Source organism: Myripristis murdjan, chromosome 3 (genome assembly GCF_902150065.1).
Source record: "Myripristis murdjan chromosome 3, fMyrMur1.1, whole genome shotgun sequence".
Lineage (NCBI taxonomy): Eukaryota > Metazoa > Chordata > Actinopteri > Holocentriformes > Holocentridae > Myripristis > Myripristis murdjan.
Genome location: NC_043982.1, coordinates 2798647 through 2859594, shown reverse-complemented (window position 1 = coordinate 2859594; position 60948 = coordinate 2798647). Strand labels below are relative to the sequence as shown.

The 60948-nt window shown below is 40.9% G+C and overlaps 1 protein-coding gene across 1 annotated transcript; it reads left to right on the top strand.

The window, feature by feature from the left end:
• Positions 1-1759: 1759 nt before the first annotated feature.
• Positions 1760-37381, top strand: minar1 (membrane integral NOTCH2 associated receptor 1). The gene is made up of 4 exons (XM_030048196.1): positions 1760-2596; positions 3224-4705; positions 22988-23245; positions 37184-37381. Exons 1-4 carry the CDS (start codon positions 1760-1762, stop codon positions 37379-37381), a joined length of 2775 nt encoding a protein of 924 aa, XP_029904056.1.
• The last annotated feature ends 23567 nt before the right edge of the window (positions 37382-60948 follow it).

Genomic DNA, 60948 nt, shown 5'->3' with positions numbered 1-60948 from the left:
TGCGTAATACATATTGATTTATCTATACATAATGTATATGGCACAGGACAGCAGGAAATAATGCATATTTGCACAGTGTCCAGCAGAAGGTGTAGTTACGTCATTCCAAGTGAAAACAAAGAGCTGCGTCAAGTAGCAGTGTTTAACAAGGCTTTGACCGGAACATAAGTATTTTACTTTCACAATAAAGGGACAGGTGTGTTGAGTAAGAAAGAAAGGAAGGAAGAAAGAAAGAGATTACCAAATACTGAGACACAGGCCTAGAAGACAGCAACAGTCAATCAAATCAAAAATGCCCAGTGGAAGCAGTACATTAAACGTAGAGTAAAAAAACAATGTACTGTATGTGGAATCTTGCACTAACATATACAGCTAGGCTATGAAAATATGTTGTGAAAAGAGGCACAAAAAAAAAAAAAAAAAAAAAGAGGCAACAAATATACTGCTGAATAGACCATGATGTACACTTCGCACATATAAGGAAACACACAGAGTCTATTTGTTTTCTTAATCTGACCGTAATTTCCTCATTTTCCCCATTTCCATGCTCTCGTCACGTTGTAATTGCCCCCCACCCCCGAACCATCCCACCACCACCACCACCACCACCATTTTATTTAGGCTTGACTTGAAATGTTGTAACAGGCTGTTCTTTTTTATACTTTCTGTGGTAGTATTCATTCATTCATTCATTCCTTCATTCATTCACTCACCTGTTATTTATTTTGCGCCTGCTGCAACACAATATTCAGACTTTCTGGTGGGATCGTTTAAGTTATGTCTTACGGTACTTAATTGTAGTTTCATGTATTTTCACTGCTGTTCAGAGCCATTGGGTTTTCTTTTGAAAGTGAGAAACGGAAGTGACAGTGTTGATTTTTCTCTGGCTTGACAACAGTCGGTTTTCAGCACCACATGCTGCTTCAATTCCCGGACAGTTCCTTCAGAACAGCACCATAACTCCAGCAGAGAGCCCAAAAGCCGCGGAAAACGGAATAACATGTAACGGAATGTGCCGGGAAGATGGATCGATATTTGCATGCAAAATCATCTGGGACAGAGAAATATATATATATATTTTTTATCTCCGTTAATCTGCGCGCCTCTATATTGGAATGTATTTTGCCTTTGGTTTGTGTTTTTTTTTTTCTCGTATTGACGGATGAATGGATGGGGTAAACTTTGCCTCTGCAAATATTTTCTTCGGTGATTTTGCTGGAGAGATGACTTAGCTGGAGCTTTTCCCCAGATGATGCTGAAACACTCCGAGTTGATTTTGCCTTTTGCTGGGTCTCTAATGAGAGACAGGCTGTTCTGTATTGAGCTGATCAGATGATTTTCTGCTCTTTTCACACGAACTCAGGGGTGAGTGGTGGTACACAAATATAACAGAAATAAGAATATGTGTGCGCATCTTCACTGTCCAAATGGATATAGGGGGTTTATGGCCGCAGTGTATCTAGGCTAGTGTAAACTGTTTATATGGTTAAAATGAGAGGAATGTGTTTCCAGTGCAAAGGCATTAATGTATGTTCTTGATAGGAGTCTTTGTTTTGTCTTTGCTGTTTGTTACGTAAAAGCAGAAAAGTATATGACATCTTGCAGCATGTAAGTAAATTCCATTAATTTTGTGATTAATTTATTTTACTGTTGCAGAGTAGCATTGTGTAATTACATGCACATGTCTTGTTTCCAGCTGCAAAGCCTCTTCTAAGATAGGACCATCTCCTTAGGCTTGATCCAGGCACACACAGCAGCCATGGACCCCCTCCCAGAGTACTCTATGTTCCTGGTGCGGATTCTGGAGGAGTTGGACACAAAGCACAACACCATGTCCTACCAGGACCTCTGCAAGTCTCTGTGCGCTCGTTTTGACCTGGTCCACCTCGCCAAGCTCCGCAGCCTGCTCTTCTACACGGCATGCCTGGACCCTGCCTTCCCTGCCACCCTCTTCAAGGACAAAATGCGCTGCTCCATGGAGGATCAGCAGTCCAAGAAGCTGATGGTTGCAGCTGACATTGTCACCATGTTTAACTTAATCCAGATGAATGGGGGCTTAGCGAAAGACAAGCTCCCCATAGTGCACAGAGCCAAGTTCCAAAAGAACCTGTCTGTGGAGTCATGCAGGTCTGACAACGATGTTTATAAGTTTCAGGACTGTGAGAGGGCAATGGGTTATGAGCACATGGATCACCCCAGGGAAGGACGCCATTACCATCATCACCACCGCCCCCACCAGCACCCCATGACCCAGAACGCCCCTCCTTGTCCTAAATCAGAGTGCAACAACTGCCAGCAGTTTATTCCCACTTCGGACCCTAACTTTCTTCTAGGCATCAACAAGGACCTAAAATGTAGAGCAGCATCTTTGGATAAACTACAGCATCTGCCCCAGTACTCCAGTGGCAGTCCACCCTCTCCACCGTGTGAGATGCAGAGCACCTACTTTCCCATGGATATCGACAGTGAGTCCACCACGGAGCACGACTCCTTGCAACACATTGGCCATCCGGAGCCCTTCTCCATTCATTCCTGCATCCAAAAGAGGAACATCTTTAAGGAGGACTTCCACAATCTGCTGGCCTTCTCACCACAGGTCTGTCTGGGGACTTTCTGTTCTTTTCAATCTAAGTAAAAAGCATCCACTATCACAAATATAGATCCAAAGATAAATAGGATGCCGACACACTTAATTTAGTGCAGGTGAGTATAATGAGTTTTCATTTCATTCATTGTTAATGTAATATTGCACTTGTCAGGGTTGGGTTGGGAAAACCAGTCCAGGTTTCCACTTAATGCAGTCTGATTTATTTCAGCAGTTTATCAGAGATGACAAGAATCAGTGCGGTTTTATATCCATCCATCTATCCATTTATGGTGCTGTGCTACTCATTTGAATGCATGAGTAGATGAAATTGGTGTTGCATGTCTTCATTTTATGTATCAAAATATAAACGCTCATGCAGAAGTATTAATTTAAACAGCATATACTGATAATAGAGAAACTACAACCCCCCACGCCCAGCTGGTGAATTATTTCCTAGTAAGTGATGTACACCACAATATATCATTCACATGGAGCAAATTACAGCTGAGATAAAACTCCATTAATCCAAACTCCATTAGTTTTATGGTACTGTAATTCTTATAAATACATGTCAGTGGTGTAATTGGCATGCCAATATAAGACTAACTCAGTCCTGTGTCTGCATGATTGTTCTAGGTCATCACTGCTGAGTGCAAACAAGGCACTAAGTCCAATGAAGGCTACCACAGGAGGGAGCTCCACAAACCTACCACTTTCTTCAACCACAGCTTCGAACTGCCCTACAATAACCCTTACTTTGAACCAGCTCTGAACTCCCCTATTCAGGAAAGACGACGAGCAAAGCACGAAAGCCTGGATGACCTCCAAGCATCCACATATTTTGGACCAACCACAGTCTCTGAATGCGTCAGCAATCGGAAGTATAGTAATAAGCCAGGGAAGCAGCCGTCTTGGCCAGTGAAGAGCCTAAGTCTCAATGCAGAGGAGGGGTCTCCAGATTTTGAGAGGTCGTTTATGAATAGCAAGCCACTCAAAGAAAACCACCGTCATAATATCAGCATCATCAGCAACGACAACGAGCAGCATTTCCAGAGCCCTAAGGAAAAAGTCATTGCCTCTCCTTCAGCGTTTGTGAAGAAAACTAACGGGGTGAAAAACAAGGATGTGGCATTGATGGCATGTGGACCTGGGGGTATGGACAAGAGAGAGGCAGGGAAGAGGTTTAGGGAGAAAAATATGCACAGCTCATCTTTTCAGGCAGGGGATTGCTCCTCTAGTGTTGGGACTCAAACCGAACAGGCAGAGAAGAAGATAGTGAAGGAATACCCTGCTAAATATGGTGATAGAGAAAGACACCCCTTCAAACACTCTGACGAGGACTCTGAAATCGTCAGTGATGACATAAGTGACATATTTCGTTTTCTTGATGACATGAGTGTTTGCGACTCTTTAGGTGTCATCCAGTCATCGTGCTACAACAGTAATGGGTCCCTTTCTCAGGTAACGATGAAGTCAGAAGGCGACAGCTCCCCAGACCGCAACACGGTAAAGCTGGCCAAGTCCAAGCTGGACCGCCTTTTCCAGTCTCTTGAAAGCACTGATGATGAGCTTAAATCCAGCGTTTGCAAGCTGGTGATGAGGATTGGCGAGATCGAGAAGAAGCTTGAGTCTCTGTCAGGGGTTCGCGGTGAGATCTCCCAGGTGCTCTGTAAACTCAACAAGCTGGACGAAAAGATCCAGGAACCAGAGGGCAACGGGAGACAAGGGGAGACGGTTTCAGCCTCAGGATCCAATGCCACCCCTGTCCACCCACACCCGCATCCCCATCCTGACCCCAGCCTGTCACCCCGTGTCTTCCAGTGCCACACTACTGGCCACAATGTCAAAGTGGACAATGGCACCCCAGGGGAGTGGTGCTGCTCAGATGGGAGTAACAGTGAAAGCCTTAGGGTGAAAGCTCTGAAGAAGAGCATGTTCACCAGAAGGTCGTCCCGTTCACTCAACGAAGAGAACAGCGCCACAGAGTCAAAGGTTGCCAGCATCACCAACTCCCCAAGGGACTGGAGGACGGTGTCCTACTCATCCCATCCTGGAGATGAGGGCAAAGACAAGGACAGAGACAGAGACAGTAAAGACAGACACAGGAAAGCCAAAGAGGTAAGCGCATTAGTATTTTTTTTTTTTTAGAGAAAGCTGATATGTTTGGATATTACTTGTTTGGGAAAATTTTTTCTTTACCTTTATTTTAGCATTGTTACTATTCTCATATGACAGTGTTCTGTACTTTGCATAAATTAATCAGCAGTGAAAACTTCCATTATTTCTCCAATTAGCTTTACTGCCTCTCACATTAGGCTACTGATACAGCGGGTATATATAGAAGTCATTACATCCTATTTGCATGTAACATAATTGACATGTTATGTATATCAGCTGTTACTGAAGAATCCTGTGGATGTGGAACATGGGGGATTAAACAGGCTCTTCTTATATATGCCATACTGCCTCCATCCTGAAATAGCATGGCAGCCTTGTGCCTCAACAGCAGAAGCTTGCATTACGGCTGGGCCACAGATGTTGAAGGAGCTAAATTAATAGCTGTATCCCACACTTTAGCGCTCAGTGCTGTGAGATGTATTTACAGTCATACATTGAGAGCAGGGATTAATCCTGTTGAATTAGGAAGGCTAAAAATGGGGAAATGGAGCAGGGTACCTCTGGGTTTTTAGGGACTCTTGGGCTGGAATCTAGCATCTAGCATCTGGATTGTAACCTCTCAAAGACGTAAAACCTGGAGCCATTTCAGGGGGGCAACATCATCTGTACAAATATAGTTCTGGGAATTGCGAATGCTTTGCTAAGATGCACTGAGAAGAAGAAAACAAAAATGGCACTTTTTATACTCTGACAATACCAAGAAAGCAGCAAGGAAATTGGTTAGTTAATGGCTGTTTGGGCCACAAGAGTCAAAATGACAATGCCACCAAATACTGGTGAGTAAACCTATCTCATGAGAAAACTATCTGACTAACGCTCTTTCTGGAGACTGGAGATTTGCTCATTACTATTTTCAGGTATATGAGCAGCTGGCACCTTCTCTACATTGTGTGCCTCCTTCCACACCCCCTCACAGGGCTTCAGGGGCTTTTTAAACACTGTGCTGAAATGTCAGTCTGTCTCGGCAGGTGTTTAGCACATTTAGTCACTCCCAGTGACCTTTCTTTGGGAAGCCAAATGGAGCGGATGTTAATTGAAATAGGTCTTGACCCCGAGCTGCCTTTCTGCTGCTCGTTGCTGTGTAAGCACATCTCTCAGCAGGAGCAACCGCCCTCCATGTCATTTCTACATTAAAAAAAAAAAAAAAAAAAAAAAAAAAGACCTATGTGTGATCATCAATCTCCTTCTCCATTTCAGCATCTGTATTGATCAACTCGTCCTCCCTGCATACACCTTAGTGCAGACAGCCTCATCAGAATACCCTTGCTCTTCGCTAGATTCCTTTCAAATTTCTTTAAGGCTGTACAAGGCAAGGTTTTATGTAAAAATGCATGTCTTCTCAGCTTAAACTACAAAATGGAGCTGGAGCAGAGCGGAACCTCCTATTTCACCTAAAGGAGATGTTGTAAACTCTGGTGTTGGGTATCGCCAGGGGCAGGAAATGTTCTCCGTCCACATGCAGTAACAAATCAAACCTTGAGAGTGAAATATAAAAATGTCTCCTAAACAGCTCACAGATGATGGCCTGAACCTCTGGCCTCATGCAGCTCGTTTTAATTAGGAAATCCTATATTGTTTGGGTTTATTTTTTCTGTTTCAGTTTAGCCTGTCATAGCATTATGTAATTTTGGTGGGTTCATAGAGCTAGCTATCAAACACTAATGACATTAGCCGGGCACAGCCATACTCTGATTTCATTTCTGCTGCTCACCTCATGAAACAAGCCTGGCCACTACTGGGTTCAAGCTGTTTGGAAATAGAACGACAGCAACAGCTGTTACAAAAATATGTAGCAGGTGATTGGATCAACCGAAAGTCATCAGCTACGGTAACAATTAGACAAACAAACCGTATAACATTTGATGGTGACAGTGGGTAAGCACATTGGTAAGCATGCCTCTAGCTTGTTGGTACAGAATTCTTACCACTTTTGAATGGAAAATCCAAAAACGACGCCTTATGTCCTTTGTGCAGCAGCTTGTTACGACCTATAGTAACATTTTAAAATGACTTTAACTCTGCTGACCCGAGTTCAAATCCAAGAAGAAGCAGTGTTTGTTTTTAGGTAGCTTCTTAATGTTAGAGAACGTTAACTAACTGTAACTAACTGTTTCGTAAACTTGCTCAGGGAACTGTCCTGTAATACCCAGATAAGACTGTTAATACTGTTGTTTTACAGATGTTCCTGGGGGTCGTAGTACAGGGCTGGAACAAACAACCTAGATGTGGTAGACCTATGTTTACTGACCTCACCGTACAGGATTTCTGGGTATGGAGCTCCTTCAAATTAGAAAAAAAAAAAAAAAAAAAAAAAAATCAATCAATTAATCAATCAAATATTAATCTGCCAATTTTGGGTCCACCAAAATGTGAAGTTGCCAAGTGTAACTAAGACTTGAGAGGCTCAGTCCTCCATAATCATGTCAGTATCAATCAGGTCATGGGTGATGGATAGCTATTGAGTGACCAAGGAGGAGAGTAGCATATTTTTAATGGTGCCCCAGTCGACTCCACGCCACTTTATGCAACTCAGCAAAAAAACTAGCTCTTGGCCAATTTTCTTGATTGGATGGCATCCAGAAGAGAGTATGTGGGATCTTATTTCTCTCCTCATTATGCTGTCAGTTTCAGTCAGAGCCATTATTTCTCAGCGCCAAGATGAGTAAAACCCTTCAGACAGTTTAAAACATCATTATGTCCACAATTTAAATCACAGCCATTACTAGTTAACCTCGTGCTTATATAGGATTCCTCTATCGCTATCTATCTGGTTCTCTACGCTCTCATTGTCAGTCGTTTTCTTTTTTATACTCCGTACCCACTGTTAGAGTCTTGCCAAGATGGAGAGCAGCCAGAGTCTCTCTTCTTCTGTCTCTGTGCCCCTATTTTTCTGTCTCCACAATATATGCACACAGAGCCACGCAACTTTCATTCTGCCTCATTCCTTTGTACCTCTAAGATTGACTACAAAATGTACTACTGCGGTTGGAATGGAATTCTACGGCAGATGATAGAATAAGGTGGTGAATTGTATTTATTTATTTATTTCGTTGTTATTTTTGGTGGTATTTGGGTGCTAACAGCCACATATTGCAGATGCTTTGACAACAACATTTTTCAACTTGAACACTTGGAACATGATGAGAGCTCGGAGTATATCATGTGGCTGTGCTGTTGCACTGCAGCACTGCAGTGGTATTGGCACTCATGTATATACATAGGGTTTTCAGTGTAGTGATGAAGTACAGAGCCAGTGAAGGTCAACTTTGCAGATCAGTAGTCTTTGAAGCTCAGACAGCCTGGTACACAGCAGAAGTCACTTACTGTTTTTCCACGCACACAGTATCCTGGATGCTATTGCGGTCCTATTTGGAATACACTGTTAACGTGCACACTTTGTATCTGGCTGTGTCCGTGCACATCTGTGGATTATTATAAATCTTTTTGGTGCTACCTTTGACTCTACTATCCTCTTCCAGCTTGTGACAAATTGCAATAAATGACTGAAATCAGCACATACAAGCAACTATATTCTGGTTTTTCAAAGTTGGGATGAAGGATATGATATGATCAGGATAAGGGATACGACATTGATTTGCACCAACACAAAAGCGGCACACTCCAGTAATTTGAATCTGTGTGAACAGTAGCCAAAGGCTATGTTTACATATGCACAGTGTTCCAAATTATGGCTCATTTCTAAGTAAAGGTCTTATGGGGGGTAAGCTTCTGACTTGATCCCAGTATCCACCAATTATCAGAATTTCTGTTTTTGTGCTAAGATATAAAGGTACAATTCAGTTTCATCTTCATGCCAAGGGTGAAAGGACCTGAGGGTACCTGGAATTAACAAGGCTTACTGTTTTTAGTATGCGCACACACGGTGCATGTGCTTACCTACACAGCAGTATGTGGTTAGTATTCACAATACACGAGCAATCTGTGTCTGAGTTAGCTTGCTTTAACCTTATAATGAGATCTTCAGGGTCTGCATAAGTTCAGGCTCTATGGTCAAACTCAAAATATTCATTTGGTTTATATGTAGATAAAACCGAATAAATAACTTAGAAAAAGAATTATATTTTGATATTTACAAAGTTGCTAAGTGCAGACAGCAGCATGGTGGGCTAGTGCAGGGGTTTGCAAACTGTTTCATGTTCTGGGCCCCCAGACTGATTCTTATTAAGCTCAAGACCCCTACTTGAAGTGATTTTGCCTCCATCTGTGTTAATTATGGAAATGTCTAGGTGTCATACTTGTCAAATACATTCAAAATGGTGACATTAATACATAAAATAAAAAAATAAAATAAATAGTTATCACTCATACATACTTTTGTGTCACAGCTAAGTCTAGTGAGTTAAACCTTTGAAACCTGAGCAAACTCACTTGATTACTTTCAAAACATTACCAATTAACAAAAGAATTCTGGAACTTTAGTTAAAAAAACAAATAAAAAATAAACACAAAATTATCAAAAACACATCTTCTTCTGCAAATTTTTCGGCACGCTACTCCTCCCACAGCTTTCGTATTAGCCTCACACAATAAATTAGAAAAACGTGCGGCTCACAGGCACACTTGGGAGAAATGTGCTATTACTTTTATAAGCAATCCGACTTACCGATTTTTCGCAATTCCACCTTAAAATTTTGGCCATAGGAAATGAATGGCCAAATTTTCGCAAGGCCCTAGGGTGCCGAGATTTTGTGCTACGTCAACGCACAAAATACCAAAAATGTGCGTCTTGTGGAGAAGAAGTGGCGTCTCAATTTTCAAGACGATCCGACTTTCCGTTTTTTCGCAATTCCAGTTTGAAGTCGGAATTTGGACGCAATACACACTAATGGCACAATGTTCAGAGCGGTAGCTAGAAAGAAAGGCCCCTCTCACTGACACAGAGATACACACACTAAAACAACCACTAGCACTGCACTAGCCAATGCATTCCAGCACTGACCCCAAACACTAATGGAAGTCCATAGCAATGACCCCAAACACCCTAGCAACCCCATAGCAACCATCCAGAACACCGTAGCACCTGCCTAGAAACACCTTAGCAACCATTAGGAACACCATAGCAACCGCCTAGAAACCACCAAGAACACCATAGCAACTGCCTAGCAACACCCTAGCAACAACAAAGAACACCATAGCAACTGCTTTGCAACCACCCAGAATATCATAGCAACTACCTAGCATTGCCTTGGCAACCATCAGTAACACCATAGCAACTGCCTGGCAACGCCATAGCAACCACCCAATACATGATAGCAGCTGCCCACAGACATCATAGTGGCCACTGAAAAAATGATAAAAACTGCCTGGAAAATACCTGGACCACAGTAACTGCCTTCAAGCCCTCCAACAACACTGCACAACTACAAACAGCTGTTTTAAGTGATGAAGCTACAGCAGCCTGAATTTTACATTTCATCCAAACACACGCTTGTTTAAGCCAGTAAATGATTTGTATTTGTATTTGCAGAACCCTAAAATCACCAGGATTTCCTTGTTACTGAATCCCTTTGCAAAGTAGAAGTTGATGAGGTCTTCAGGTGCAGGCGTAAAGCACAGAAAGCAGCAGCATCTGCAGTGTGTCTGATCCAACCTTAAAAAGTCAAGTGATGGGTCCTTGGCTAAAAGGTCAATTTAAAAAATAATAATAATTAATAATTAAGAAGATGCCAGTGCACAGTAGGCAGTCGAGGTGCCGGTAATGTAGCGAATTAATTCTTATTAATATTTATTGTTTTCTGATTTAATAATTACTGAATCTTCGATTTTTTTCCCCTATAAATTCCAGAAATTTTGTCTTCTAATTTTACGCCTCTACAGCTCTACTGCTCTGTCATTTTTTTTGTTCCTACAATAGTCCTAATATACTGTCGAATCAATGATCTACTTCTCACTTTTACAACATTACCTCTACTTACTCAAGCAGCCAAGAATTGTATGGAGTTACTCTTACTTGTATAGCAATTTCTACTGCTATACAAGTAAGAGCGCGCCTGCACACGTGCACGCACACGCACACACACACACACACACACACACACACACACGCTTAAAGAATTGATTGGCACCACTCAATCAGGCCAGGACCAAGTACTTGGTCCCTCCTCTATCTCCCACAGTGGGTGTCCCACAAAGCCTTCATCGGAAAGCGAAAGCACAAAGAGAGAGTTTGGTTCAGGTTCCACATTGATCCAGTGAGCTGCGATGCCAGCAAGTGTGCAAGTTTGCTGGTTCAGCCCGGACCAATTATTTGGCCGCGGGCCGCCACTAACTCGGGCCGGGACAAAATGCTTGGTCCCTCATCCAGGTCCCACGGTGGGTGGGTGTCCCTCAAAGCTTTCGTCGAGAAAGAGAAAGCACAAACGGTGAGTTTGGCTCAGGTCCCACACTGATCATACGAGCGGCGATGCCAGCAAGTACGCAAGTTTGTTGGTTCAGCCCGGGTGCAGCTGCGATGCCCAGGGGTCCAACAAATGTGTACAAATACTCGGTCCCTCCTCCAGCTCTCACCAGGGACAAGTGTCCCACAGAGCCTTCATCGGAAAGAGAAAGGACAGGTGCGGGAGTTTGTTGGTTCAGGCCGGGATTCCTTTCTTCTGTCCTCTCCTCCTTCATTCATTCATCCTGTTTGACCAGGGCTGTTCAGTCACAAATTCATTTGGCCCAGATTTTTAAACCAGGGAATGTAGATGAACAAGTCATCCTCAGCAGCCTATTGAAAACTTTTTTGTTCTTGTCTTTTTTTTTTTTTTTTTTTTTTTGTAGTTTTTGGTAGCGTTGTAACAAAATGCAGATGGATGTGGTAAAAAATACCAATTTTTGATTTTTTTTTCGTTCACATGCTGTATCTGAAGAATCCAGACAGATCGCAGACACAGAATAATAATTAAAAAAAAAAACTAATCAGTTCACAGGAGCATAACAAGTGGCACACTTGTTATTTCTCTCCTAGTGCTGGAAGTTTGGAAGTTTGCTGGAACCACATTTACTCACGTTACTGTATGGATAGCTTTTTTGCGTACTTTTTGTGTATTTTTTTAAGTTAGTATTTTTACTCTTATTTAAAGGCAGAATGAGCAGGATTTCCACAAATAATGTATAGACTTATACAAAAATAATCCCTTGTCTAAATCATTACTTCTGAGGCACTAGCAGTGTGTGTTGGTGTGTGTGTCTGCAGAGACACTGCCCTCTGCCTGGATTTTCTTGTTTTGCTGAACTCAGGACTCTTCTGGGCATCAGTCTTTGGGCAGTGGATGTGTAGCCTTCAGCCAATCACAGCTCACAGTGTCAGATCAACAGCACCACGTCCAATAGGAAGCAATGAAAATCCCAAACATGGTCGGAAATGTAGCAAGGCGAAACACCAAGCAGACAAAGCTCGACCCACGATGAGAGTGAATCTGGGGTTGGCCTTCAGCTGCTGGCGAGCACTGCGGGAGAGGATGAGGATGAAGAGTGATGTTTTGTTGACGTGTTTTCTGTTGGACAGGGAAGTGCCTGTTACATTTTGGGCTGTCATGTCATGATGTCGCCATCCAAGGAAACAAAAATTTGCTGTCGACGGTTAACTTTTCCAGGGCAGAAAAGCCAACTTTGAACGTGGTGTTACGAACTGCAACCAACAAATCCTACTCATTCTGCCTTTATGATTAGGGTTTGGATTGGTTTAGGTCAAGTTTAGAACAAAATGGTGGCAACCGCCTAGCAATGCCCTAGCAACCATCAGGAACACCATAGCAACTGCCTAGTAGCACATTAGCAACCATCAGGAACACCATAGCAACCGCCTAGCAATGCCTTGGCAACCATCAGTAACACCATAACAACTGCCTAGCAATGCCATAGCCACCCAATACACCATGGCAGCTGCCCACAGACATCCTAGTGGCGACTCCAAAGATGATAACAACTGCCTGGAAAATACCCAGACCACAGTAACTGCCTTTTAGCCAGCAAACAACCCTACACAACCTACAAACAACATAGGGCTCATGGTTTACCACATGGCCACGCGGTCAGCAACGGTGGCAAGCACATTTAAAGTTCCTTCAGAAACTTTAGCAAAGTCTAGTTATAATTATAATCATTAAAATTATATATTTAAACATCAGATCAGTAATGCTGGGTTGACATCACATTTCTCGTGTTTAAATGCTTGTCTGAATGCTGCCTTTGGCTTTTTAATTTCACTTTTTTGTATTAAAGTGAAACTATTACCATTCGTCATTTTGGAGGACTCCTTGGAAGACTCTGAAGGACTCCTGGGAGTCCCTGGACCGCACTTGGAAAACCACTGGCTTGTTCAAGTCATCTGGATAAGACATAATATGAAACTTTAATGATCCCTATAGGGATACTGGGTCATTGCAGCAAGAATATAATGACAGAAAACAACAGAAAAATAGAAATAAAATGAATAAAATTAGTACAGTAAATGGGTTAGATACAGTGGCAATGTCTGCTAAATGTCTGAAAAATGTAAAAATGCGTGATGATTGTCTCCTATCAGCAGGACCCTACTCCTCTTCCCATTGTATACTCTTTCCAGAAATTCCTTTTCATTTATCCCTGCCATTTCCCTTTTTCAATTTTGTTTACTTGCCTCCAGTCCCATTCCTTCACTTCCTCTCTCTCCTTAGTTTCTCTGCTTCATCTTACTTTCTTATCCATGACAGTCAGATGGCGACCAGGCCTACCTCCACAACTCAGAGAGAAGTGTGAGGGCAACTGGGAACCTGTCATATCACACCTCATTGTGGCAAACCAAGTAAATGGTTTCTACTGTGAGAGTGGCGTTCCCTCATCTCATTGACCGACGTTCCTGTTTTTCTACACGGGTGGAAGAAGAAGAAGATGGTGAAAATAGAATGTAGACGGCTGGGACTCAGCTGCATTGTCTGCCAATGGACTGTAGCATCAACAATCCCACCAGCTGTATCACCAAGATGAGACGGCTCTTTAGGGGCCTTTCCAAGCTACAGTTTGTCCTGTTTGCTTTGCTTTGAATCAGGTGTCACGTTTTTTACTTTCATAAATTTGCTCAAGAGTTCAGTTACGTTTGATGCAGCAATGTTTCCAGCAAACCATCGTTTATGAGGAAAAGTGATAAAAAAGGAAAGAAAAAATAACAACAACAATAGTAATAATAATAATAACATTTAAAAAACGAATGTGTATGTGTATATATGCATGCATATGTACGCGTGCTTATGTGTGCATGTGTGTATGTATAAATACTATGTAACTGAGTTGTGTGTGCTGTTGTGAGAGGGACTCCATTCCATGAGTTTGGGGGTCCCCTCCTCCAGCTCACACCTAACCAGGCTGGGTCCTGCAGCTGGCAAGCTCCCTCCAGTCAGTCAGTCCCAGCCACAAATCCCACCAAGCTTCATACAGTTTTTACCAATACACTTTGTTTGTATTACTCCACCCTTGCCACTGTCGTCTCGGGTCTTGGCTTTGCTCCTGCCCCTGCCCTTCCTGGGGGGTTTGGGGATGCTTCCTGCTGGGCTGCTGGGTCCCTCTGTCTCTATCTATCCACTCCCTCCTCATCCTACCCATCTCACTCTAGCTCCCACCCCCAACCTCAGTCCCTCTTCCCTCACCCCATCCTTCCCCAACCCCGCCCTCCTGCCCCACCCCTCTTCCTCTGGTCGCCCCTTCCACCACACACACATTCTTCATATCACACCTGTATCTTTATGCTCATTAATTATGTTATGACTGTTACCCCCTCCATTCTACCCCCCAACTTGATTGATTGATGATTTGATGATTTGTATTGTTTTACACTTGTATAACCCCTAATACAGTGTCAGGGTTCAAAGTAACTGCTTTAAACCACCTATAGTGAATGCACTTTTAATAAAGTTCTGTTAAAGTAGAGCCAGGGTCATTCGGAGTTATAGCTCATCACTGTGTGCTCTAATACATTTTTTCAGCATTCCTTTTTACCTATTTTTAACAAACTTGACTGAAACTACCTTGAACCTAACTGCTGTCTTGGCTGACAAAGATGCCCTTAAAAAACATGGACAGAGCAATAAAGTTTAAGGGGTTACTGTGATGAATTACCTGGCTCAGGTGAAGTCTGTGGCATCTGGTTTTCTCACCGTGCGTGAATGAATAGCAGCAAATGGCTTCTTCTGACGGGAGAAACAACAGACAGTCCAACCGTAGTTGCTAATTTAGCAATTTTGTTGCTAGATGGAGTGATTTTTCAGACCTAACGGTAACTTTATTACTCAAAAACTAATAATCTAGAGAGTTTTTTTGGATGATAATGCGTTGACTCTCAAAGCATTTGGTAACAAATGGCTACAGCTGGTGCTGATGCACATGCATTGTGCTTCCTGCTAGTCTAATCCAAAGGGGTGTGATGATCACAGCATTTCTCATACACAGTGGAGCAAATATATTGATATGCAAATTTCTATGTGACATCATTTAGCCATTTTTAGCAATTTTATAATGTGATGTAATGGAGAGGGGCAGCCTAGACCGGTGGTTCTCAATCTTTTTGGCTTGTGTCCCATTAAAACAAGCCAGTGTTCTCTCAATGCCCCCATTACAGGCTGTGGTGAAGAGAGTCCACCTAAACAATGACCACTCTATTCATGGAGCATTTGCTTAATTATTAGAGGAGCACTTGCATTTTAAAATGACTCAGTATTTCACAAGAAAACATAAAAAGAGTAATTATCAGGATAATTTTTCATTATTTTTTTTCCTTTCTCCTATATCGTAATCATCTTGTGACTTCCAAAATTTAGCTTGCGACACCCATGTTGAGAACCACTGAGTATGAACTTAAAAAATAATAATAATAATAAAAAAATAATAATAAATCAATAAATCAAACATAAATACATAAATAAATACACTTTCTTTGGAACAATTATTTCAAATCCTCAAGTGATTTCCCATTCAGTTCTCCTTCCAAACAAAAAGGTTAGTTTGGAAAAAGGTGTAAGTGTAATGGCTTTGGGCCCAACTAGAAATTAAATACTGCATTCTCATTTGCCCACACCACCCAAACTGAGAAGGAAACACACTTCTGAACTCAAAGCCAGATCAATGAAACCCACTCGCATCTGGAATAACAGTTGTTGTTCAAATGAATTGTGAATTGATCCTGATCGATGCCAGCAACACAAGCTTGCGAGAGAGTAGCTGGTCCTGAGCGGAGGGGGTTTACATGGAGAGAAGCTGACAGTGAGGACAGCTCACAAGTCCAGATATGTTCTTCTATGCCAAGCTACCATACTTTAATCTCCCCAAAGCCTTCTATATATAGGCATCCAATTAGCACTGAATGCAGATTGTCACTTGAAAGCCACTTTACTGTTCCTTATCGACACACATGCACATGCACACACAAATATACACACAGGTAATTAGATACAGCAAGCAATAGATTTATGTCACCTTCCTCGACCCTGAAGATGACTGTTACTCATCGTGGTTGACATTGCTCACAGCTGCTTGTAAGTGCTTTGGGATCAATGCAATCAATCCACTGTGATGAGGAATAGTTTACTCTTCATGTTGTGTATCCTGCTTAGCGTGAGGATGGCTAATTCATGAGAATAAATGTGCTGTGTAGAAATTGTTGGGCCCTGGGAATGAATTAAACCTGCCAGGAACGTCTGTGTTGAATAAGTGGTGTCCTTCATCTCAGTATATTGGATGGAGATAGGCTCAGTTTTTGCAGTGGACTGTGAGGGTTCATGCTGAGTGTAATGGAATAAGTATAATTGAAACTTGTACAAACATGATCAAATTGTATTGGTTGAGTTGGGAAGGCTTATCCCGGTTCTGTGTGTGTGTCAATGCATACATGGCACGCTCATCATAACAGGCCAGGTTTAGAGAGCAGATTGCCTCCATTTGTCTCAGAAAATTGCACGATAGCATTTTATGTTCGGTCCCCGGGGGTCGGTATCAGCAGGTGAGATGATATTAAAAACAAATCCGCTCCTTTGTAATAGATTCAGTGCTCCTTGTCTAACAGATTACCTGGTACATAGACTGCAGAACTGTGAGGATGTGTTAGTGTGGTTCTCATTTAAAGCCTTATAATCACAGCAGAGAGCACTATAAAAGCGATGGCGCAGGGTGTGATTTTGGAGCTCTATTGAACAGAGTGCCATTTAGCTCCCACAAAGTAGCCTCTTTTCAGCTGCTACATCAAAGCAGGATTTTTCAGGAGTGCACATTTGCAAGTAGAACATTGGCAGAATAGTGTCTCGATGTTTTCTAATCAGTGACTTGAAGAGTAAGGACACGTTCATTTATTCATTCATTTTCCAAACCACTTATCCTTGTAAGGGTCGCAGGGGGGGCTGGAGCCTATCCCAGTGCTCATTGGGCAGAAAGCAGGGGAACACAGGTCGCCGGTCCATCACAGGGCAGGACATGTTCACATTTTTTTTATTTTTCTGGTAGAAAAGTTATGTCTCAACTGCATGCTGTTCTGATAATAAAATGAAAAGTGTTTCAGTGTGGTAAGCTACAGTAAATGCCACTTCAGCCGCAGTGTTGTCCAGCTTTCAAACACACGGACGTGGAGGGCCAGAAATCTGCTGGATTTGATTCCAAACAAACACTATGGCAACTGGTTTCACCGACCAGCTCCTCCTCTTTGGCTGAGGGTGCTAATCAGTGAAATTAGCTGGTGCAGTGTTTGGCTGAAATGAAAACCTGCCTGCTCTGGGCCCTCCATGGCACACGGGTGACCATGTCTGACTCAGGAACTACCACAACACAGATGAACTGTCAAATCTGTTGTTGTCAAATTTTCAAAGAAATAGTTATTGGCTTGTTGTAGGCAGATGTTGCAATGTGCTCATTTGCATTTGAATGAATAATTCATCAGATAAAGAACAAAACCCCTTTTTGGTATTATGTTAAATGAATTAGAAATTCATGTTTGTAGACAAAGGTCTAAGTTATCCAACCTTGTAAAATTTGTCAACTCCATTAGATAAAAAAAGGAAAATATGCTATTTTAATATACTCAGTTCGGCAAGGTTATGAAGTCCTCAAATATGTGCTCGTGTTTGTAGAAACTAAATCCTGGAAGTCTTGCTTGATGTTAATCTTTAGGTCATGCAGACAGCCATGGAAAAAAAAACAAAAAAAACAAAAAAAAAAACTAAGGCACTCCGTCTTTGAATTCTTCAAAATGATTTATTCTTTGAGCAAGGCAGCATCACCTAAAGATTAATATCAAACAACATTACCAGGATTTGGTTTCTAAATGGACTTAAATAGATGTGCTGGTGTTTTTTGTTAGAAATATAAAAACAATGTTCTAGGCACAAAAAAAAAACACCATTAGATGTAGATCTGCAATTACATCTCCAATTAAGTGAACAATTTTTGAAAATGAACAAAAAATGATATTTGACAGCCTTGATAATCGCTAATGGTGTTGATTAGCAAATGATGGTGCAACAAACAACTCAATGGTTACAAAAGGCTACAAATATGAGCAAAAAATCTTTCATAAGACAGTGTATTGGGAATTGCATTCGAGAATATTTCATCTGTGATTTCATAAGAACCTGAACAGACAGCCCGACAAAGCTTTCTTCTGCTGACAGAAGAAGATACCAGAACATGAGGGAGGACATTTTTAAAGCACTGACATCTGGAAACATCACATGTATGTGTCAGGTACTCAAGAAAAGCATATTTACTATTATTTACCAACATAACCTTTTTTGAACACATTTGGTAGCCATTTAACAGCCTGTACCAGGAGCAAAACATGAATGTGATGCTGAGCAAAAAAAATGAACAAATTTCAAACATACATAGCTACTTACAAGATCATCTGAACTGAATGTGCCTGAACAACAGCCCAGATAATATCACTGCACCCAGATCATAAAGTTGTAGGTGCTGCTGTCAACATTGCTTTGAATAAATTAAAACTAAAAACACTCAAAGGTGGACAACGCTGTGCACTGAAGTAATTTCTGAGACGGGAAGATGTTTTTTGGATTTTGCCGATAGGATTTGACAAAAGTTTGACAAAAGATCAGCTAGTCCCACTGGAGATGTTTGTTTGATAGAACAGCCTAGCTCTATTCCAGGCATTAGTTTCTGTGGCTAATCTGATGTTTGAAACCTGAGGAAATCATCCATCCAAATGTTTTTCATTTGGATGATAGAGGGCAATATAACACTCTGCCACAGCCCCTTTCACCAACAAATTAAATTAAATGTTGAGTTAGTATGGAAGTTTTTTTTAATTTTTTTTTTTTAACTTGAATAGCTGTAACCCACAGAAGACAGTCAGTACTGTAAACTGGCTAAAGCAGCGGGACTCAAATCCCTCCACCTACAGAATTCAGCAAACACAGGGGCAATTTCATCATAAATAAGATAGATAGATAGATAGATAGATAGATAGAATATCCATAAACCTTTGCATACACTATAAGTATAATAGAATATATCTACGGACCATCAACATCATTTTAAATGTTCCGTGTGGCACTCCCTGGGTGGCAGAGACTGTCAGTCTTGGTCCAGCCTTATGGAATACATTCTTATAATAATGTATAACTCATAATGAATTAAGAATAATGGAAAGGTCACTAAATATAAGGCTAATCTTGCACTGCTTGACCAAAGTCCACTTTGACATGTTGGTGCTCAGAGTCCACCGTAATGGTCTCTGTTAGCCACCAGGGCTCATCACACACTGCCGCAGTGCTGGCCAGTCTCAGTGCTGTCGAGATTTTTCTCTGGAGTCGTGGCCCCAGGACCCCTCAGTGGCCCCTCCATCTGTAGGGTCAAAGGACTGATCTTCTTCTCCTCCATAACAGTATGTCTGTTGTTCCTCTGTGCAGCCACGGAAATAGAAAAGAGCTGGGCTGGATCACTGGCAAACCAGCATGACAGCTGTCGGTGGCAGATCCCCTTCTGTTGTGGGATGACCTGGTGCATTATTTTCCTGGGATGGATCGTGTTGAAATGATGGCAATAAAGTATGTTATATCTTTGCATGTCTTCTTCCTCAGAGTCGTGCAGCTGAACATCATTCCAACTGTTTGTGACTTTTCAGAGAGTCTTTCCATCTGGCACGTTGTTTCCTCAGAGAATCAGGATGTCAGCCACTCTTTTGACAGTTCCCTCAATGCCATCTGGGGCACTCTGGCTGCTCTTTTATAACCCAGTGTGGGCGGGACGACAGAGAGAAGAAAGAAATCCGTCCTGTTATTTTATTATTTGCTGGGAGTATCAGATCAGAAACGAACAGTGAAAACCGTTGGGAATTTCGTCTGAATATCTTTCAAAACCGGGTTCATGCGCGTCCAGATTGCTGCAGCATCTTGAATCTTTGATGCAGTAACTTTGCAAAATAGTACCGTTACTGTGGTCATTTAATACATTCCAGCATGCAGATTTATCAGAGGTAAGAATTTTGTCTAAAATGGCAGGGTTGAACATCAGATCACAAATCCAAATTGTCTCTGTAGATGTTTGATTAATTTTGCACACAGGAGTTGTTATTTCAGTTTGCTTGATATAGTTTGATGAGCTCTTCACAAGTCCAATGTTGATGTGCATCATTTGCTGTTTTTTCTTCAGTTCACTCCAACTGCTTCCAAACCACATGGACTCTGCCTTGCTCTGGTGTTGTAGCTGAATTTTTATTTGCATGCCATTTGAAGAAAGAAGGCTTTTTTTTCACAGCATATATTTTTAGCATGAAACAGCAGGATAAACACAGGTGTTATTGATAACATTATTTAAAGTTCCGCCTCTTCTAGTGAGCCAGCATGAACATGAGCAGGACCCTGGCTCTGTTACACCGACATGGGACACAACCTCAATTAATGTCATTAACAGTACCACCTGTGTTTACCTGCTATTTTATGTAAAAATGGCTGCTGTGAAAAGGGTATATTAGAGAGCAACATGCTAAGTGAAAGCTGTCCCTCTGTTTGGATGACTTCACAACACCTGATGGGTTTAGCATGAATGTGTTTTCATCAGTCTGACAGCCATATTTTCCAATCAGATGGTTTTTATGCCAAATTGTAGGCTGTCCCCAGAACACAGAATCCACACCAGCTGAGCTGTTCAGTTGAGTTCTTGTCAATAAAACCATTGTGAGGGTTGATCATGGACTCTGTTATTCTGTCCGTTGCAATGCGTGAAGAGTTCAGGAGGAACTTTGGAAATCTCTGGGTGATACCCTGGTGGAATTTGCCGTTTTCTTTCTCTTGTTTCACCTCTCTCACTAACTTGTAGGTTAGCCCAAACTGTCGGGTCTTATGAAGAAGGCAATACTTCTTCAACACATCATCTTGACTGTTGAGTTGCCTGACTGTGTGATGCAGGAACTTCTTCCTTTCTTCTTAAAGGACCATACCCGTAATTCTGCATGTTTACTGTAACATCTACAAAATGTATTTTCTTCATGTTTCTGCTAATCTTTTCCCAAAGCAAGCAGTCATATTTTAGAACTCCGATATAATTTTTCCTCCCTTTTATCCAGCTACTGGTTTCCCTTCATTCCACTATGATATGAAAATGAACTTTCAGAGACTTGAAACTTTCTTCACACCAGTATTCCATCACCATCATAAGTCATCTACATTACTTTTCCTAAAGGGAGCAGCACTGGTGTGTTTTGATGTTGGGGTGAAGCGGTCCATGCACCAGAAAATAGTCCCCGGGTAAATGTTTGCTTAATACAGCCAATTATCAGTTCCTTGGTTTGGGAATGGTGATGACTTTGTTAGCCACAAAAGCAGAACATTATAAGGGGGGGGGGGGGGTTAAACCAATATTTCTAATTTGAAATTTGTTTGTCACAGTATAACGTGGGTAAATTGAACATTCAAAGTCACTGGTATGGTCCTTTAAGCTCTGGCACTGAAAAGAAGGATTCTCTAGATGTTAGGATTTCTAAGTCTGCTTGCTGACTCTCACTGAGTAGACTATAGCCATGTCTTTGAGACTGTTCTGTCTTTGCCATACTTCCTCTCTCTGTTTGCAGAACTCTTCCTTTATCACATAAAAATTCTCTTCCAAGCCTTTTATTCTGTATTGCATATTCCTACTTTTCTCTTTTCCCTTTAACTTGGAAGTTTCTGTCTGCTGCGACTTGGCGCTTACATCTGGTCTGGTGGACTCTCTAGAAGTGTGTCTGCTGCCTGTATTTTCCTCCACTCTCTATCTCTGATTCCTCTTCTCTCTTTCAGTCTTTTAATCCCCAGCTTGCCTTATTTTCTGATTTTGAGCCCTTTCCTCCTACCTTCACTTTCCCTGCTCGAAGAATGAATCTTTGGTCTCGTTGTCTATATACTGTCTTTCACCTCTTTCTTTGGTATTCCCTGTTTCTTCTTGTTTGCTCCTCTGTCGACAACCTCGGTCTAGCTGTACTTGCCTGAACTACAAATTCAAGTAATATTATTGTGTATCGGGAGAACACAATTTCTAACTGCAGCAACACAAGAAATTGGATGTATCTGTATGTGTGTGCATGAAAAATGTCTGGTAGTTTTGTACTAAGAATACCCATTTCCATTTACTTCCATTAGTCATTTTCCTTGACTTGATGTGGTGTATTTGAAATACAAAGTACATTTCAGTTCATTCAAATCTTTATCATTTGAAAGTCTGGTATCCACACCAATCTTGCTCTAAGATAAATGTGTTCAGTATGTGAGGCTGAATTAATTGTTCATTTAAGATTAGATGAACAAGCAGCATGGATGTATGCATCAGCATGAGTGTACCAATTTGTTGCCATTTGGAGTACCCACTGACATTGTTACCAGATGTCAAGTAAAGTGTCTGGATTTGTTGCTGGTCATGCTTTAGAAGGAAAGACACCAAGGGAGTCTGAAAAGTTGGCAACATTTTTCCTGCAAAGTGTGAAACTGCAGCTCCTCTTCATTGTGAGTGATAACTTGTTTCCTCTTGGTTGGGATCGGTCTGCCCAGGCCATGGGTGCTCCTCTAAAAAGTTTGACTTGTTTCTTGGTCTAAAAATATGTTAGGTCCTGGGTTTTTTTCCAATGTGGCCATTCCCAATTAACATTAAAAAAAAAAAAAAGAAATTTATGAACTCAACTGATGGTTGCACTTTCTCTCTCTCTGTCTGTCTCTCTGTCTTTTACTTGATGTCCTCTCTGACCTCTTGTCTTTGAATCCTCCCTCTCTCCAGGCAGAGCGAGAGCGTCAATACGAGCTCCCCCAGGCCCATCGACCCTCAAAGCCGCCCAAGGACTCTTACCTCATCGAACAGGTTTTCTCACCACACCCCTTCCCCCCCTCTGTCAAGGCCCATATGAAGGGCAGCCCTCTGTACACTGACCTGAGGCTGGCCGGCCTGTCTGATGGCAAGCGCAGCCAGCCCTCCTGGACCATCGAGGAATACAAACGCAACTCAGGAGAGAAGGGCAAGCAGCTCACAGCTCTGGACCTGCAGGTACTGGCTATGGAGGTTTTATTGACCATTAGGAATAAGACAAAGGAGATAAATAAGCTTCTCTTTTTTTGTTGCATGTTTGCGTAGGATGCTGCAGGAGCCATGGGAATGAAGTGACCCTGTTAAGTCCCTGTAAAACTGTTAAGAGAAACAAGTCATTGATCAGTGGCACAAGAGAGATCCATTCCTCTTTCTAACATACATCTGACTGCTGGTGACTGCATTGCTATTGAGCCTAAGCAACCCCATAACTCCTTTTTCAAATATCTTTATGGCTTGGGTTAATTCCCGCAAGACAGCAATCACTTATTCACATAACAGAATGGGAAAAAAGGTTTTCAGCATTTTTTCCCTATACTTTTGGTTTATGACTTTCAGTGGTTATCCACAAAAATCTACCCTCACCTTCTTATGGAAATGTGTAAATGGGAAACCTTTTTCTGATACATGGGTGTGAGTCAGAAAAATCCACACTGTTAAAGACAGGCCTGTATTTCTTGGCTCATGTTGTTGTATGGAGCTGTTTTTTTCTTATTGTTCTTATTTTCTTAAGCTGCCCACACACAGAGGACATGACATCAGCATTGTTATGTTATGTTAGCATTTTTCTATCCAGACAGGATGTTTTTTCCCATGATATTGCCATCACAGACAAAATGTGACCAAACGTGATGAAATCTGCACTGTTAGGTGAAATCGGCAGAACGCATTGTGCCGCACGCTCATCAACAGTCAAACTCAGTCAAATTTTTGACAATATCCACATTTGGATAATGTGACCTCTGCTAAGACCCATGCCTGCAAAGCAACCAACTGGAGCCCAGCATGGGAGTATACAGAATACACACTCAACAAATCATTTTGCAAATCACGCAAATCTAACCCTAACCCTAACCTACACAATCAAAATCCATCAATTCAAATTTGAATTTTTGGTCAAAACATCTTTATTATAATGTTCCATGGCACCATTCATAACCCACAGAACTGATAATTGGCTGTTTAAAGCAAACATTTCCAGTTGTGTGATGACTTAAGTCATCAAAATACAGGTTTGAACTCTTTGAGAATTCATTTTCATATCATTTTGTAGATTAGGCTAATTAAGCAAAACCACTGGGATCGTTCTTTAAGGGGGAAATTTAAGGGAAAACCAGAGTTCAACAGGTAAAAAAAAAAAAAAAAGTGACTTTGTTTTGTGTTGTTTTTGTAATCGGAGTGAGACCACCTCACTTGCCTCCCCTCCCCTCTGCTCTGCTGGAGAGACCATGTGGGTGTATCATGGCCAGAGCTCTGGTGCAACCTGATCTCACAGAAATCCGTGAAATGAGCACGACCTCTTAACAACGCATTGCGTGCTCCTGGCACATAACCTGTTATAATTACGTCTGGCCACCACAGAAACAGCGTCCACTGAAAGTCAATTAGGATCCGTGTCGTATGGCCACCACGCAAACGCTGTCCACTGAAAGTCAATTTCACGTGGGTGGTAGTTCATAGATCCCGGAAGTGCAAATTTAATCAAAATAAAATAATAAAATAAAAAATAAAAAATCGCCAGTTTTCTAGACTAGACCTACCATATTGACCCGCATAAAAGACGACCCTGATTTTAAGATGACCCCTCTTTTTCAAGACCATTTTTTGGAAAATAGGCTACTTTTTATATGGACAAAATCTTGTTTGAATAAAAAAGCCACCGGCCTGCATCAGGCGGGTCGGTCGCGGCACCGGCTGGTACCGCGCCCACCCGGTCAGGTCTGCGGGATCTGACAGGTGAGCGGTCAGTGCCGCGGTCGGCCCGCCTGGTGCCATGGCCGGTAGGAGTAGTATCTAACATGGAAGGGCGCAAGCCAGTAATTTCGCCTAGGGCGGCACATAGGCAGAACCGCCACTGTATAGTTTATAATGTCATCATTTTCATATTTTTCTAGTCCACAAAAATCACATTTTAAGCCATTTTGAAATCAATGAACGAAATTTTATTTTAATCTGAAAAACACCGGCGTTACCAAGGCAACGCGCTTCATGCTACCTGGTGACTCCCGGCTTCTCGGCTTCAAAGACGTCACGCCGTGGGTGGTGGTTCATAGATCCCGGAAGTGCAAATTTAATCGGTATTCTGAAAAAAAGGTCTGATTATTAGCCATAACGTTGTAACCACCCAAGGCAGACTTACCACGAGCTATGAGGATGTGTAACGATGGCATGTGTCCACAAGTCCCGTATAATATCAACTTTATTTTAAGAAAACACGTTTTATTTGCGATATCATATCACGGAGAAGCACTACATTACCCATAATCCTAGTGTTTATCAGCGACGTGTCTGAATCGACAGCTTTCATCAATAAAGTCAATAAAATCTAATAAAGTGCATGAAAGTTGATAATGTGCTGATATGTTACGCCATTGAACACAACCCTTTCAGTCAGCGAAACAGAGCGGGTGGACAAACCGTCGGAACACGTCAAAAATAGCACTAAAGATTTATATAGTCTATATATATTTTTTTTTTTTCATAACACATCTTTACTCGTGGTATAAACATAGGCTACATGTTAAGGTTATGCTTTTGCTGTTGAAAAACTACCGTATGTATGGTTTTTAAACCTAAATTCACAATGTTTATCCTAACCCGGAAGAGGGGTACCAGAACTACAATTCGTGCAGAGTTGCAACACACAGAGCTGTCCTGCGCCATAGCTTTTGTAGTTCTAACATGTTATGTCTATTATATGAAGTGGTGATCACTAATTTTGCAATCTTAATCAAAGTTTTTGGGTGTGGGAAGAACGCCTGAATGGTCAGATTTTAATTTTTTTTTCTTAAGATAGTGAAATCATGTTTTTTCCATGTTTTGACACTAGTCGGTGGCGCCCCCTATTGGTTTGCCATCGGACATGATAGTAGAGGTCAAGAGCTTTCCAAAAATGTTGACCCCATGTCTGTGCCATTTTTTGTTGCTGCACTGTAAGCCTTTAAAAGTGTCTCAGGTGGCCATATTAAGTTAATGGGAAAATCTGAAATATGAAACATTGAGTATTTTATGGGGAAAAAAAGCTTTGAAATGGTCCAAATTGAAAAGTATGACTGTGTATATGACTAACATCAATATTCTAAATAAATTTGGCCATTACATACCCCCTTAAAGAAGTTTGACTGATTTTATCAAGCTTGGCCCTAAAAGAGGTCTGCAGATGTATACCTGAGACAGCCTTGACTTGGAGCATGATGAAAATCAAACTTTGTCACAGAACAACAATGAAGACATCGTTTGAAAGGTCTTGACCTATGGAGTAACATATCTCAGTGTGAGACCAGTGGGCAGTTCCTGCTCCCCACAAGTGCCCTTAGAACCTTGCACCTGAGACACTTTTAAAGGCTTACAGTGCAGCAACAAAAAATGGCACAGACATGGGGTCAACATTTTTGGAAAGCTCTTGACCTCTACTATCATGTCCGATGGCAAACCAATAGGGGGCGCCACCGACTAGTGTCAAAACATGGAAAAAACATGATTTCACTATCTTAAGAAAAAAAAAATTAAAATCTGACCATTCAGGCGTTCTTCCCACACCCAAAAACTTTGATTAAGATTGCAAAATTAGTGATCACCACTTCATATAATAGACATAACATGTTAGAACTACAAAAGCTATGGCGCAGGACAGCTCTGTGTGTTGCAACTCTGCACGAATTGTAGTTCTGGTACCCCTCTTCCGGGTTAGGATAAACATTGTGAATTTAGGTTTAAAAACCATACATACGGTAGTTTTTCAACAGCAAAAGCATAACCTTAACATGTAGTCTATATTTATACCACGAATAAAGATGTGTTATGAAAAAAAATATATATATATAGACTATATAAATCTTTAGTGCTATTTTTGACGTGTTCCGACGGTTTGTCCACCCGCTCTGTTTCGCTGACTGAAAGGGTTGTGTTCAATGGCGTAACATATCAGCACATTATCAACTTTCATGCACTTTATTAGATTTTATTGACTTTATTGATGAAAGCTGTCGATTCAGACACGTCGCTGATAAACACTAGGATTATGGGTAATGTAGTGCTTCTCCGTGATATGATATCGCAAATAAAACGTGTTTTCTTAAAATAAAGTTGATATTATACGGGACTTGTGGACACATGCCATCGTTACACATCCTCATAGCTCGTGGTAAGTCTGCCTTGGGTGGTTACAACGTTATGGCTAATAATCAGACCTTTTTTTCAGAATACCGATTAAATTTGCACTTCCGGGATCTATGAACCACCACCCACGGCGTGACGTCTTTGAAGCCGAGAAGCCGGGAGTCACCAGGTAGCATGAAGCGCGTTGCCTTGGTAACGCCGGTGTTTTTCAGATTAAAATAAAATTTCGTTCATTGATTTCAAAATGGCTTAAAATGTGATTTTTGTGGACTAGAAAAATATGAAAATGATGACATTATAAACTATACAGTGGCGGTTCTGCCTATGTGCCGCCCTAGGCGAAATTACTGGCTTGCGCCCTTCCATGTTAGATACTACTCCTACCGGCCATGGCACCAGGCGGGCCGACCGCGGCACTGACCGCTCACCTGTCAGATCCCGCAGACCTGACCGGGTGGGCGCGGTACCAGCCGGTGCCGCGACCGACCCGCCTGATGCAGGCCGGTGGCTTTTTTATTCAAACAAGATTTTGTCCATATAAAAAGTAGCCTATTTTCCAAAAAATGGTCTTGAAAAAGAGGGGTCATCTTAAAATCAGGGTCGTCTTTTATGCGGGTCAATATGGTAGGCCTAGTCTAGAAAACTGGCGATTTTTTATTTTTTATTTTATTATTTTATTTTGATTAAATTTGCACTTCCGGGATCTATGAACTACCACCCACGTGAAATTGACTTTCAGTGGACAGCGTTTGCGTGGTGGCCATACGACACGGATCCTAATTGACTTTCAGTGGACGCTGTTTCTGTGGTGGCCAGACGTAATTATAACAGGTTATGTGCCAGGAGCACGCAATGCGTTGTTAAGAGGTCGTGCTCATTTCACGGATTTCTGTGAGATCAGGTTGTCTGGTGGCTGGCATAATAGCGCAGTGTGACAGCAGAGGTTTTCACAGTGGAGTTCTGCAGCCAGACCCTGTGGGTCTGAGTGCCACTGCAGAGCCTAGTTTTCTATTTTACTGGTACAATTGGCCAGGCAGATCAATCAGACAGTCTGACGTCCAGCCAACTTGAAATCGTACAGTCACATATTGCAATCAGGATTGTGGGAGACTTGACTTGTACAATGCAACATGCAATGACCTTGTAAAAATGCTGCACAAAGGCATGCAAACATCAGGTTTTGGTGTCTGTCCCAAAGAATCAAAGAGTAAGAGCCTCTTCCCAGAGCTGCCATTCTGCACTGATGTTCAGCAATCACACAGAGAAAAATCAATCATACAATGGGAAGAGATACGAATTTCTCCATTGACAGCGGCCTCAATAGACCACAGTGCAATGCAGCCATAAGACCTGTTGTGTTTGAGGGCTGCAGTCGCCATCACAGATGCATTAAACTGAGAGCTGAATGATCAGACTTTGAAGTTATTTATATGCACATATGCCCGCATTTGACTGAAACCAGCAAATTTACACCCGTTCTCTAGGGGTTGCTTTACGACATTCTGGGAAATGCAGGAGATCACTAACCAAAGTAGACAGACACAGGCAAGGCCGGTTGTGGAAAACTGGGTATAACAAAAACATGTCTTGCAATGCATTAAATGTCACAGACTGATGACACAAGCATTGTAAGGACATCTGAGGAGGGCTTTTTCCCTTGATGAAATAATATGGCAAGTGCACACTTTTAAAACAAGGACATACAAATAAAAGAAGAACTTATTTCATAATCAAAGAAATGAGAGAGACGGCGGAGAGTGAGCAGGGCGCTGGGAATCAAAGGGGAAAGGAATCGAGTCACCTGAAAAGTCAGATTGCAGGTCGCTGTAAATAGCACAGTAAACAGGGAAGTTATGAAGTCATTGTGCGTCATTGCTGAACTATACTGCTGTGCAATAACATCAAGCTGAAAACACTGGAGCCATACACAATACACAATAAATGAGCCAATTAGAAGCCTGTGGGTTTTTCTGCTCAGAGGCCTAATTATATGTCATATGAAATGAGACTTTGTTGTGTATTTGTGTAATGACCTCCAACTGAACCTGTGTTCTGATTGACTGCAACGCCTGTGTTGATTACATCGAACTGAGTCTAATTAGGCATCACACTGACATATTTAACATTTAAATTATGGACCTTTTCAAACCTGAAAATGAAATATTTACCTTTCAACACAGTAACCTTGTATAATACAACTCATCGTCCAGTGATAATGGAGCATACGGAGACCTTCTGTGTAGAAGTCGCTGTCTTTGGCCCCCAGGAAGTGGTCCACAGCATCAATGATATCATCCGAGGTAAAATGGTGGCCACCAAGCTCCGTCTTCATCTTCAGGAGGAGGTAGTAGTCAGAGGGTGCCAAATCAGGAGAACAGGGTGGGTTTGCAGCCAGTTCAAATCCACATTTCTGGATTATAGCCAGGGCCACTGTGGATGTGTGAGGTAGGGCATTGTCTTGGTGGAAGAGAACACGCTCTTGTCAACTTTCCACACTCAATCCTCTTGATTTTCTCCCATGGCTGTCTCAGGACATCAGCATTGTCAGCCCTGGTGTTAGTGTGACCCTTTTCCTGGTCAGCCACCAATAGGACTTCTGCACCCCAGAGAATGGTGGTCGATTGTTCTTTTATCTCTGATTGGAAATGATGGACCCAGGTCTCATTCATGGTCACAGACTTTGAGGATCTGCCTCGAAAACGGCTACAGTGTCCCATGACATGTGATGAGTGCATTTCTGATCAGGTCCAAGAACCTTTGGGGCCCAACAAGCTGACAACTTGGACATTCGGAGTGGATGTGGATGACTGCATGGACGTGTTCCTGGCAGATACTCAGCTCAGTGGCAATGTCACTCTTGATCACCTGTTGACCTGCCATGTTGATGTCATGAATCTTGCCAGTCTTCTCTTGTGTGGCAACAGTGGCTGGCCATCCTGAACAGGGGTCATCTTCCAGGCTCTCCTTGCCACATTTGAACTCAACAGCCCACTTTACTAGCTGTATGAAGGCGCATCCCTCTCTAGTGTGGCCACCATGTCCTTGTGGACCTTCTTAGGTGTTAAGACTGAGGTAGAGATAACTTCACAATGGCTGATGTTTTCCATTTTGTCTGGAGCCACTGACTTCCAAGGTTTAATTATCCTTAGCACAAAAGAAGCTTTCTTCTTTTTTTTCAACTTCAAACTTTTGAGTCATTCATCAAGTTGAACTGCGCACGAATTCAAAGAAATCTGTATTGCTCATCTCCTTCAAACTTAAGCCACAAACTTATCAAGCCCCCCTTGTAAGTCTGTATGATGTAAACTCAGCACACATCCTGGTAAGCAGTATCAAACTGATTAAGGAAATGCGAGGATAATGTCCTTGCATAGCCTTAATTAGATTAAATAAGAAAAAAGGCAAAAATCAAAGCTTTTTCTGAAAATAAAAGTGGCTTGTTGTTCAAACTGGTGGCTGTTTATCTTATGATGATCACTAACTGGAGGTCAAAGATTGCCCTCCTTTTGGTTTAACACATTACTGCTGGCAACCGTAATGCGATTTTGAAAGACTAGTCTCTTAGCTTAGATGTGGTGTTCAAAACTCCATTATGCTGCCTGTCCATTTAAAAGACAAAACACCAGCCCAGGTACACTCGCTTCACACATTCACAGTGATCTAATTAGTTTGGAGCTGAGCCAGTGATAGACACAAGTCCAGCTCCTCATGAACTAAAACTGAAGTGGCAGGTCACCTTCAAAATCATCGATTTCTAATTTTCTGATGATCAATTTGGAGAGTTTTCCTAGAGGCGGGTGAGAGCATTAACCTTGGCTGTGAGCCTCTTCCAAGCAGACAGGATTACTGGCTCATCAGGGTAGAAGGGAATGGGCTGGGAGGCCGTCTGTGTGCCATACAAGGGGAGAAGAGCAGAGGGAACTGGATGAGTCAGAGTACATGCAAAATCAACAACAAACGGTTTGACTGACATGGGTCTTTGAAGGCAGATGCTCCTCACCCTTCTCCCCACCCTCCAGCATTAAGCCATTTTCAGCGATTACAACAATTCCCTGTTTCCTCCTGCATTTCAGAATTCCAGAATTTCCCTGGTTGGGGATCAATAAAGTATATCTATCTATCTATAACAAGAATAAATATAATGACATATCTGAAATGTGATCGAAATAATGCATTGATTCAAGTTAAATAATTCCAGTTATTTTCAACCTGGGCAAGATTTCTGAGCTAAAGTTTTTTGATGTCACATGAACATGGTCACATGGTGGCTCTAAATAATGCACAACATTACTTTTGAACATGTTAATTCACAAAATGCGCTTCAGGTTCCTTTTTCAGCAGCTCACTAAAAACTGAACTGTAAAAAACCAAACCGTTTAATGTGGTGTAAAACCAAACAGAAAATTTGTTCGTTTCATAGTTATCCCAAATCTATTCATAGAAAAAAGTATTTTTTGCAAATAAGACAAACTTCAGAGAATATTAAAAATAGTAGTGAACAAACTGAGCTGAAAACATGCAAACCAAACCATGGGTTTATATAATACATACAGTGCTTCATGTTGGGTAAAGAAAGTCTCACTGGCTCTATACCTTCACCTGTTTTTTCCAAGCTGGACCAGTGCAGATGAAATTGGTTTTGATTATGATCTACACTCTGTGAATTTCACATTTAGCCCTGAATTTCTTCTGTTAAAAACATTTAAGCAAAACTGTCTCTTTCTCATCATTCAGTAACAGTTTATAGCCTTGACAGCTGTCAAGTGCTAATTGCACTGCTATAAGTATTGAAGAGCTTTTCATTACCTCTCCCCCGCTCTCTTTTTCTTTCTCTCCCCAAACCTAAAGGCACTATTAAACACTATCATTTATTTCCACTTCTCTCAGCAGTGCGATCAATGAAACAGCCCTGTTTCATCTTCCAGCCTCCAGTCTACAACGCTCTCAGACAGACAGCGGTATCTGGAGGCAGCAGTAAACAGTGTGACAGCCTGCAAGTCTCAGTCAAACGGCCCCCATGTTTCTCCCAGGGACTCCATGAGAAACAAGCATTCACATGGACAGGGATTACAGTCGGCCCTTCATTGATTGTTACCCTCGCTGTCCATGTTTACGTCTGGGAGCGTTTCAGGGATAAGTGGAAGTAGAGCAGCAGAGAGACAGGCACATGGATAGTTTTAGAGGTCAAATCCAGACACTGAAACTGGAGATGAAATCATGCGTTTCTCATATGATACACTTCTTGTTTTATGAAAATGAGCAACTTCTTAAGTTAAGCTATCCTTTATTACAGGCCTTTATTAATCTGTGGCCTCTAGGAATTACAAAAATCACTGATACTATAGAACTTAAATGGAGTAGAACTGTCACTGAACTGCTGGTTATCTGCCTGGTACACAATAACATGGTGAATATAGCTCTTTGCTCAGGTGATGAGTCAGCAGAGCTGTGGAGTGTGTCACACTTGCTTGAGAGCTTCTGTATTGTGGCTGTAGCCTGAAAGCAGACATTGCCAAACGAATTGTGAACATTTGAATCTGTGCTCTGCAGTGCAACACAAGCATTTAGACATTACTGTCAAAACTCAACTGAAATGTGACGTTAGCGGAGAGGTTAGTATAACATTGGCAAAGACTGTGAGCAAACAAGCAAGCCTAGTTGGTACCTGAAAGCATCATCAAACATACTTTTTTACTGAATATAACATCTAATTAAGCCATACTTAAGTTGAGAAGAAAAATGTTTGGTAACTTGGAATTGCTAACACACCGGCTTTCTTTCCACTGCTTAGGTTGTCACTGCAAAACCTCTCACATCAGTGAGTCAGCAACTTGCCCTGAGTCAGTTCATATGAAAGCTAGCCATGGCACAATGGCAACAGGGCACCTAAAAGTGGCCACTGCTCAGACCGTCCTGGTATGTTGATTTGATTAGGAAAGACCGTTCTATGAACTCTTGTTGTGACCAACGCACTTTGACTATTGGTTTGTTTCTCTGAAAGTCAGATCACAATGTTTGAAATGGAGTCACGCTCAAATTGCTCACGCTTCTTTCAATTTCATTAACATTGTGAAACACTGTTCTACTCCTTTCAAGTTCTATGCCACAGGAAAGAGGAAATATACAAGTGCTTCAGGCATCCTCAAACAACTGCACTGTTCTAAGAGGCCATGATGTGAACTAGAAAGAAAGGAAATATAACCATAAATGTGTTCCTATGGCAAGACGACACCCAGGCTAAGTGTGTTTTTTAATTTTTTTGTTTGTTTGTTTTTTAATCGCGTGAGTGAGGGTCAAAATGCATTACATTCATATTCCAACAAATTACATATACATATTCTCTTTGATCAATCAAATTTCATACATTGCCCCCTTTGAGGTACTTGTCCTAAACAGTTATAACAATCTTTACAAGTGATATCTATTGAAACCCCCCCCCCCCCCCACACACACACACACACACACACACACACACACACTCAGATAACACATACCTAGTCCTCATAGATACCCACAGAGGCAGCCTTACCCACACAGACAGACAGCTTGCCGTCTTAATTAAAGGTCTTTTCACGTTCAAACGTGTATGAGTACCTGAACCTGAATTTTTCTCAGCTATAAGAACACATTTGTACCGACAGTTATTTTCTGTCTTTCCTGAGTAAGTCTTACCCAAAGCCGGCAACACATAACACTCTTTAGACAGTGTGATCAAAATAGAAACCTGGAGCTAACTGCTTGCACTGCCATGAAATTAAGGCCTTTGTATGTAAATGTACGTAGTCTGAATGCAGCCCCCAGTTCATTGTTGGCTTTTTCTCTGAGTGGAATTACAATTTCCAGAGTGTCAAGTTTCATTCAGTCTCTCAGGGAGCGCAGAAGTAGTATTTATGAATTCTGTCACTGGGTAGTTTTCCCTGTAGGTCAGTGGGTCTGCAGGATATGGGCTGTACTCTGGCCAGCTGCTGCTGCTAGGTACAGATAGAACCACTTGACCCTCGCTAAATATAATGCTCAAAAAAACGAAACCACATGCCTAAAGGCAAGGACTTCAGAATAGAGGAAGGATGCATGTGTTGTGCACTGTGCCTACAGCATATGTGTGATGAATGAGTGTCACAAAGGACAGACCAGAAGGAAATACCTGGAAGAGATAGGTAAAGCAAACTCGTCTGGACAAATTAAAGCTGCACTAGGCAAAATGGAAGAATACACTCATCTTATCAGCCTAAACCACAAACAGCACTGTAAGAGAGCCGCATCCCATCCCTGCAAATCGAAATGTGTACATTCACCAAGGTTTCCCAAAATTAAGTGTCAGGTATATTTATTGCTGGCAGGAAATCTTCTTCACACGAAAAGTGGAAACATTTAAGAGTGAAAGTCCAAACTGTCTCCTAAACAGAAGTGAATGAGGCTCACCAGTGTTAGAGTTCTTTTGATATAAAGCATCACAGACAGGCCGGGCTGGTAAGCATGAGCATGCTCTATGCAGTTTGCTGATGTCACATCATAGGATTTGTGTCTACTGAACCGTTACCTCTCACTGCCATTTGGGGTTGGCAAGAGTGTGGGATTGCAAAGTGCATTTTTAAGGGATGAATACAAATTTGGACACCATAAAGCATCTTCCCTTGTTCACCTGTCATCGGCATCAGTGATGTTTGCAGGAAGGGCATTAAGGCGGATATAATGAGGGCATCTGGGACCTCGTGTTGCAGAGCAGTGCGTGGAAGAACTGGTCTTTCTAGCTGTTTAATTCTTGCTTTTTATGGTCCTTCTCTCGCCCGGCGCTCTCTCTCATGCATACGCTCTCCCTTTGTCAATTTTAAAGTCTGTCTTTGCAATGTGAGAAGCTGTTAAAATATCAATATGCTTTTACTTGGAGTCCCATTTGTGAAGAATGACTCTCCCATAGTGTACTCACCAAAGCCATTAGAGAGCAGAAGAGAAAAACAAAATCAATCTAGCTATTGTAGAGCCACTTTCTTGTGGTTATCAATGGATTCTTGCTATATCTCTGCCTGAGTTTTCATCACAGCCAGGCTCCGAAGAAAATATCTCCCACTCTCCACCTGAAGAATAAAATAGTACAGTTAATTGCCTTGGATATGGGGCAGCTTAGCCCAAGCAATTGACTGTATAGATGAAAACTCCTAGATAGAGGAGTGAGGTTTGAAAAGAAATACAATACAATTAGCAGTTCTGTATTTATAAAGTCTCCTCTATAGTCAAAAACCAAATAACTTCAACATGATTACAATTCTCAACTCATTTCACTCTGTAGTTAAAGTGGTAATCTGTGAGTTCCTTGCATTTTGGTTCCAAGCACTTATTTCTGTGATGTTTCAGCCCTGCACTTCCCATAGATCACCTGTCAGTGAAACAGTGTGTCCCAGGCACCATTTCCTGCAAGGCTCTTAAGGCTGGGAAGACTGGAGATTCCATCCTATGAAGCTTCTTCAGCTTACATGGCGTTTCCCAAAACCATCTTCAATAAAGACTCTTGAAAACTAGCACTATGCAGTTCACAAGATCTGATTTCCACGTCATATAGTTGACCATATTAAATTTAGTCAATTCCTACTTTTCATGCTTATTATTTAAGGTTATGTTTTTTTCTGTTATAAATTCAGACATTAAACAGATATGTGAATGTGGATGATTTAGGGATTATTTGTCTTGCAGGAGTTGTGCACCTTTTTGTGATAGGCCACACCCACCACCACACTTGCTTTTGGCCAGTGGGTGTAAAAGGCTAATCAGCTCTTCTTTGTCCCATGGCCAAGATTTCCACCAAGATTTGCCATATTACATGAATCCATTTGGGAGTTATGGACATGTTTGCGATAGGCCACACCCACTGTTACCCCCTATTTCAGCCAGTTGTCATATGACCAAGTTTTCCACAAAATTGACCATCTTATGTGAATCCGTTCAGAGGTTTTATATGCCTTTTTGTTATCACCAGCCCCCCTTTGGACCAGTCAGCATGAAAAGTTAATCAGTTCTTTCTTGTCCCATGACTAACCCTTCCACAAAGTTTTGTGCAAATCCATTCATAACTTTTTGAGATATCCTCCTAACAAACAAAGAGAGAAACAGACAGAAGGGGTGAAAATATAACCCCTGTCCAACTCTATTGGCAGAGATATTATTTGAAATCTACGATTACTCCTGACTACTCATAGATAATTAAGTGTGTCTTAAAAAACCCAAACACGTGCATTATTTGTGAGCACCTTTATGTAATGATTTACTTGTTCAAATGTGCAAAATGACACCCAGCTGTGGGGGTTCAAATGTGTTGGTACCAGTCAAGCCACAGGTATTGATCAGCTTTTAAAATTACAGTTCTTTCTGGGTACACATTCCCGCTAAGTGCTTCTTTTTGAGATTAGTGCAGAAATTTAAGAACGTCTGTAGAATCATTTTTAGAAAATGGTCTTAGCCTGTAAGAGTGGTCATTGACTGGAAACGGGGCCCAGAAATGTAAAGCGCATCACTTTCTGTATTTTTCCCAGGAAAGAGCCACTAAACACAGAGTGTATAGAACAGCAAATCGAAAAGTTTTCATGAATTGGCTATAGATTGACCCACTTTTGTGTTATTTTAACAGGCAATAGAGAACAACAAAATCATTATTTATTTAAATTAAAGAGTCATCAATCACTACTTTCACTTTCTTTTTCCAAGCCATTTTTCACTTATAATAAAATGACCATCTTTTCCCCCATAACCCCGTCTCCTTTAACTCTTTGCTGCTCTTTGTTTCCTCAGACCCAGGAGTCCCTAAACCCCAACAACCTGGAGTACTGGATGGAGGACATCTACACCCCAGGCTACGATTCTCTGCTCAAGAGGAAAGAAGCGGAGTTCCGCAGGGCCAAAGTGTGTAAGATCGGAGCATTGATTGCAGCCGCTACCTGCACTGTGATCTTGGTTATTGTCGTTCCAATTTGCACCATGAAAACATGAATATGCACTAGTATGGAGCGGTGCTGCATAAGAGATTGTTGGTGGGTGACAAGTGTCACTGCTTTCCTTTCTATTGGTGGACCAGACAAGTGGGCAGCAGTTACCGTAGCTCCAGTTTGTGCCCTGTAGGGTGGAAAATTACCGACAATTTGAAAGTGTTGGGGACTTGAATAAGGCAAGTGGAGATATTTTGTTTCATGCCGTCTTTTCTTCTGGTGGTTTTCGTCGGCTGTATTCATGATTAGGACAGCTACTGTACAATAGAAGCGGACTCAGCAAGTGCATAATATATATCTATTGATTTAACAGTTGTAGTCTATTGTATTGTTATAAACTGTGCTGGGAGGTTCAGCGTTCACTCACCTGATTTTCTGTCTTTATCAGTCTTAATCAGCAGATGATCAGTAAGCTAAATGGTCAACAACTCGATTTGTTTTTGTAGCCAGTGTATGATATTTTTATTTTTTAGTATAATTACTGTATAATGTATTTTGATGAAAGTTATTTTTGATGAATTATCTGGTTGAATGTGAGTTAGACTGGGACTTATCTTTATCAACAACAGCAGGCATTTTAAGTAATGGGATTTGTGCAACACATTTTTCTAAATAGAAATATATTGAAGTACTTTAGCTGGAATAGAGGTATAACCAGTACATAGATTGCAAAAACAGTATGACTACACAGCCAACCTGAATGTATTGATAACATTAGCCTACTCACTAGGAAAGGACAACAATTACTATTACTTGAGAATTGACTTGAATGTTGCTGCCCTCTCCTCTTCCTGAATTATAACCAGCCAACAGTGCATACCTGCTGCTTTTCCTGAAACAAGTTGTTCTTTGCTTTGCAAGAGTGTTTGATCAAAATACTTGAACTTTTGCAGCATTGTAGACCAGTGAGGCTCATCTGATAGTCTTCTATGGACTCAGCAGTATTGATTGGACCAGGCTTCCCAGGCTGACACAATCTAAACAGAAACGAAAATCTCTCATCAACCTCGCTCATCCAGTCATTTCTGCAGCCTCCTAAAAAGGCAATAGAAACACAGAATGCAAACATACCTACAGCCTCCATATAGCCTAGCAGCCTTTCGTTTAGCCTCTTTATCTTCCATTACCCCATGGTCATTAGGCTTGTTGGTGATGAAATGGTATTCTTAAGGGTCGATTAACTTCCTTAATTTGTCCAGATTTGTATTAATTCCTCAATTTGTCTACATTTAATCCCTGGGCCGAGCTTCCTTTAGAAGTCCTGCCAAGAGGCTGTGTATAAACCAGCATCTTATGGCAAAAGAAAGAAATCACCGTCATGAGCAGGCCATGTCGGTGTTGTGACTGGGATGTAGCACAGCCTTTGGGTCCTCAGCCTCTTCCCCTGATTCCTATAAACATGTGGTCATCCTGTGCCAGTCAGCTCATCACAATTTCCACAGAGAAGCTGACACATCCTCTGTGTACATTTCACAGTCGTGTCTAGAAGGTAACCCTAGATTTGCAAAAGCCTTGGAGGATTTTTGTACGTGTTTTTGCACATTGTTTGTCATTGGTTGAGGTTAGGGTTAGGGTTAGGGAAAGGTTAGGGTTAAGGATAGAGTTAGGCATACGTTGTAGAGAATGAATGTAAGTCAATAAAATTAAAAAAAACATTGCCTTACAAGGGAAAAAACTTGCCTCTTGTTATACCTGCCATTGCTAGTGCAGGCAGAGTCAAGTGCTACTGTACTGAATCAAGTGCACAAATGCAAGAATGTGTGAGAGTTTGCTAAATCTAGGGTTGCCATCTAGACACAAGCCCATTTCTCTCCACAGTGGAATGGAGAAGGATGGAAAAAGGCCTTTGAATGAAATGGATATGCCCCAAACATACCCCAGAAAATCCTAATGACTGCCTGGCCTTTCTTAAGTTGGTTTGCTATTCAGCCCATGACCAGAAGGTATTTTGTTCAATCAGGCTACCAGTTCATGTAATCGCCTCCACTAAAAACACATTTATGGTTCAGGCTGTCTTTAACGAGGAGAGCTGCTGAACCCGGTTGTACCCAGTGAGACTTTTTGCCAGTGTCTGAGCTCACGGTGTCTCTTAACTTTCAGCCTTTCAGTCCCGTGGATTTGCCTTCAACACAGGAACTGTGAGCCGCAGCACACTGTAGTAGTCTGTAAATAGTTTCAGGTTCAAGGCACATTGTATGAGCAGGTGTTAACTGGAATATTACTATAATAAAAGCTTATTGTTCTGACTGTTATTGGTTCTGAGTCACTGTGTTTTTTCTTACCTCAACGCTTTGTGTTGCTGTTGTTGTAGCTTGGCTGTACTGGGATGCCTGAGAGCATTTCACCTCTGACAGAAGAAATTATTACCTCAGATATTTCATATCAAATGCATTTTCATTACTTTTTTCTTTTTTTTTTTACACTTCAAGGCCTTTGTTAAAGAGCACTGCCTCTTAAGATTGATTGTTGTCACTACACTTGTGTTTTCAACTCTGATAAACTAAATTAAATAAGTTTCCATTTCAACTGTGGTGGAAAACATATAGAGATTGCTACTCAAGTAAAAGGATTGTTACTTTTCTTATATTTTACTTAAAGAGAAGTACTTCTGTAAAAATGTACTTAAATAAGGTAAAAAAAAAAAAAAAAAAAAAGTAGTTCAATCACAATGTACTAATGGAGAGAAGGATATTTTTAGAGACAATCATTTTGGTTGTTGACACCTTTTCCATGAATTTGTAAAAGAGTGCAAACTTACTAAGAAAAAGTTCAACAAAGGAAAGCCAGCTGCTTCCTCTGACTGACTGCCTGAGAAGCTCAATTTGTCAAGTTATGATGGTCAAGTTTCAATATTCATATAGAGCCATACAAATTTGTACTCTGTAATTGATGGAATTTACATCTCTGTTAATTACTATACTATACAATTACTTTTTTTTTTTTTTTTTTTTTTTTATACTATACAATTACTGAATTAAAAAGAAAAACCCAAATAAATACATACACAAAAAGCTACACTAACAGAAGTAAGTATAATTAGTTATGTTTCAAACAAGCTGAAAAGGAGGTTAAATTCATAGGTTTTTGGGCCAGTCATGTCCACTGGTGGTCATCTGAATACACACAGTCTCTGATGCTGAATCCTCCTGGTGACCTAAACACTGACAAGACAAACTGGGACACAGACAGAGCGAATGCTGAGGACACCTGAATGTGGGATCCGTCCATGCACTGGTGTCCTCTGGGTGGAACACTGATACAGTAACCTCTATTTGTTTAGCACTATTTTTAAAAAGCAAAGTTTATAAAGTGATGTGACAAACAAAAGTAAAAATTACTCCAATAAATAAATAAATAAATAAAGCAGATACAGGAGCACTGTGTGAGTATTCAATAAGCAAATAAGAATCAGGCTCTCCCCTTGGAGAGAGTTAGATCAATGGAATATATATTAAATTTGTCTCCTTTTGAAATAAACATCCTGTGTAGAATATGACCTGCAATTACATGGCTAAGAATGGTTTAAAGATTTACAAACTTCAAACCTACAAATAATCATTTTAAAGCAAAATAATAATAATAATAATAATAATAATAACAACAATAATAATAATAATAATAATAATAATAATAAACAAAAAAAATAAACAATATTAGTAATAATAATAATAATAATAATAATAATAATAATAATAATAATAACAATAATAATAATAAAGGGAAAGCTGCACATGATAAAAGGATTGGGATGAAGAGTAACAATAATACAATCACACAAATAATAGAATGAAACCAAGTCTACAGAAATTAGTTAAGAAATTATTTTAAAGATGATACTGATATCAGCTTCCAGGAGTGTAAGTGATTTTAACTGCTACCTTATGGGTATGAAGCCAAACTATTTTGAGTCGTAAATTGCCTGTCAATTATAAGTTTTAATTTGACTGACAACACTGCTGAACAGCCATAAAAAAAAAACAAAAACAAAAATAAAACAAAACATATAGCCTACTCCTAAAAAGGAGTTTCAGCGCTTTACAGTTTTGATATATTTTGCTGTTTTTCTGACAGCCCATTATACTTTTTCCCTGACTGTCAACCCCAAGGTGCAACAAAGCCAGTCAGAGTGGCGTTTTGAAGCTGTGGCAACAAACAGCAGGGGAGGCCGGACATGACCGGCACCGCAATCTGCAGAAAAAAGTAACACTCCCAAAGCAATTACAGCAAGCTAGGTGGAAAAGAGAGGGCAAACTGCACTTCCATGGTCTTGTTAGCTGGAGGCAACCAGTCTAGACATTTCTGAGGCATTTCAGAAACCTTTAGAGTAAGTACAAACCAGAATGATAATTACTGTGGCCTGCAACAGTGATGAGAATCCCTGAAATAGAATTCACCTGTGCTGCTTCTGTGTAAGGAAGCAGCAGTGTGCGATAGATGTCAAGACCAGCGCTGGGAGGGGACGCCACCCCGGAAGCTCACTTGGAAGAGCGCATGTCACTTATCAAGGCTGAGCCCTTCCCACAGCGGCCTGGGTTCTAATCAGAGGCCAGGCCATTTGCTGCACGCCATCCCCTCTCTCTCCGCTGTCTTTCCTGCCTCTTTCCACTGTCACTGACAAATAAATCAGAGATGCCAAACAATAATCTTAAAGTCCCCATGAAATGATCTCACATGACTTCCACTTCATGACATCATCAGCCTTCACAAATCCTTAACCATACTTACTGCACTGACACCTGCACTAAGTTTTGTCCTCAGTGATTGTAATGTTATGCAAATGTATGCGTTCTTTGTTTCATGTCCTGATTTCTTCTTTGTTATATGCTATTACAAATGGTGCTGCTGTTGATGCACAATTTTTTTTTTTTTTTTTTTTAACCCTGGTTGACAATAAAGTATTATCAATCAATCAATCAGTCAGTACTCTCTCATCCACCTGTCCCTTCAAATAAAACTGTTCCCACACTGATATCCTGTTGGTTTACACTTGCACACTTCCCTGCACCATGACCTGCCCACACATCCTGTTTCAACAGGACATACATCAAATCAAGTCACTCATTACTTTGTACACATTGTCATCACATTACTTTACCAACTACTGGCCCTAAAACGTAATCAAATTACTACTTACTTTACTTTTGTATACTTTGTAAAACCCAATTCATCCCTTATCAGTGGGGGAATATAAGATTGGACACTGGGCCACCCTTACCCCTTATCCACTTAGCTCTAACCCTCCATTTGTGCGTTCACACACAGTGGCAGGGTGAGATAAAGGGGAGGGGCAAAGGTTTTTCAGAGGCACTCTCAAAACAGAGGAATAGGAGAAATGCCGAAGACCTGCCAGGAAAAAAAGTCCATAAATGTACAGGTAGTATATATTCTCAAATGATAAAATGATAAAATCAGTTGGGGTATCTCAGTTTAATGTGGACGCAATGAAATATGTACAAGCATTTCATAAAAATTGCTGTTCACCATGTCGATAGAACTCCAGTTACACGGTGATTTGTTATGTCCATGTCCCATGAATGAGGTTTGAGAGTTTAAATCCAGCAGTGAATTTAATATGTGCACTTCCGCCTCCTGTGATGTCAGTGTGGGACAGTGTGAGTTGCTATGGTTACAAAAACGCCGTCCTGTCCTGCATTGTGTCTGTCTTCAATACAGCAGTCTAAAGAAGCCCGCTAATGAAGCATCCTGGTGCTGTTTCGTCTGATTTGTCTTTACCCAGACTCACTTCCCCTCCGCTGGAGTTACACATGTAGAGCTTCTGATGACGCACAAACTGGAGTCCCATTCTCTGTCCCTTATAGCTCCACTCTGCAGGGCCACTACCCTGTCGAGGGCACTCAAACCCAGGGAAGGGCCAAGTGAAGGGAACTGGCCCCAAACCATAGTACTGATTAAATTACAACACACCAGTACTGATCCTGGGTCAGTTTTGCATATTGGGTGATAATAAATCAAATATAAAACTATGATCCTCAACCAGCAGACAGGAGTTCAGTCTGGTCAGGACAAACCTTTAGCAAACTAGGCCGACACTACAATAAAATATTATGTGAGCGGTCACATAATATTTTATTCTCCCCACTGAGCATTGATATCTTTCAGAGAGCACGGTTATTCTAGTTCACTGAAACCAAACTAAAAAACGAAACTGCGAGAAAAAAACAAAAAAAAAACAAAAAAAAAAACATTTTACTAACCCTAACCCTAACTGAAATAAAAATAAAACCTAGACTTTAGGGGGAAAAACTAACTGAAATGATATTGTGTACATAAAACTAACTAAAATAAATTCAGAGTGTGCATAAGGTGTGTTTAGTGTTGTGGTTGGTCAGTTTGGTCAAATATGTGAGCACAGTCAGCATGAGGAAAATTGAAAATTAAAAACTAATGGAGAAATACAAAACTATGACAACTCTGTAAGAAAGTCTTGTGTCAAAGAAATGGAATTAAGGAGATTATTATTAGAACAGCGACTGTCATCTGATCATCGAAAATTAAACTGTAATCCCTTACATTACCTCCTTACTGTGAAAGATAATCTGATGTATGTATCTGTAAGCTGATGTCATTATGAGAGACGCTGGCTCTCTTGTGTTTTCATAGGCCATTAAACTCACTGAGGACATGTAAATTCATCTAACAATTAACTCCATTAATGAGGCTGCTAGCTGTCAACATGCTGCCGGTACATCCAGGTCTGTGAGATTCTGGTGCATGCATCATGCTGTAATGCTGTCAGCGTGGGGTCCATGTGTTGTTGCTCCATAGTGTGATTTGATTTTGTGGAGCATCTGCACCATATTCATCAATATGCAGAAGTATGTCGGTGGTATTTTTTTTTCCACTGTGTGCACAAATGCAAAAAGAAAAAAAAAAAAAAATCATAGTCTGTGTGGTTTGCCATTCATTTTGATTTTTGCTTTTGAATAAGCACACCAGAAAACAATGAATATCACCATAATTGTTATTTCAGTGGATTATATGAGAGTGAATGGAGGTGTCAGCCACTGAGAGCTGAACCTCACAGATTTGCGAGCTTAAACGCTTCCACTGGGCACGCCACAACGCCGACACAATGCCAGCGAAACACCAACACAATGCCAGCTCTCTCTTGCAGCTTTCACTGATTTCAAAAGCGAGCTTGGCAGTTAGCTGTACGTCGTGGATCGCTCACTTTAACTCCGCAAATCACTGACTCGGCTGCAGAAAATGTATGTTTTGGTCTCTCTCTGGGTGAGCAGAAGGTAATTTACAGTAAAAATGTGTTGCACTTGAACATCAGGCCTTGTTCCATCAGTCAGCAGCCTCTCTCAGCCAAAACAATCCATCTGAGACAGGGCCGCTAACCTTGACTGCTGTTCACTCACTGAACAACGGCAGAAATTCAAAATGCTTCCCTGACCTGTTCTGTCTGTATGTGTGTATATGCATATATTTATATGTGTGTGTGTGTGTGTGTGTGAGAGAGAGAGAGAGAGAGAAATGGTACATCAAGTACATCTTACTGTAAATTATAGAAACTCTTTTACACATTTATATACATTCAAAAAATAAATAATGAAGTGAAAAGAAGCATAATGTTTTATTAATGTGTGGCTCTTTTAATAAATATACTGGAAATACATGTTTGGAAAAGTGCTGTATAGACATTGACTGGGCAATGTCTAGGTATACTACAAATTCTGGTATATTTTCTGACACATGCACATTGGAAACGACAAAAAAACTAAAGAAATTAGATACAGATATTAGAATTCTAACCTACAAATGATACATCTGTGCGTATTTATGTGTGTGCTGTCTACATGAGACAAAAGTTGTTTCCAGTCATTTTGCCCCGTACCAAGAATCCCCACTGCAATAAAATGCCAGTCATTAGGGGCACCCGAGCAGCTCACCCAGTAATAACGTACCACTTGTCCTGATGGCAGCGTCCTGGGTTCAAATCCGACCTCAGGCCATTTGCTGCATGTCATCCCCTCTCTCTCCCCTGCCTCTCCTGTCTCTTTCTATTGCGACTGTCAAATAAAGCAGGAATGCCCATAAAATGGCAATCATGGCAATGTAGAAGAATACTTGAGAGTTTCTGACCTGGTGAGCTCATGAGCAATGTGCTGCTCAGTCAAAATATTCAGATGCCAAACTGAAAGTACTTCTGCTGAATCATCCCTGGTCCTGCATCATGCATTAAATTAATATTTAGACAAGTATTAGTTTGTCTGCTATTGCTGTGTGACCTTTGAAGCCTCGTAAAACCAGTTGATTGACTGTGACTGGGATGCAATAGTTTAACTACCCTCAAAAAATGTGTGTGTGTGTGTATATGTGTGTGTGGGGGTGTGAGTGTGGCCACATGCTGTTTTTGTGTATTTGAATCAGCAAAAGGCTGTTGAGCTGGGAGGGAGTGTGTCTCCTTGCTGTTGGGGCATTTGAAATCAAGCCCAGCTCCCACCATGCACACACCCACGTAGAGCTGCCAAAACACACTCAGACACCGAGGCAGCTTTATTTTTCCCAACATGTTAAACAACCTATTATTCCTTTGTGTTTGGGAAGGATTTTCTGAATGGAGGCTCCAGATCTGAGTGCAACTGGCGTTGCTACTGAAGCTGCCGATAGCTGATATTTTCTGCTGCTATGTAATATATCATACCATGCCACAACAATTCAAAACCAGTAATGTAAAAGAAAAAATTATTGTTAGATCAATGTGTTTTGGATGGCCAATACTACTAATAATAAAAGTATTCAGTGTCTCCAACTGTTTTCATGTAATAACATTTAGACAATCATAGGACCCTGAAACTCCCCACTGAAAGCCGGACTAGTGAACTTCTTCTCGGTGGATTAGCAGTACCTTAATGCATGAGGAGGCAGGTTTTACTGCAGGTTTTACAGACTGACTCATCTGAAACTGCTAAATTATTATAAAAAAAAAAAAAAAGTAAAAGAAAAAAGGAACCTCCATCATATCAGAGGTGGACGACACTGACCGGCTGAAATCCCATTTGCAATAAAATTTGCAATATCAGCGAACTGATATATTGTAATAACCCTGCTCCATACTGCACATAGCAGACTATAAACCCTGTGGGAGGCACACAGCCATCCACACAGTTTGATAGATAATGAAAAGATGGAGTTGTGTCATGCGTGGAGGTCAGGAGTCTCATTGCATAAATGGGTGTAAAAGTGATTGCTTTCGATTCAACAACAGATTTTCTATCTTGACCCGAGATGTTATTAACGCAGTGGAGGTGGATTATATTTCAGATGGACAAACAGTGAGACTGTGATTGAAAACATGGGAAGAGATGAAAAAAAGTCAAGCATAAGTAACTGTAGCTCTGTTTCAGGGCATTGGTTTGCATGGCTAGCCTGTTGTTACCCTGCTAATGCAATGCCAGGGACAATGCAACATGCCACTGACCAAATACCCACTGTGTGGACTTTGATACAGTCCAGTTCTCAGCAAAGTAAAGACTGTTTGGAATCATGAAAGACTTCTCTCCACACTGGCTGTGATCTACATCGTCAAAGTTTTGTTAAAAAAGCAGTTCAACACAAAAAATAGCACATCTGCCAAGTTTCTTCATCTCTGGCGCTTCACGCTTCAGTCTCTCGTGCAAGCTATGCCAATGATGGTGAATACAATCTTTGTGGAGGAAATATTGGACAGTATTTTGGGATCATTTTCCTTATAAACACAGCAAAAGAGAGTCCTTGGCACTCTTACCAACTAGAGGAAATCTGGCCCGTACGCAAATGAGTCAACTCTGTTAGCTCTGATAGTGCCAGCGTCACTTGTGTTAAAATTTGCTTTTTACCCTTCCTCTTATCTTTGGGGTTAAATTTGACCCCATTTGATGTTTACATTGAATGGGGTCAATAAATCCACGTATTCAACAATTCATGTATTCATATTGAACTGTTCTGCACCAGGCTTTCTACAGTGGAAAACGCAGCTTTCACAGCATGTTTAGGTTAACTGAACCTTGCTGCCCTGTTCCTTCACCAGTCCATTTCATCCAGACTGTGAGTCCCCTTGGCACAAAAAACAAAATGACCTTACCACTGCCAAAGTCATCATCATCATCATCATCAAATAGATCAGACTTTATGATGTTAGTTTGAATAAGGAGCTGTTAGTGTTTTTGCTTTATATGCTGCTAAGAAGACATCCCAGAACATGGGTCAGGAAAAGCTCTATCACTGTTCAGACTAAAAAAAAGATCATACTTAATTATGTTTTTAATGAATTAAATTTTGGAAAAATTTCTCTCGCGTTTAGACTTTTCTGCTGTATCGAAAACGCACCGAACCGTGACACCTCTGTATCGTATTGAACTGAACAAAGAAGTTTGTGGACCGTTGCCCCCCTGATGATTAACATTGTCCTTATGCCTTTTCTTTGCATCATATTTAATTACTTTTCCTAATTTAATGGGGACAAGTGGGTGAACACAAAATTGATATGATGACATGTTTTCAATGTTCTGTACACATTTTGTGCAAATAAGAAATATCAACATATTACACACATTTGTTTTAGTTTTTTTTTTTTTTTTTTTTTTTTTTTGGATGATACTGAGGAGCTGAAAGAGGCCATTTATAATCATCTAAAAACTTTCCTCCGCTTCAGGGCCCTCACCTGACATCACCACACCTGCACTACCATAACACACCTGTAGTAGCATAACCACACCTGTAGTGACATAACGCACCTGTAATAACATAACCTCACCTGTAGTAACACCTGTAGTAACACAATACACCTGTAGTGTTGTGAGAATCAGTCCAATTCATGTGACATTTGGATGGGAAAAACATGATTCCCACAACGACTTTAATGCATAACATAGTAAGGTTATTAAGGTTTATTTAAAGTGTTATTTAGGTAGTCAACGAGAAACATGAACTACCTGACATAAACTTGGGTAACAATTTTTTATTATGATTATTTTCTGGGGATTTAAGTTACTTGGGTCAAATTGACCCCAAATGATCAAAAACCTTGAATGCAGACCATGGTCAGAGGGGACAAAGTGTTTGATGACTCTGAAACAGTCTTTACTACAGTGAGTAACTGAACTATATGAAGGTGTGTCAGTAATGTGCAGACACTGTCACTGACAGAGTGCTGGAAGGGCTAGGCTAACAACAGACCAGCCATGGAAACTGACACCGTGGAACAGAGCTAATGTAACTGCAACAGATTGTATGCCTCATGATCTCTTCCACATAGTTTGACTGTTAATGAGAGCGTCTGCTGTTCAGGGGGCCAGTGATCTAATTGGATCTCCCACCAAGCTCCAAACCAATGATGGCAGGTAAAATAAAGAGAGGCACTTCGCTGTTATTATGTTGGCAACCTTCAACTCCTTGGCTTAATGAGAAATTCAACCCCCCTGTTTATGATCAGCTAATCACGTAATGCACTAATGTGGAATAATGTAATTCCCAAGCATAACTTCCTTAGGCTCCTGCTCTCTTTATGCCATTGTAACTGTACCATTATTAAAATACTGATCATTGCCTTATAGTCAAAATGTAGAAAAGTGGCTTCCTTCTCTCAGTTCTCTGATTCTAGCCCTCATGTAAAGCCCTCAAAATCATAAATTCCTCCCGGCATACAGCTGAGTTGGTGTCAAAAAATGAACTCAAGCCTTGCATTATAAGAAGGCTATAAAAATAGAAAAATCCTCAACAGCAGAGCAGATTATTCTCTTCCTTCTCATCCCGTTTAAGAATTTTGGTACTCGGTGTCAAGTCTTCACATCATAAGGATTTAGCCTCTCTCTCAGCCTCTAGCTCTTTCCCTGTTACCTTCACTGTACCTCCGGTCTCTATCCTTTATGTCTTACTGCATGTCAGTGTTTCTTTTTGCTGTGTGTCTGTGTATGAGATGAATATCAGAGCTCTGCTGCTCAACTTTATGGTTTTGGATTTGGCTCACAGGGCGCAACACACCTCATAATCTCTCATTTTACTTTGGCAGTGACAGGAAAGGGAGTTTGTGGGGGAGGAAATGAGACGGTGGGACAAAAGAGGAGGACATCAGGTAGGCAGAGGCTAAATACATCAAAGGTCCTCTAATTTCACATAGCCATTTTGCTTTCTCAGAGTCCCTGTAATCGGCTACAGGCACTGTATGGATGTTACTCCTCAGGTTTCTGCTCCACGGTCCATATGATAACAGGATTCAACTTATTATTATTTTTAAAATTATTATTACAAACTGAATTAGCTTGTCAATCTGTGTCACTCCTGATATGATGAAGGTCACTACATCCTACACCCTACATCATGTCAGATATCTGGATTCCTCCTGTTGTAACTGTACAGGTTTCTGTGGTTTGGTTTGCATGTTAGATGTCAGTTCAGTAATTAAAGCTGAACTAAACCCCAGGCTATGTAAAGCCTGACCTCTAATGATAAAAAGCATGCTAATGAAATTGCCATCCCCTATTGGCTGATCTTTGGTGCCAGGTGATGTAATCCACAACAGGTGTGTATGAGCTGCTAGCAAACCTAAAATAATTCCTGAGTTCCTTTTGAATGTCCCATGATGGTTTTAATTCTGTTTTTATAGGGTTTTCCCACTTTAAATTCCGCAGGAAGCACTTTTACTTTTAATCTTTATTTCTTTTAATAAGGCTGGATATTACAAAATATCAACTATCATCAGCTTCAATCTAAAATTTGGGTTATGGTCCTGGTTCTCTGAAGAAAAAAGCCAATTAAACACAGGGATTGCAAATCTGGCACAGTTTACAAATCTGTGGGCACGGATTCCTAATTTGAGAGCACAGATTCTAAATCTGAGAGCACGGTTTATAAAACCGTGTGCACAAATTTCTAAACTGAGAGTACAGATTTACACATGGGTCTTTTTTTTATGCCTCCGCACCAACAGCCATGGCCAGAGGCAGTATGTTTTTGGGTTGCCTGTCCGTCCATCCATCAGTACCTATGTCCATTTTTTCAAAATTGGCACAAAAGTCCAGTTTGACTCACGGATGAACTGATTCAATTTTGGAGGTCAGATTTCAAAGGCCAAAGTCACTGTGGCTTAGCATCTGTCCCATTCATGAAAGGGATATCTCAGGAACACCTTGAGGGAATTTCTTCAAATTTGAGTCCACTTGGACTCAAGGATGAACTGATCAGAATTTGGTGGTCAAAGGTCACGGTGACCTCACAAACATATTTTTGGTCATAACTCAAGAATATGCTAATTATGACAAAGTTTCCCATAAATTTCAACCAGAATTAAATGATGAAGTTACATTTTATATCCAAAAGGTCAAAGGTCAACTTCACTATGACATTATAATGTTCTGCAAAATATACCTTTCTGTCTACTATGCCAATGCTGTAACTCAGCATTCTCTGTGGATGACAGGCAGGACAGGGGCCTCCTGTTCCTCTGGTCGTCCACCACAGGCTCACTGGTGTCTCTATCAGTCCTCTGTGCTTGTCCTCATCCTGTGGTCACCTTCACTACAGGACAGACATGGATGTAAACTGCAACTTGCGGAGGCATACAACAGCGAGGTGGTGAATTTTTTTTTTTTTTTTTTTTTTTCTCAGCTGACCCCAGAGGGACTCCGTAGCATCCTCTCCTAGTGTGGCCACCGTGTCCTCATGAAGAAAAGTCTAACAAAAAGCAAAAAGGCTCAGGAGTCAAGTTGGACCAATTTGCCCCGTTGCCTTTTGCAAAAAAGACGTAGGCTAACAAAGTCAGCTCATTTCTATTTTTATTTTCTGCCCTTTTTTATTACAATCTAGGCTGTTTTTTTTTTCTCAGTCCAGTTTGTCTCAAATTTTATACTTGCCTACAGTTAGACTACATATTTACTGGTTAATACACTTTTTAATGCACTGCAGTGTTTTGATTGTTTTTGATGGATCTAAAATAATACAATAATCATAAATTATAAATAAATAATAATTGGAAAAATATTTTCTCATCAAAAAATCTTTTCCCAAAAACTGGTGTTGAAAAAGGGGGTCATCTTGTAATCTGGGTCATCTTATATTCAGGCCTATACAGGAATATTAACACTGGAGGGGAAAATCACATTCACTCCAACCCAAGAAATGCTCATAATAAAAATACCAAAACTGAAACTGAAAATAAATAAAAACTAGTTAGTCAGTTACTATAACTAGTCCTTTTCAGAAAATAAGAAGTAAAATGTACCTTGAAAAATAACTGAAAGTAAAGTAAAATTTGAATTCTAAACTAAACTGAAATTGAATTATAAAATCCAAAACAAAATTGACAATTTAAATTTAAAACCTGTACACTATAATGAGCCTGATCCCTTGACCTGGTGCCCCGTGATGGTCCAAACACTAATTCAGAGAGTTTTCCTCCATGATATTTAGAATAATTTGGGGGAAATCCTAATACTTTCATGGCAATTTTCTGCCATGAAAATGGTCATGAACATACCTTCTACTGGCAGAAACACTGGGTGTCAGCAGCATCAGTCCAGGATTAGTATCACTTTGCAAGGAGTATCACAGCATTGGTACTGGCCTTCAGAAACCTGCATAAGTTGAACGTTACTGCAAATTTCTAACATAGATCATAAACACCTGCTGTTGCTGTGGCAGCCTGAGCCCCTGTAGTACATCTTCAGTTACCACGCTGTACCATATTCTCAGCATGGTCACATAAAGCCGGTCACCATGAGTCATGGAAAACATAATTTCATCACACAGTCAATTATACGCATGTGTAACTCTCGTCTGTTATGAGGCCAGGAAAGTGTATTGGACGGAACTGGTTATTCATCAGCAAAGACATTATAGCAAAGTCTTGGCAATACATTTTTCTTCTTTTATGTTGCCAGACTGTATATTAAATAGGCTTCAGAAAAAAAGCATGTTAGATCAGTCAATGGAAAGAAATAAAGCCTACTGTGCATGCAAAATTTCATTACATGTGGCATGTTTCCCCTAACTCATCATCTGTGCCTTAGTTTCCTACCCCCTGCTCAAAATCACAGTGCTAATATAGATAATTCAGTGCAGGCTGAACTGGTAAAATAGAGCATCTAACACTCATAAAACAATGTAAGCACACGCACATACGCACACATTCACACACATTCACACACACACACACACACACATACAGTCAGGAGGAGCTAGAGCAGAGATGATAGGCAGGGTTAAGGCAATAAAACCCTGTGTGCTCAAGACAGTTTTATTGCTTTTATCATGTGACTGTGGCCAGAGCAGCAGCCTGCAGCCCCCCACTTTAAACTATGTTTGGACCTTATTAGAGCAGCTTTGCTACCACAGACTGCAAGCATCTCACTGTATCTTGGTGAATCGGATAATAATAGCATCCTGTGGATTAACATAATTCTAAATAGAAAAATAGAAATGCTGGCATTTTATCACAAATCAGATCTACTGCAGTCAGTGTCATCCGCTTCCAATATAATGCTGTTTTGCATTTAGTGCATTTAGTGATTCTGCACACCTATGTATGAATCTATTATCCATAGTGGTTGTAGTAGCAGTAGCTGGAGCAGTTGTAGAGCCTGAGGACTTGAAAAGTTTTTTGGTGTCAGAGCATGTCAGCATTGTTTCATTTTTCATGTTGTTTTCAAGCCAAGCACCCAGTGGTGAGTGATGTGCATGTTCTTCGACGGTGCACTATGACAGTCCAGCAATTGAGTGAGAGTGGAGAAAATGCCTGCTGCAGCTGGCACCTCACAGCCAGAACACTGCCTTGCTCTGCTGCTACTTCTTCCTTACTGATAACGTCAGCTCTTCTTTGGCACACCTATCCTCTTTTCATGATGTGCCTTCAAATATTTCTGTGAGCTGATTATGCTCTCAATAGAGAGGGAGGACATGATTTCGTCCAGTTTCTGCTGTAGAAGATCTCTCTCCCGTTTAACCCAGCAGTGATCTTTCTGCATGGAAAAAAATTATTTTGTGATGATAAGGCATAACCTTTCCTCATAAAATGCTTCTTTCTGAGTACAATGCAAAAAATGTACATTTGACTCAATAAGCTGATATTAAAAGTCAGATCCAATCAGACTGCATGTTAATGATGAACCCATTAGCTCTCAGTATTTCTAGTTGTTTTTATATCATGTTGAGCAGCTGCACCGCGGGCTAGACATGGTAAAGTCATCAAACAAGGAACCGCTGTCAAGTGTCAAGTAAATTTTTAAACAAAACACTTTGTGCCACAGCTCATTAAAAAAAAAAAAAAACCTGAAAGTTGTGTCACAAAAATCTGAATGGGATTGCTGCAGATGATGTCACTTCACATAGAGATGACAGACTCTTACTCTGATTATTATAATAACTTGATCAAACTGTTCACAAATGCAGAACAAGTAAAAATTCCTTTACATGCCATGTCACATTCTATTCAATGTCCAAGCAGTATGTGCAGGCCCCTTTTATATGCTATAATGCATTGTGGCCAAAAAAAAAATTATGTGGACTCTGAGCACTTCCCTCCTATATTTCAGATTTCAGCTTGATGCATGATTCTCCATATAATTCCCTAGATGTAACTTTCCTATAATAGCAGTGGGGGATTGTAACACATCTTGTTACTAATATCAAATGCAGCCTTGCATCGCAGAGTTGTCATTGGGTAATGATAGCTCAAATTTAATCAACAAGTCTATCAAAAAGCCTCATTCAACTAAATATATTTCTATTAAACAAAATATCTCTCCAATTAAACAAAATAAATCAGTGCAAATAAATTAAACTAATCATGGCATGAGATTGCTGTTCGCAGGGTTCATCCTTTCTTGCAGGGGATTCCATGAACTGACATGGCGGTGGTTTGTGAATTCGGCCTGACTTGGACACCGAGTCCCTGAGAGGCTCCATTTTGACAAGAGCACTGGGGGAGAAGTGGAGCATACTCCAGAGAGCTACTCCAGATGTACTTATTTAATTGAACCCAATAAAACTGACTGTGACTGTGTAACATGTTGTCTTGGAGAGAGTTGGGTGGAAACTCATGCATTCTTTTTCTCCGGGCTAATCAAAGATGTTCCAAATCTCCTTACTTTCTTGAAGAAAATGTCCCAGCTGTACCCCTATGAGGCAATTCATCACCCCAAATAGCTCCATTGCTACATTACCAGCAGCACATACGATACAGCTGCCTGCATTTTATGTCTCTGCCTCTCTCTCCTTTATTCCTTCTTAATCTCCCCCACCCTGCCTTCCCTGTAAAAGGTAACATTCAATTTAAATGCAGCGTGCTGTGTTATGTCTCTACACTGCTGGCGCTACTATTCAGGTTCTCACAAGGCTACAGCAGCCAGCGGATGCTGGCGCTCTATCTTTATTCATGCTCTTCGCCACTGATTTCATTCTCCTACTGCGCTGCCACCCACCCTCCTCTCTCCCCAGCTCCTCCTTCAGCCTGTTATGTGTCTGAATCAAAAGGTCACAACCTTTCCAAATCATTAAGACCTCGTGCATGTCTGTTTTTATGGCTCATCAGATTGCTCAACAGAGAGATCACTTTCCCTCTCAGTACAGTTGATGGGATGGATCCTTCTATCTGGCTGCTTAGCATTTTTTTTTTTCTTTTTTTTTGTAACCAAGCCTAACGGATATTTGTGTGTCCTTGAGATGCTATGATTCCACAAAAGCATATCCTTGAAAATCATCAATGGGCAATTAAGCATATTGCTGATAAAGTTGTTGTTGCTTGGTTAACCCTTTCAGGCCTAAGTGGCAGCAAATCACCATAACACCCTTGTGCACCAGCCCTCCCGTCCATCTGTCAGTGAAAGATAACAGCATTGTTCATTGACTGTCAAGCCTATAGGGCCATAGTCAAGACCTAATTCAGTCATGCTAGAGTAGAATCCACGTCCAAAGAAGGTGCAAACTAACTCAAGACATCAGAGACACCGAAACAGGCAATAAACAGTGATGTCTTTCATAATGTAAATGTAATGCTTAAGCAGTGCCTTAAGCATGAACAGACATGAATATTTCTCTGCAGGAGCGCTGTGCTAAACCCTTCAACACCCACACCTTATTGATGTCGAAGAACTGACTAGTCAGTGCACTGAGGGTTGAGAATCATTGCACACAGGTGCAATCGCTTGACTCGTGGTGGTGGAGAGTGACATGACAAAAATGGAACTGGTGGAGAGAGAAAAAAAAAAAAACATCTTTGAAAATATTAAGATAGGTGGAAAAGAAGTCGTGGCTGAGACCAAGACAAGTCTAAGTCAAAACAAGCATGAGACCAGGGACAAGTCCAACATCTCAGAAAACCTGTCTGAAGTTTTCCAGGCTAGTTTTTATGTAAAAATCCACATCTCTTCATTGAAATACTGTACATTTACTCTATTTGTCCATATGACAACACATTACAGGCATCCCGGGTTGGTACACAAGGACTACACATAGGATAGTTGGTAATTGCCATTTGTGCTCTTGAACTTTCAAATTTAATTTAATTTGGAGGAATCTGCAGAACAAAAAAAAAAAAATAAATACCGACACTGGATTACTGAGGTTTGTCTTCATACCTTAATGTTAGTTGTCTATCATACTGTCTGCCTTTGTTCCATTAGCTTCTGTCCCACTGTGTATTTTCCTGTGCTTGAGATTTTACGTCAGTCATACAGGAAAGCAGAGACATGATAGTAGGTTCTGCCCATATTCACAGCTCAACGGGTGTCATTACTATCTTAAAAGCAAAAGTTGAACATCTTGTCATTTTTAAATGAGGTATAAAAACATTTTGTAGCATTTAACAGCTACAGTTAAAAGTAATACATTTCAATAAAATGTTATTTCTTTGATTCTTTTTTTTTTTTTTTTTTAAATATTTCTATCTAAAAACAAGGTGAACTGCCCTACATATTGTTCAGCACAGTTATGGTTTAGCGCCAGTTTATGTTTGATTTGTTTAACTTGTAATGAATGCCATATTCTTACTTATTCTTACGTATAGTTTCACCTCGACTCCCTATACAATAAATACATATGTTGACATAGTGCTTGTGCTGCTAATGAGACACTGCAAGAAAAAAAGTCAGATAAAATAAGCTAGTGGTCTTGATAAGAGCATACATACACTATTTGTTAGAGAGACAAGACGAGCAGGTGAAGAGCCATATGTTTGTACATCCATTTTGCTTGATTTTGCCACATCAGTGTTGTCTCCACCATGATGGTACAGGCTAATAGTTTGGAAATTTCAAGTTGTGCCTGCAGGCATCACTTAATGTCATTGCTTGTGTTTACATTGTTCTCCAGTTGAAAACAATGAACATTTCGTTTGCGTGCCACTGCATCCTGCCACAATGTGAATGCAGCATAACAATCATTGTTATTAGCATTCCTCCTCTCCTTCCTCTTGCAGCCTCACTACGCCACCTGGGTGCTGGAGTGCGATTTGTAAATAAAGCCACATGTTTTCTGCAGATATAATTAGACATTCACAAAGATAATTTCACAACAAAGCCTCTCACTTGCTAAGAAAGATGTGTGTCAGCGGTGGATTGGAAGTGAGGCGCCGCAGAGACTTTTGCTGTGCGACATACATAATGACATGGCTGTCTTTTATTCAGAGATGTGTCTCTGTCTGTAGTTGTCATAAAATCTCTTTGATGCGCTGTGTGCAGTTTGGACTGGGTAAACACTGTTGGGATAGTCTCCATAAAATGCCTCTCCTCCAAAAAAAAAAAAAAAGAAAGAAAGAAAGAAAGAAAGAAAAGAAAAGAAAAGAAATCCTCCTGGATATCAGGCCTGCCAGGCTCATGTGGTTCTGCATATTGAGATGCTATCACATCTGTACCTGGTGTGCTGATGTTGGAATACAGCAGGTTGGAGTGAATATAAAATCTTAAATTTTAAAGTGGGATTTCTGAACTTACATGATTTAGCAATCTTTGGTGCTAAGCACTCATAACTGTGGTGTTCCTGGATCACCTGTCAATCAAACAATGTGTCCAGCACTGTGATGATTCTCTGTTGATGGGCTTTGTGTGGGTGGTGCTTTTTTCTTTGTCTGGTGGCTATCACTGCTCCTGCTAACTACCCTCTTCTTCCTCTGTTACATCCAAAAAAGAAATAGTTGCAGATTATGACACTAACCCGTGGAACTCAATCTCATAGAAACTCCCACCATGCTTTCATCTTCCTGATTTTCTCACTTTCATTCAGTACAAGTTAACTAACGGCAGCCTCTCTTTCGGTACCAAATTATCTCTCCATCATTAAATAGCTCTCACAGCCTCCAAAATCTACCTCCCTCCAGGGACACTGGATGCATCCTTAGTAAATTATTCACAGCATTCAATATACAGCGTATGGCCGATGAAGGCAATGTTGTTGTTTTTTCCCTCCACCATATCTCTCATCTCATCTTCCATCACTGTTGTTCACATTTCTTTTTTTGTGTGTGTTGGACCTGAATTAGCTGCTAATTGAAATAAATAGACCTAATTTAGCTCTGCTCTCCTAAACTGAACTACAGAGTTGGTAGCACATAAAGGAAATGAAGTGAAAGTGAAGGAGCGAGTGTGGGTGGGCATGCACGCATGCCAGTGCACGCCGTGCGCATACGTGTGGATGTGTGGGTGGACTGAATAAATGAATCAGCAGGAGATTGAACAGTTGTTAGAGCTGGGATAGGAATTGGCTCCAGCACCATAAATCATACAGCTGTTTCAATCTGGTGACTGGCATTAGCTGACTTTGGACACTTTTAGCCCAGATCACCACACTTCATTCACACTAAAACCTCTGACCTTCACAATTGTAACTATAACTGCCACTCTCCCCAGTCTCCTCCCAGTGTTCATTCACATTCTCTGTGTTCACATAGATCCCTGTAGCAGCTGCTGCACCGTGGCAATTATTAATCACCTGCCAAATAGAGAAGAAATAGAGAACAGAAGCCCAGAGGAGGTCGATTCAGACAGGGGTCAGGTATGACCAGTGACCGCACACACACCAATAAGCAAACAGCGAAACACACTGAGACAAGCTCACTGCACACAGTCAAGCATGTTTACAGGATATGAGGACTTGAAATTAATAGACTCTTACCGTTTTAGTTAAGGAGGTTTTGTCTCGGGTGTGTGAGTTCAAAATTCATAGATTAACAAGGTCACCACAAGGACACACGGTAACAGGCAACGCAAAGCCCTCTCTGTGCAGCCTCTCAGCCTGTTAAAGCCAGTCGAGACACACCTCCAGGGAGCAGCGACTGGCGATGCTGGCATCTGTGGAGATTTGTACAATGGGAGCTTGACAAGCATTAAGTGCTGGTGGATCTTTCAGTGTAACACAATGCGCATCTCAGATGTTGTCAGTCAAATGAGCAGAGGCAAAAATAAAGACAAAGTCAGTGTCCGCACGCTGAAAAATTAAACCTCCTGCAATTTTTATTTGTGCAACATTTCAGCTGCTAGTGTCCATGTCAGGTGAACTCGCATGTGAAGGTGAGGCGTGACTCAGGTGATGATGATGTAGGCCTGTGATATTTAAATGTCTGAGATAGTCAAGTAACAGAATTATACCCACAGTGTGAATCCCTAATACTGGCCTCATACATGAAGTCTACTATGTGGAGCAGCCAACTGACCAACAACAAATCTAGAGAATTTTTCTGATCTTTGGGAGAATATCTGTGTTTACACATGAATGTAATTTTGCAACAATGTTATGTTATAACATATAATAGTCCATTCCACTCTTCACACCCCTAGCATGCTAACAAGAGTCCAGTCTTCTGACAGAGGACCACTGTGAGTCTCCTCCCCCAGTCCCACAGCACCTCTGTGGGTCAGTCTTACCAGGATGGCCACAGTCCACAGAACAGCTGGACATTCGCACCACCAGAGCTGCAGAAGTTAACTGGTTCATTATAGCCAATCACAAATTATACTTTTGTTTTAATACTATGTATTTGTTAATCATGCAGATCAGCCTAGTATGCAGATTAGATGTCATTTAGCCACTTCTAGCGACAGCCAGCTTTTTGGGATAGCCAATAGTGACTTTCCATACACAGAAGTTGGCAGCACTGTTCATCGCTGACATCTCCTCTCATTGGTTTTGACCTGTGTTACACCTCTTGACCTGTTCCCTCCCCCTGAATCCCCTTTGACATTCATTTGCATGACAACAAAGTGGCAGAATAGTACAAGACAGAAAAACAAACAAGCTGTGCAACAGGATGTTTCTTTTGTCACTTTTGCACCTCATGTTATTAACCAGCAGCTGTTTTAACATCAGCTGGTCTCTTTTAGATTTCCTCTTTTTTATCACTGGAAGTTCTTGCTTGTTTGTCTTTTTCAACCATATCGAAACAGTACACATGCAGATGCACACTTAATATTGACTCCATCCATTCACTATCTTGAATCCTTTACCTGAATGGAATTCTAATCTTAACCCTAAACCCATGTCCTAAAAGGGATAAACTTGCTCCTTAAAGCAGTGAGCACCAGCAAAATGGCCTTGAAGGATATTCCTAATCTTTCTGTACTTGTGCTGATATTTGCTCCTTGTCAGATAGCAGTGCAAGAACACTACCATAGCTACACACAGGCTTCCAGAGACTGCTGTGTCCCATGTCTGCCTGACCGCCTACCTGCTTCAGTAATTACGTCTAGCCAGAGCAAACTCTGAGGGAATCTTGGCCAGGAAGAGAAGAAGCTGTTTGAATTTTCTATTTCAAGGTCAGCCAGAAACGCCCAAGTGGAAATGATGAGGCAGGCTTGCACAGAGATGGCATGGAAGAAGGAGAGCAGACAACCCTGGGACTATTGGGACCAGCTCATAATGAAACACCATGTGCCTTTGAGGCCCATTTCAGCTGGGAGCCAGCCAACCTTAGCAGTAAAGAGGTGTTATAGTGTAGTCTGCAGAGGATTTTCCATACAACTGAGTGTCCCCTCATTTGAAACGGATCCTGTGAAGATGTGGGTGTATCAGGTGCATATGTTTTTCCGGTATTGACCGTGTGAGTTTTTGCAATGTGGCGGCCCGGGCCACCCAGACTGCCTTGTATTGGGTGCTCTATGGACCGCCACATCCAGAAAAATGTCCTCAGCCATGCGTGAAATGGAGATGCCAACAACAGCTGCTGACAAAAGCAGAAAGCAACAAATGTTGCCTTTACATATTTTCTGTCAGCAATAGTGTTTTGCAGAAGAGGGAATTTTATTTTGGGTAGTGAGACACTGAGGACAAATCACCATGTTAGGTTGTGGACAAGAATGGCAAGCAGTGTCCACCCAGCCAGACTTGGCATTGTGTCTCAGCAGTTGTGAGAGTGTGTGACAGTAGTTTGCTAATTACTAGGCAGTAGCCCTCCTCTTATTCTCTCTCACCATATCCATCAAATGATTTTACACTCACTGCCTTTTGAAGACTTGCTTTGTGGCATTGTGGGTATGCAAATGTCTAACATACTGCTTTATGTTACTTGAAAATGTAGCCATCATGCATTTCATCATCAATAACCTGCAGGACCTGAACCCAAACAAGCACATTTTTGCAGTATGA

Excerpts from the sequence above, each read along its gene's own strand:
- minar1 (XM_030048196.1), top strand. The coding sequence starts at position 1,760 with ATGGACCCCCTCCCAGAGTACTCTATGTTCCTGGTGCGGATTCTGGAG. Across the intron at positions 2,597-3,223 it reads TGCTGGCCTTCTCACCACAG|GTCATCACTGCTGAGTGCAA; the intron begins GTCTGTCTGGGG and ends TGATTGTTCTAG. Across the intron at positions 23,246-37,183 it reads TCACAGCTCTGGACCTGCAG|ACCCAGGAGTCCCTAAACCC; the intron begins GTACTGGCTATG and ends TTGTTTCCTCAG.